Source organism: Salmo salar, unplaced genomic scaffold, assembly GCF_905237065.1.
Source record: "Salmo salar unplaced genomic scaffold, Ssal_v3.1, whole genome shotgun sequence".
Classification (NCBI taxonomy): Eukaryota; Metazoa; Chordata; class Actinopteri; order Salmoniformes; family Salmonidae; genus Salmo; species Salmo salar.
In genome coordinates, this window is record NW_025549937.1 from 137,503 (window position 1) to 209,591 (window position 72,089).

At 41.7% G+C, this 72,089-nt stretch overlaps 1 protein-coding gene and 1 long non-coding RNA gene across 6 annotated transcripts; both read right to left on the reverse strand.

Moving 5' to 3' along the window:
* Window positions 1–6,955: 6,955 nt before the first annotated feature.
* LOC123739010 (C-type lectin domain family 4 member M) lies at window positions 6,956–55,049 on the reverse strand. 5 transcript variants are annotated; one of them, XM_045713602.1, is made up of 6 exons: window positions 54,640–55,049; window positions 49,806–49,907; window positions 48,919–49,560; window positions 48,573–48,697; window positions 48,367–48,476; window positions 6,956–7,557 (listed from the first exon to the last, which is right to left on the reverse strand). In XM_045713602.1, the coding sequence occupies exons 1-6, from the start codon at window positions 54,785–54,787 to the stop codon at window positions 7,425–7,427; spliced, it is 1,260 nt and encodes a 419-aa protein (XP_045569558.1). In that variant the 5' UTR covers window positions 54,788–55,049; the 3' UTR covers window positions 6,956–7,424. The 5 variants fall into 5 exon arrangements, with proteins under 5 accessions (XP_045569558.1, XP_045569556.1, XP_045569555.1 ...); XM_045713600.1 differs by lacking the exon at window positions 48,367–48,476 and adding an exon at window positions 8,039–8,148 and having other exon boundaries at window positions 48,573–48,709; XM_045713599.1 differs by having other exon boundaries at window positions 48,573–48,709.
* LOC123739011 (uncharacterized) lies at window positions 9,206–33,401 on the reverse strand. Its single transcript, XR_006767591.1, has 3 exons — window positions 33,038–33,401; window positions 9,517–9,615; window positions 9,206–9,265 (listed from the first exon to the last, which is right to left on the reverse strand). It is a non-coding gene; the product is annotated as an uncharacterized lncRNA (long non-coding RNA).
* Window positions 55,050–72,089: the final 17,040 nt, after the last annotated feature.

Here is a 72,089-nt window from a genome sequence, read left to right on the forward strand (position 1 = left end):
TAAGGTATTGGTGCTCATCACCATTGGACATAAACATTACACAACAAGTCAGGAAAATCACAAATTCAACAATCAGGGGCTAACTGCAAGCGTTGCAAAACAATCAATATTTTGCTTCTCCTGCCTGCTATTCGGTGGAGAGAGTGTTTGGTCCAACTCTGGGTTTAAGGAATTAAAACATCTGTCTGAAATGATCTCTTTTCCAAGCTTTAAAAGATAAACATTCACTTGCGACAACACGGGCAAGAAAAGGTTGACTATTATTATTAATATGTTAATCCAGCATGACTTCTGCAGCATTCAAAATCAATCAATCAATCAAATGTATTTATAAAGCCCTTTTTACATCAGCCGATGTCACAAAGTGCTGTACAGAAACCCAGCCTAAAACCCCAAACAGCAAGCAATGCAGATGTAGAAGCACGGTGGCTAGGAAAAACTCCCTAGAAAGGCCAGATCCTAGGAAGAAACCTAGAAAGGAATCAGGCTCTGAGGGGTGGCCAGTCCTCTTCTGGCTGTGCCGGGTGGAGATTATAACAGTACATGGCCAAGATGTTCAAACATTCATAGATGACCAGCAGGGTCAAATCATAATAATCACAGTGGTTGTAGAACTGGAAACTCTGAATTGGGAAATCTTAGACTTCAGCTCAAGACAACTGGGAACTCTGAAAAAAAATTGCACTGACTGGGAAAAAAAGTTTTGAACAGTCATCCAACTAGGAATTCCAAACGGGGAACTCTTTCTTGAGCTCCGACCTGAAGATCACTGACGTCACGATTCAACTTCTTTTTTCAAGTTCCCAGTTGTCTTGAAAGCACATTTTATGACAGAATTTTGCACACAAGAAGGACTGCCATGCCACCTTCCTGTTCAAGTGAGCACAGCACAACATATAACCATGAAGAGGGGATACTATATAATGCTGTTGGGGCTGGAACCATGAAGAGGGGATACTATATAATGTTGTTGGGTCTGTAACCATGAAGAGGGGATACTATATAATGTTGTTGGGTCTAGAACCATGAAGAGGGGATACTATATAATGTTGTTGGGTCTGAACCATGAAGAGGGGATACTATATAATGTTGTTGGGTCTGTAACCATGAAGAGGGGATACTATATAATGTTGTTGGGTCTGTAACCATGAAGAGGGGATACTATATAGTGTCTGTTAGTTACAGACCCAACACCATTATATTATAGTATCCTCTCCTTGTAACCATGGTTGACAGGGACAGTCTCTTCCCTACATAAGGGACGCCGATGGCATTACCCGTATGGTTGATTAGTATGTCCTAATATTGCAAATGTTCGGTCCATTACTAGACGTCCGCGTGTGTTATTAAAATAGGCCGACGGCCTCAGGTCGTGCCCCAGGGCCGGATCTTCCAGGAAGTCATCAAATAAAATCTCTCTGACATTTGATTTCCGTTTTATAAAAGCTAAAAGTTTTGGTCATTATTCCGCTGTTCGGGAACATTCCACCAGATGGCGACTTATTGCAAATGGACAAAACAAATTCACATTTTTACATTTGCATTTCAGTCATTTAGCAGACGCTCTTATCCAGAGCGACTTACACTAGTGAATGCATACATTTCATTTCATGCATTTTTTTTTCATTTTTACTGGACATGGCCGTTTCTCCTAAATGGAAAAGACTTCGAAGACAAAACTTGGTGAGCACAGGTTTGGCCAAATGGGCATTTAGCCCAGAAACAAGATGGCGTCGAGGCCTCAATGCTTTTTTGAGTTAAGGCCCATTTTCTGGGATTAAAGGTCAAAAATGGCAATATAGCGCTAATGTGACCGCTTCACGTCAAAGTACATGAACCTACGGTGTAAGGAAAAAAAAGAACCAGCCATTTATCTATTGTAATTTACGAGAAATAATTCAATGTACATTCGGTGATCGATAAAGAAATGTGGGTTTTTTCAAAAAAGTTATAGATCCAGTTGCAGAGTGTTCAGAAGAATCCGTTAACCTCACTAGTGTACGCTAGCGTCCCACCTGGCCAACATCCAGTGAAATTGCAGAGCGCCAAATTCAAAAACAGAAATACTCATAATAAAAATTCTGAAAACATACAAGTGTTATACATAGGTTTAAAGATAAACTTCTTGTGAATCCATCCATCGTGTCAGATTTCAAAAAGGCTTTACGGCGAAAGCATACCATGCGATTATTTGAGAACATCGCCCAGCAACAAATCATTACAAACAGTAACCAACCAAGTAGAAGAGTTACACAAGTCAGAAATAGAGATAAAATTAATCACTTACCTTTGTAGATCTTCATATGGTTGCACTCAGTAGACATTCATTTACTCAATAAATGTTTGTTTTGTTCGATAAAGTCTCACTTTATATCCAAAAACCTCTGTTTTGTTTACGCCTTTTCTTCAGTAATCCACAGGCTCAAACGCAGTCACAACAGGCAGACAACAAAATCCAAATTGTATCCGTAAAGTTCATAGAAACATGTCAAACAATGTTTATATTCAATACTTTTAGCCTAAATAATCGATAATATTTAAATCGGACAATAACGTTGTCAATATAAAAGGTAAACAAGAATGGCGTGCTCTCGGGATTGCGCATGAAAAAGCTCTGTGACACTTTAGGGTCCAGTCATTCAGACTGGTCTTACTCCCTCATTTTTCAGAACACAAGCCTGAAACAATTTCTAAAGACGGTTGACATCTAGTGGGAGGCATAGGAACTGCAATTTGAGTCCTAAGTCAATGGATACTGTAATGGCATTGAATAGAAAACTACAAAAATAACAAAATCCTATTTCCTGGATGGATTTTTCTCAGGTTTTCACCTGCCAAATCATTTGTGTTATACTCACAAACATTGTTTTAACTGTTTTGGAAACTTTAGAATGGTTCCTATCCAAATCTACCATTTATATGCATATCCTAGCTTTTGGGCCTGAGTAGCAGGCAGTTTAATTTGGGCACGCTTTTCATCCAAAATTCCAAATGCTGCTGCTCCCCTACCATAGTGAAGTTAAGGCGGGTTTCGGAGCTCTACGTGATTTCTGTGATTTTCGGAACTCACACACCCACACAGTCAATGGGGAGTGACACAGTGTGAGGCTAACAGACACATAGAGACTGCAATAGTTACCTTCGTTCAAACTATCAAAGAACCGTCAGACCTAGAGCTCTGAAACTTTATATACATGTTTTGGAGCTTAACCTCTTACATCTAGACGTTCCGCTAGCGGAACACCTGCTCCAATATCCAATGATAGGCGTGGCGCGAATTACAAATTCCTCAAAAATCCCCAAACTTCAATTTTTCAAACATATGACTATTTTACACCATTTTAAGACAAGACTCTCCTTTATCTAACCACACTGTCCGATTTCAAAAAGGCTTTACAGCGAAAGCAAAACATTAGATTATGTCAGCAGATTACCCAGCCCAAAATAATCAGACACCCATTTTTCAAGCTAGCATATAATGTCACATAAACCCAAACCACAGCTAAATGTAGCACTAACCTTTGATGATCTTCATCAGATGACAACCCTAGGACATTATGTTATACAATACATGCATGTTTTGTTCAATCAAGTTCATATTTATATCAAAAACCAGCTTTTACATTAGCATGTGACTAGCATGTGACTAGCATTCCCACCGAACACTGCCGGTGAATTTACTAAATTACTCACGATAAACGTTCACAAAAAGCACAACAATTATTTTAAGAATTATAGATACAGAACTCCTCTATGCACTCGATATGTCCGATTTTAAAATAGCTTTTCGGTGAAAGCACATTTTGCAATATTCTCAGTAGATAGCCCGGCATCACAGGGCTAGCTATTTAGACACCCAGCAGGTTTAGCACTCATCAAAGTCAGATTTACTATAAGAAAAATGTTATTACCTTTGTTGTCTTCGTCAGAATGCACTCCCAGGACTTCTACTTCAATAACAAATGTTGGTTTGGTCCAAAATAATCCATCGTTATATCCAAACAGCGGCGTTTTGTTCGTGCATTCTAGACACTATCCTAAAGGCTAAATAAGGGTGATGAGCATGGCGCAATTCGTGACAAAAGAATTCTAAATATTCCATTACCGTACTTCGAAGCATGTCAACCGCTGTTTAAAATCAATTTTTATGCCATTTTTCTCATAAAAAAGCGATAATATTCCGACCGGGAATCTGCGTTTAGATAAACAGAGAAAGGAAAAGAAACCATTCGGTCGAAGCGGGCACGCGCCTAAGCCCATAGTACTCTGAGTGGCCACTTGCCAAAAGCGATAAAGTGTTTCAGCCAGAGCCTGCCTCGATATCGTTCAACTTTTTCCCGGGCTCTGAGACCCTATGGAAGACGTAGGAAGTGTCACGTTATTGCACAGATCCTGAGTCTTCAATAAAAAGAGCCAAGATGAAACACTACTTCTCAGACAGGCCACTTCCTGCTTGAAATCTTCTCAGGTTTTGGCCTGCCGTAGGAGTTCTGTTATACTCACAGACACCATTCAAACAGTTTTAGAAACTTTAGGGTGTTTTCTATCCAAAGCCAATAATTATATGCATATTCTAGTTACTGGGCAGGAGTAGTAACCAGATTAAATCGGGTACGTTTTTTATCCAGCCGTGTCAATACTGCCCCCTAGCCCTAACAGGTTAAATCGGGTACGTTTTTATCCAGCCATGTCAATACTGCCCCCTAGCCCTAACAGGTTAAAATGCTGTAAAATAGTCATATGTTTGAGAAATTGAAGTAATAGCATTTCTAAGGTATTTGAATAATGCGCCACGGGATTCAACTGACTGCGAGCGTCCCACCTAGCCCAGAGAGGTTAATGATGTGTTATTTACCTCGTCAGTCACATTCCAAACGTCGTAAATTGTTGGTTATCTGCACGAACCCAGTCTTCACTATGAGTCATCCATATATCAATTGTCTTAAAATCATTTATTTACTAATCTAAGTAATTCACAGAAATGCATAACAGTAGGTATCGTTACAAAGAAATGATAAAGGAAGGTGCTCTAGTGGGCTAAACCGGCATGGCGGCTTGTTAGACAAAAGGGGAGTGTGGGTCAGCTGAGAAGGCACTACAGAGTTGATAAATATTAACAATTGAAATGCTAATCGTTTGCACATGAACGCTCACTCATTCGGGAACAATTGCAATCAATATATATATTTATGCTCAGTGTGTCGTCGGGATCTTTGTTGGAGAGTTTGGTTCTGTTGGAGAATTTTGTCCTCGCGTTCTCTGTCTCTCTCATTTAGAATGGATATTTCAAAGTGACATTCATTAATGTCGTTATAGGATGGATGTTTCATCGGTCTTCACATTCAATGATACCAAATTCCTAGCTGCAGACTAGTAATTAATATCAAAGACTTGTTATTATTCTGTCGGTATCTATAGTCTAAGAGTTTAACCACGTGGTATGGTTAAAGTTCCGAACGAGGAATGCATGGTCAAACCTTGGCCCTCTCGTTCTCGATGTAAGCTGGTCTGGTGATAGAAACCCTGGGTGGGGGTTATATTCGGAATGACAGAAAAAGTCTGTCTCATGACGCCAGGTCCCGTCTGTTCATGGGGGCGTGCCGATGACTTGGTAAAACTCTAAACAGAAAATACAATTCTCTCACATTAACATCTTACAAGCATCCCAACATATTCCAAATAGCTTTATCCTTATTCATTAATTTTGTACATCCATTAGATGTAAATCTCACAACTGAGGCTATGATATAAACAGAGCCATGGTAATGTGGCCGTATTGTCTCTCATGAGTTTCACAAAAGTGTACCAAACGGACCAGTTCGTAGCTGGATTCTTCACCGATCTTTTATACCTTCTACAGAACATAAATGTCATTCGGTTCTCCAGTCCGGTGAGGTGGAAGAATTCCTAGGTTCTTTCTATGAAACCCACTCTCTCTGTATACTGTGGCCATGAGGCAGGACATTTTCTTAGGAATTTACGACCTCTCTCACAGGGCCGAGTAAGGGGGAGATAGGGGGATGGTGCATAGAAAACCCAAAGAGGGCAACGTCATGACACCGTGTTTTCTGTCTGTGCAAGTACATCTTGTTTGTTCAAGACTACCCGTGTTTAGTGTCTCAGCGCCTGCTTTTTCCAGTCTCTCTTTTCCGGCCCTCCTGGTTTTGACCCCTGCCTGTCCTGACTCCGAGCCCGCCTGCCTGACCACTCTGCCTGAGCCTGCCTGCCGTCCTGTACCTTTGCCCCATTCTGGATTACCGACCTCTGCCTGACCTGACCCTGGGCCTGCCTGCCGTCCTGTACCTTGGCCCCACTACTCTGGATTATCGACCCCTGCCTGCCTTGACCCGTCGTTTGCCTGCCCCTGTTGTTACAATAAACATTGTTACCTCTACACAGTCTGCACATGGGTCGTAACTGAAACCTCATATATAGTACATTCACATTTTCAGTCTTAAAAGTGTCAGAGATTATATGATACAGCAGAGAGAACAGTCCTTCTAGACTCCATGTTAGATCAACTATTATTCAGTAGAGAACAGTCCTTCTAGACTCCATGTTAAATCCACTATTATACAGTAGAGAACAGTTCTTCTAGACTCCGTGTTAGATCAACTATTATACAGTAGAGAACAGTCCTTCTAGGCTCCATGTTAGATCAACTATTATACAGTAGAGTCTGACATTCTCTGTGTTTATCCACTCGTATGTATAGAATAATGCTGCTTTTCTAATAACCATCTTGGTTGGATTCATGCGAGTGACTGATTGACTGTACATGGGAGGAATCCACACTACACTGTCCATGCAATTCCTTAGTGCGCCCAGAACATTGTTCTGGGAACCCAAAGGAGTATCTCAGTTTCAAGGTAAGACGCCTGGTGTGGTATCAGTCAGTCTCATGCAGGAACCAACCGTGCTTATAGGACTTGTTTGTGTCGCAGTATAAAGGGTCTCAAATCAAATCAAACTTTATTAGTCACATGCTCCGAATACAAGAAGTGTAGACTTTACCGTGAAATGCTTACTTACAAGCCCTCAACTAACAGTGCAGTTCAAGAAGAGTTCACAAAAACATTTAGCAAGTAGACTAAACTAAAAAGTAATACAAATAAAAATTAACATCAGCCTTGTATTGAGTCAGTGAACCTCGATGACTGAGATAATAAAGATTGATTCATTTCCTTTGAATTTGAGTCCTTAGTGGTGAATTTCCACAACAACAGACAGAAAAGGTATTCTGTTATCAGTTCATTGTATTGTTATTGTATATTTTTAGTTATTTTTATTATAATGTATTATACATTTGCATCGTAATATATTGTATGTACTTGACAAGGTAAATAGAATAAGCAGAAAATAGTTTACGATTGATAGTACTTATCATAATCCTATTTAGCAGTTGAGAGTACCGAGGATGAATCCTATTTCTCACAGATCCATCTGTATTGATGGGAACAGTCATAGTCCCACCATTCTCCTGTGTCTGATGACCAGGAGTAGAAATATACACAGTTCTCAGCTCTTCCACCATTAGGCTCTCCACTGTTCCAATACCTGTAGGAGAAACATTACATAGAATCAGACTGTCCACTGTTCCAATACCTGTAGGAGAAACAACACATAGAATCAGACTGTCCACAGTTCCAATACCTGTAGAAGAAACAACACATATAATCAGGCTGTCCACTGTTCCAATACCTGTAGGAGAAACAACACATAGAATCAGGCTGTCCACTGTTCCAACACCTGTAGTAGAAACAACACATAGAATCAGACTGTCCACTGTTCCAATACCTGTAGGAGAAACAACACATATAATCAGACTGTCCACTGTTCCAGTACCTGTATGAGAAACAACACATAGAATCAGGCTGTCCACTGTTCCAATACCTGTAGAAGAAACAACACATAGAATCAGGCTGTCCACTGTTCCAATACCTGTAGGAGAAACAACACATATAATCAGGCTGTCCACTCTGAACCTACTACTCCAGACAGTGATGTCATAGTGACACAGAATTCATGAATGTCTTACTTTGTGGTCAGTGGTGTGTCGTCCACCCATTTCCAGGTCCCCTCAGAAACAGAGTCAGTCAGACCAATCCAGACATAGTTCTTTACCCCGCATAACCAATTGACTAATGTCTGTAGTTGTAGGAGAGAGACAACATTGTTAAAACATACCCATTACTGCTCGCTATCTCTATCACTCTTTTTCTCTCTACCTCACACACACACACCTGTTTCTCTTGGCTGTTGATAACCACCAGGTGTGCTCCTCTATTTCTGCAGTCCTGTCTGCTCTCCTCCCAGGATTTGTACTCAGTAGAGACGTAGTAACAACTGCTACCAAGCTTTTTCCATCCTTGAGGACACACTGTAAGTTGAACATTTCTTGCTTTAGTCACTTTAATACAACATTGAATTAAGTATCAATCAGACACTCAAGGAAGACAGGGCACTATCTAATGGACGGTTTGGAAGCATCATTTGTCACGTCCTAACCAGTAAAGGGGTTATTTGTTATTATAGTTTTGTCAGGACGTGGCAGGGGGTATTTGTTTGATATGGTTCGGGGTGTGTGTGTTGGTAGAGGTGTGTTTGGTTTATGTATTCCGGGGTTTTTTGTCATTGTTCTATGTTGTGTTTTCTATGATCCATCTATGTTGTGTATTTCTTTGTAGGCCTGGTATGGCTCTCAATCAGGAACAGCTGTACATCGTTGTTGCTGATTGAGAGTCATACTTAGGTAGCCATGTTTTCACCTGTCCCTTTGTGGGAGGTTGTTCTTTGTACTGATGTGTCTACAAGACTGTTCAATCGTTTTTTTCTTGTTTTGTTTGTTACGTGTTCACACTAACAGTTAAGATGAGCACTCAACCCGCTGCACCTTGGTCCACTATATACACGACGAGCGTGACATCATTTTTCATTTAATATCAGTTAACTTCCTGTCTGTAAGTGACATGTGAACTGATACAGAGACTGTCAAACAGAACAGTCATGAGACAATTTGACTCACCTTTCTCAACTAAAGATTGTAGCTGGTCTCTCTCTCTGGTCAGGGAGTTGTATCTGGTCTGTAGCTGGTCCCTCTCTCTGGTCAGGGTGTTGTATCTGATCTGTAGCTGGTCTCTCTCTTTGGTCAGCGTGTTGTTGCTAGTCTGTAGCTGGTCTCTCTCTGCAGTCAGGTTGCTGTCGCTGGTCTGTAACTGGTCTCGCTCATTGGTCAGGCTGTTATAACTGGTCAGTTGGTTTCTCTCTGAAATAAGGAGATCATTGAACAAGGTAACAGTGGAAAAGTTAATCAGACATTACCAAGGTTGGGGTCAGTTGCATTCAATTCCAGTCAATTCAGGAAATACACTGGAATTCCAATTGATTTCCAATTTTTTGGAAATTAAATTTGGCTTACTTTCTGAATGGAATTGACTGGAATTGAAATGGAATTGAACCCTGGTTGTTACACAACTGATGATGAAGAATGTTTGAGTGAGAACATATCAAACTCACGGTAGAGTAACAGGCCTATGATCCCAGCCAGTATAACACACAGCAGCCCCAGACACACTGCAGCAGCTCCAGAGTATCTCTTCCACCACTGACAAAACCCTGAAGCACAAATGATTACCATAAGAACTTGCTATTTATCAGCGTTGTATTGGCGTCTGCTTTTGTGTCCTTTTGCTCTTTGAATCAGTGAGAGAAATACACACGGAACAGAACACCAGACCTGAGTTCCAAAACCTCACATTTTATACTGCTTGACTTCCAGAACCTCTTACAGAATATCGCTCGTAAACAACAGGTGTATGCTAATGCTGATTTACGGATCCTTTTCCAACAATGCAGAGTTAAAGATACAACATTTAAAAAAGTGTCACAATAAATAAGAACCCAGTGAATTAACAAAGAAGAATAACAAGTCAAAATAACATGGCTACAGTGCATTTGGAAAGTTTTCAGACCTCTTGACTTTTTCTACATTTTGTTACGTTACAGCCTTATTCTAAAATGGATTCAATTGATTTTTTTCCCTCATCCATGAAATTGTCTTCATCAATCTACACACAGAGCCTTTTTGGTACAATGTTCACTGGTATTCGACCAGCAGCCAAACTCTTATGCTAGCGAACATGTCAAGATTTCCTTCCTGACTGGCTGCCTCCGTGCAGCTCGGCCGGGCCCGTCTCTCTCAGAGGAGAGGCAGCGGCAAATCAGCACTAGAAGCTGCCTGTTCTGTGGCCAGGTTGGTCACTTTGTCTCCACTTGTTCCCTGCGTCCAGCAAAAGTGGTGCTCAGCAGTAGTGGGGGATATACTGTTGAGCCAAATCGCCGGCCCATCTCCCCCAGAACCCTGCTTGACGGCGCCCTCGCGTGGCAGAGCCAGGCTTTTCCTCTGCCTGCTCTCACTCAAATTGTCTACATTCTGCCCTTGCCCATGCCTTGTCTTTGCCCCAGTTCATTCCAGAACTTCCAGACCTGTCATCAGTTCCTCCAGTGTGTCACAATCTAGCTCCTGTGTTCAGCTAGCACCACGCCCTGTCTCTGCCGCCTCATCGGCCGTACGACTGCACCATTGACCTCCAGCCTGGAGCTCCTCTCCCCTGTAGCCGGTTATATAACCTCTCTCGCCCCAAGCAGGAGAGGTTATGGAGAAGAACATCTAGGATTCCCTGGTTGCAGGACATGTCAGGCCTTCTTCCCCTCACGTGGGTGCTGGTGTTTCTTTGTAAATAAGAATGATGGGTCACAGAGGCCGTGCATTGACTTCCGTGGGCTGAATAATATCACAGTGAAGAACAAGTATCCTTTGCCACTCATCAGTTCTGCTTTTGCCCCGCCCTCCATGGTGCCACTGTGTTCACCAAACTGGACCTCCGGAATGCCTACCACCTTGTCCGCTTCAGAGAGGGGAACGAGTGGAAAACTACGTTTAAAACACCACTTGGCCACTTTGAGTGTTTGATCATGCCTTTTGGTCTTACTAACGCCCCTGCTGGTTTCCAGAACCTAATACAATGACGTGTTGAGGGACGTGATTGGACGCTTCATTTTTGTCTATTTCGATGACATTTAGATTTTTTCTTAGGACCCTGAGGCTCACCAGCAACACTTTCACCAAGTTCTCCAACGGCTGTGGGAGAATAAGCTTGTTGTCAAAGCTGAGAAATGTGAGTTCCATGCTTCCTCTGTGTCTTTCCTGGGTTATATTATTGGACCCCGCCAAGACATGGCAGTCAGAGTTGCCTGCGCCCTCTAACCTGAAGGAGCTACAGTATTTCCTGGGGTTTGCCAATTTTTACAGACGTTTCATCCGCAACTAGATGAGACAGAGGCAGCGTTCCTTGAACTCAATCACCACTTCACCTCCACTCCGGTCCTCACTCAGCCAGACCCAGAACTATAGTTCATCATGGAGGAGGACGCCTCCGACACTGGGGTAGGTGCTCTGATCAGAAGCTCCAAAAATGTGCATTCATTTCCCGTAAGCTCTCACCTGCAGAGAAGAATTTTGACGTTGATAATCAGGAACTCCTGGCAGTTAAGCTAGCTCTTGAGGCTTGGCATCACTGGCTAGAGGGCTCTGAACTCCTCTTAATCATGTGGACAGACTACAAAAATCTGTCCTACATTCAGACAGCCAATTTTCTGAACTCCCGGCAAGCCAGATGGGCCTTGTTCTTTGGTAGATTCAATTTCACACTTAATTAGCGCCCGGTTCTAGGAATACCAAGCCTGATGCCCTGTCCTGCCAGTTCACCACCGACAACACTGGTTCCGAACAACATTCCATTGTGCATCGTTGCTGTCGTCCCCTGGAGATCGAGTCCCGTATCCGCCAGGCTCAGCAGAACCAGCTTGACCCGACTCTATTTGCTCCCGATTCTGTTCGCTCTGATGTTCTTCAGTGGGCCATTCTACCCACCTCACCTGTCACCCTGGTATGAACCGGACCCTCGCATCAGTGCTTTTAGTGGCCCACCATGGAGAGAGATGCCCGGGAGTTTGTCCCAGCCAGCTCGGTCTGTGACCGGAACACAACCTCCACTAAACCCATTTCCGGTCTGCTTCACCCTCTTCCCATACCCAGTCGCCCCTGGTCACACAAAGCTCCTGACTTTGTCACTAAGTTCAATCTTGGTTTCATCAGACCAGAGAATCTTGTTTCTCATGGTCTGAGAGTCTTTAGGTGCCTTTTGGCAAACTCCAAGTGGGCTGTCATGTGCCTTTTACTGAGGAGTGGCTTCCGTCTGGCCACTCTACCATAAAGGCCTGATTGGTGGAGTGCTGCAGAGATGGTTGTCCTTCTGGAAGGTTCTCCCATCTCCATGGAGGAACTCTAGAGCTCTATCAAAGTGACCATCGGTTTCTTGGTCACCTCCCTGACCAACGCCCTTCTTCCCCGATTGCTCAGTATAGGAGAGTCTTGTTGGTTTCAAACTTCTTCCATTTAAGAATGATGGAGGCCACTGTGTGATTCTGGATCTTCAGTGCTGCAGAAATGTTATGGTACCCTTCCCCAGATCTGTGCCTCAACACAGTCCTGTCTAGGACAACTACAGACAATTCCTTCGACCTAATGGTTTGGTTGTTGCTCTGATATGCTCTGTCAACTGTGGGACATTTTATAGACAGATGTGTGCCTTTCTAAATCATATTGAATCAATTGAATTTACCACAGGTGGTCTCCAATCAAGTTGTAGAAACATCTCAAGGAGGATCAATGGAAACAGGATGCACCTGAGCTCAATTTTGAGTCTCATAGTAAAGGGTCTGAATACTTATGGAAATAATGTATTTCTGTGTTTGTTTTGTAATAAATTTGCAAACATTTCTAAACCTGTTTTTGCTTTGTCATTAGGTGGGTTTGTGTGTGGATTGATGAGGAAAATGTGCATTTAATACATTTTAGAATAAGGCTGTAACGTAACAAAATGTGGAATGTCAAGGGGTCTGAATACTTTCTGAATGCACTGTATATACAGTGAGTACCAGTACCAAGCTGATGTGTAGGGGTACGAGGTAATAGAGGTAGCTATGTACAGGGAGTAACAGTACCAAGCTGATGTGAAGGGGTACGAGGTAATAGAGGTAGCTATGTACAGGGAGTACCAGTACCAAGCTGATGTGTAGGGGTAGGAGGTAATAGAGGTAGCTAGTGCCTTCAGAAAAGTGAATTTTTCCACATTTTGTTGTTGCTGAATTTTAAATGATGTTTTGTCACTGACCTGCACACAATACCCCATCATGTCAAAGAGGAATTATGTTTTTTTAATAAATATATATTTATATAAAATGAAAAACTGAAATGTCTTGATTCAATAAGTATTCAACCACTTCAACCTAAAAAATCTCAGGAATCATTTGTTTAACAAGTCACATAATAAGTTGCAATGAATCACTGTGTGTGCAATTATAGTGTTTAACCCTCTAGAGTCTGAGCCGGGGGGAGGGGGGGGAGGGTCTGAGCCGCGGGAGGGGGAGGGTCTGAGCCGAGGGAGGGGGGGAGGGTCTAAGCCGGGGGAGGGGGGGAGTCTCTGAGCCGGGGGATGGGGGAGGGTCTGAGCCGGGGGAGGGGGGGAGGGTCTGAGCCAACATGTGAAATTGTTTTAAGATACCAAGAATTATTTAGCTATTTCATTTACAACTTTAAGACCCGTTAATGTATAAAAAATATTGAAAAAAAATGATTGCATGAAGCATTGAATTTGGCATTTCTGCTATTAGCCAATAGAAACACATTGAATAACAGATTCACGACATGGAACAACAGATAGTCCCCAAAAATATCAAAAGGAAGTTTGTTCTGTGTGTGTGTGTGTGTGTGTGTGTGTGTGTGTGTGTGTGTGTGTGTGTGTGTGTGTGTGTGTGTGTGTGTGTGTGTGTGTGTGTGGGGTGACAGTGTCAAGCACTACACCAGGATAAACTGTTACCTGAATGTTGATCACCAACTCCATCCTTCTTGCAGGACATGATGGGTCTTTCGTTGTTGTATATTTGATCATTAAATCCATGGTCTCTATTTTATTTATTAAAAAAAAAATGTGCATCTAAATCCATCGCTGTTTTCATAGATTTCCTCTGACATCTTTACACACGTGTGTTAAAATGCAGTAACTTCTACTGTTGTAACTTCTACTGTTGTAACTTCTACTGCTGTAACTTCTACTGTTGTAACTTCTACTGCTGTAACTTCTACTGCTGTAACTTCTACTGCTGTAACTTCTTCTCTTGTAACTTCTACTGTTGTAACTTCTACTGCTGTAACTTCTACTGTTGTAACTTCTACTGTTGTAACTGCTTCTCTTGTAACTTCTACTACTGTAACTTCTACTGCTGTAACTTCTACTGTTGTAACTTCTACTGTTGTAACTTCTCCTGTTGTAACTTCTACTGTTGTAACTTCTACTGTTGTAACTTCTACTACTGTAACTTCTACTGTTGTAACTTCTACTGTTGTAACTTCTCCTGTTGTAACTTCTACTGTTGTAACTTCTACTACTGTAACTTCTACTGTTGTAACTTCTACTGTTGTAACTTCTTCTGCTGTAACTTCTACTGTTGTAACTTCTACTCTTGTAACTTCTACTGCTGTAAATTCTACTCTTGTAAATTCTCCTGTTGTAACTTCTACTGTTGTAACTTCTACTGTTGTAACTTCTACTCTTGAAACTTCTACTGCTGTAACTTCTACTCTTGTAACTTCTCCTGTTGTAACTTCTACTGTTGAAACTTCTCCTGTTGTTGCTTCTACTACTGTAACTTCTACTGTTGTAACTTCTACTGCTGTAACTTCTACTACTGTACCTTCTACTGTTGTAACTTCTACTCTTGTAACTTCTACTGCTGTAAATTCTACTCTTGTAAATTCTCCTGTTGTAACTTCTACTGTTGTAACTTCTACTGTTGTAACTTCTACTCTTGAAACTTCTACTGCTGTAACTTCTACTCTTGTAACTTCTCCTGTTGTAACTTCTACTGTTGAAACTTCTCCTGTTGTTGCTTCTACTACTGTAACTTCTACTGTTGTAACTTCTACTGTTGTAACTTCTACTGCTGTACCTCCTACTGTTGTAACTTCTACTGTTGTAACTTCTACTGCTGTAACTTCTACTGCTGTAAAGTCTGCTGTTAACCTGTTGAGGGTAGGGGGCAGTATTGACACGGCTGGATAAAAAACGTACCCGATTTAATCTGGTTACTACTCCTGCCCAGTAACTAGAATATGTATATGATTATTGGCTTTGGATAGAAAACACTCCAAAGTTTCTAAAACTGTTTGAATGGTGTCTGTGAGTATAACAGAACTCAAATGGCAGGTCAAAACCTGAGAGATTCCTTTACAGGAAGTGGCCTGTCTGACCATTTATTTTCTTTCTTTGACATCTCTTTCTAAAACTTAGGATCTCTGCGGTAACGTGACACTTCCCACGTCTCCAATAGGCTCTCAGAGCCCGGGAAAAACCTGAATGTCGTCATTCCAGCCCCAGGCTGAAACACATTATCGCCTTTCTCAAGTGGCCGATCAAGGGACAATGGGCATTAGGCGCGTGCACTGGCCGCCCCGTCTTTGTGAATTTTCCTCTGTTTACCGAAAAGGAGATTCCCGGTCGGAATATTATCGCTTTTTTATGAGATAAATTGCATAAAAATTGATTTTAAACAGCGGTTGACATGCTTCGAAGTACGGTAATGGAATATTTAGAATTTTTTTGTCACGAATTGCGCCATGCGCACGACCCTGATTTACCATTTCGGATAGTTTCTGGAACGCACAAACAAAACGCCGCTTATTCGGATATAACGATGGATTATTTGGGACCAAACCAACATTTGTTATTGAAGTAGAAGTCCTGGGAGTGCATTCTGACGAAGACAACAAAGGTATTAACATTTTTGTTATAGTAAATCTGATTTTGGTGAAGGCTAAACTTGCCGGGTGTCTAAATAGCTAGCCCGTGATGGCTGGGCTATGTACTTAGAATATTGCAAAATGTGCTTTCACCAAAAGCTATTTTAAAATCGGACATATCGAGTGCATAGAGGAGTTCTGTATCTATAATTCTTAAAATAATTGTTATGCTTTTTGTGAACGTTTATCGTGAGTAATTTAGTAAATTGATAGTAAATTCCCCGGAAGTTTGCGGGGGTATGCTAGTTCTGAACGTCACATGCTAATGTAAAAAGCTGTTTTTTGATATAAATATGAACTTGATTGAACAAAACATGCATGTATTGTATAACATAATGTCCTAGGATTGTCATCTGATGAAGATCATCAAAGGTTAGTGCTGCATTTAGCTGTCTTCTGGGTTTATGTGACATTATATGCTAGCTTGAAAAATGGGTGTCTGATTATTTCTGGCTGGGTACTCTGCTGACATAATCTAATGTTTTGCTTTCGTTGTAAAGCCTTTTTGAAATCGGACAGTGTGGTTAGATTAACGAGAGTCTTGTCTTTAAATAGCTGTAAAATAGTCATATGTTTGAGAAATTGAAGTAATAGGATTTTTAATTAAGGTATTTGAAAATCGCGCCACAGGATTCAACTGGCTGTTACGTAGGTGGGACGAATTCGTCCCGCCTGCCCTAGAGAGGTTAATGAAATGTTCTGGGTAACCTGTGATACAACGTGTAGAAAATGTTTGATGTTTGAATTTTTTTTGGTCTAAGATAGTAAGAAACATTTCTGTGAAGGGGTTTGACTTATGACCTTTGTCTGGGTTTTCCTGTGTGGTCTGATCAGCCTCATGGGAAAGCCATTTGGATAATACATTTTAGGTCATTTGTTATTCTGATTTCAAGGTAATTCGTGAAATGTATAATTATGATGGAATTTAAAGTTCTTAGACATATTTGTAATTTGGACCTATGTGATATAGGGCATTGCCTTTCACTAAGGGTAGGCTGCTTGAAGTCTGTTTTCCTATGACCATATGGGTAAATAATTTTTTCTTTGTGGAGGTTTTCAGAGTTGTGATTTTCATTTGGTTATGTTATTTGACATTTTGTTTTATCTTTTGATTTGTAGTAGTGTTTTTGAATACATTACTCTCATGGAGAGTTATGTGTTAAAAATGGGGGAGGATACAGTCCTTTGAGGGTTTGGATTCAGTTCTTTGAAATTTGGATTGAAGTTTACACACCTTGAGTGATATGTGAAGGAGTGTATTGTTGTGTTGTTTGTTCTGTTCTATTCCTGATGGGTTATAGGTCTAACTTCCTGATTCTGTGGCTCTGCGATGAAGTTGAAATTGTGATGGGAAGTATTAAACAATTTGAAAGAATAGTTTCAATAGAATGTGTTGTTATTCTCTTTGAATAATGTTTAGACATTTGTATTAAGAATAATTGGTAAAAGTAATAATTTATCATGTAGTTAATGAACTGAACTAAACTGTTGTTCTGATTTGTTCTTTCGAGGTTATCATGAAAAGTGACATCAGATGGTATCTTAATGCATGGAAGAGATAATTGGACCGAAAAGTGTGTGTACCTCAAACCCCTCTAATTGGCTGAAGAAGGAGTGACGAAGGCGTTGAATATGGCCCTGTCCGAACCATTTCTACTGAGAGGAATGGCCAAGCCAGCAACCGGTGTACAGTATCCGATCTAAGCTATCAACTGCTTTTCTCTCATGTTTCTCTCAGGAGTGTGAGAGGAGTCCACGTGGAGTGAGCATGGGGAAAGGTGCTGTTCTAAACTTTTCTTATGTTGCTGGTATATTGGTTGACGAATGGACAAGACATAATGGGCATCTAAGGTGAAACATTGACATTGGGACATTATAATGGGTCATTCACTTTGAACTTTAAAGTTATCTGAAGAAGAAACGAAGAGGACGCCAGAAGAATCAGTGCCTGGAGAGAGGGGTTTGGTCAACTGTGCCCAAAACTGTTTAGACTTTTGGGGTATCAGGTTGATTGTAGAGGTCTACACCACGTAAAATTATAGTCATTTAGATTAAGAATGCATTGAGATACTGATCTGTAGAATAATCGTGATAAAATTGTTAATAGTAGAAATTATGGGATAATTATACTGGATGTTAAAATGAATGGACATTCTGCTAATGTTGATGTTTGTTTAAATTTAGTTTTTACTTTGAGTGATAAGACAAATTTGAATCACTGAGCAATGTCATTTTGGTTGGATAATTAACTGAGTTCTCATTATGATTTTATTTGGAAATTGAATGAATTTTAAAACTGAAGGATTGATTTGAGTTGAGTATGTTAATATCTAAATGAGTGAAGGAATTAATGTGTTAGGGATTGATTGTTTTGATTGTTGTTATGAACTAAAGATGTTGAGGTTATTATAAGCATGCCATGGGTGAATGCCATGAGTGAATGACATGGGTGAACTCTGATCTGGAGAGTGTAAATGATCCTAATCTATTTGCTCTATAGGCATTGCCTTATAAATAGCGGAATCATGATGTTTGTCTTGGGTGATGTTCATTAGGCACCAAGGGAATACATTTTATTTTAACTAGGAGTCACTACCTGGATTTGTACAACAAGATATGCTAATTGTAGTTTCTGGGATGGAAATAGTCATTTCCAACATACTATGCTGATCCATTGGAGTGTGATAGATAACTAAAGATTATTTTATTAAACTCCATTGTTGCATGCACTGCATTATGCATTCATTATGTGATTTTTACTGTCTATGGAAAATATAGCTTTGAATCTCATAAACTGTATGCATTTTTTGTTTATCTTCATGGGTTCGTGCAGGTGACTGTGTATCATAACCTTCCCAGACAAATTGCAAGAGTGTTTAGTAAATGTTGGGGGATGGTAATAAGAGACAGTGCTGAGTTTCTTGGGATGTTATGTGCAGGAACCCCATGCAATTAGTTATTGTTTTGTGATTTTTGGTTTATGTAGAATATATGTATGTTCTATGTGAATGAATGTTCTTAAATCTGGTGATTTTCTTTTAAGTTGAGAGGGGACACAGAGGGATGACTGTCTTTTCTGTTGTGATGTAGTCTGTGTTTAGACACTGGTTCCGCTGTAACGTTACTGTTCTGATTCTCTAGAAGGGACGGAGTCCCTTGAGAGGGGAAATGTCGTGGACGAATCAGAATTAGTTGGGTAACATAGATAATTAAGATGTTTTATTAGTATAATATGGTTATGTGAGATACTTGTCATTAGAAAGTGTCCATTGGACTCTGGTGTCTTTTCAGTTGCACGTCTACCTTAGCTGGGGCTCAGACACTTGGGGCCCAGAGAGGGGAGAGGTCAGACTTGTCGTCATGGGAATGTGTCTTTACCTATTTCTTAAACCATGTGAAGGGATGGCGTGATTAATGGGGAACCAATGACTTGTCTCCACAATGTCTGAGAAAGTCACTCCCTCCTTTTCTTTATTGTGGGGAGGATTATGGCAGTAAATGGACCCTTGTATGTCCTCTCTTAGATCTCACACTTATCCTGTGATAATATATGGCCTAGAGGCTCACTCCCCCAGTGAGCCTGTCCAGGAGTGGGGTCAAGAGGGGGTTTGCTTGAGATGGGAGTATCTAGAGTTGACAATTGATATATGCCATTGGATGAAATAGTTCTGTTCAATACCGTACCAGGGAGGGACGGTTCTAAGGAGACCAGATACTGGTCTGTATAATGAACCCTGTTGACATAGCAGTTACTGTCTGATGTGTTTTATTGATATCTGTCATACAAAACGTAACCTTTGTGAACTGTTACTAAGTATCTGTGGTTTGTCAATATACGTTGAAGGGGCTGTATCGTTGCTATAAAAGATCCCTGTAGCCATTCTGTAATCACCTCATTAAATGATTCATTCGAGAGAATGCATTATTGGGGGGTCAAGAACTTTTGCAAAAGTATCTTAAGTATTAAAGATGTAGTTTTAACTCGGACTGGTGTGTTTGTAAATCCTAATTTGGTAATGCGGAAATTAGCCACCACAGAGCTCAGCACAGAACTCTACTGTCCTCTTTCTAATTCCACTTGTAGAGCTCAGCATAGAACTCTACTGTCCTCTTTCTAATTCCACTTGTAGAGCTCAGCATAGAACTCTACTGTCCTCTTTCTAATTCCACTTGTAGAGCTCAGCACAGAACTCTACTGTCCTCTTTCTAATTCCACTTGTAGAGCTCAGCATAGAACTCTACTGTCCTCTTTCTAATTCCACTTGTAGAGCTCAGCATAGAACTCTACTGTCCTCTTTCTAATTCCACTTGTAGAGCTCAGCATAGAACTCTACTGTCCTCTTTCTAATTCAACTTGTAGAGCTCAGCATAGAACTCTACTGTCCTCTTTCTAATTCCACTTGTAGAGCTCAGCATAGAACTATACTGTCCTCTTTCTAATTCCACTTGTAGAGCTCAGCATAGAACTCTACTGTCCTCTTTCTAATTCCACTTGTAGAGCTCAGCATAGAACTCTACTGTCCTCTTTCTAATTCCACTTGTAGAGCTCAGCATAGAACTCTACTGTCCTCTTTCTAATTCCACTTGTAGAGCTCAGCATAGAACTCTACTGTCCTCTCTCTAATTTTACTAGGGCACTTCACCACCCCTTAAATTCTTCCTCTTGGAATTAGAACCTTCACCACCCCTTAAATTCTTCCTCTTGGAATTAGAACCTTCACCACCCCTTAAATTCTTCCTCTTGGAATTAGAACCTTCACCACCCCTTAAATTCTTCCTCTGGGAATTAGAACCTTCACCATCCCTTAAATTCTTCCTCTGGGAATTAGAACCTTCACCACCCCTTAAATTCTTCCTCTGGGAATAAGAACCTTCACCACCCCTTAAATTCTTCCTCTGGGAATTAGAACCTTCACCACCCCTTAAATTCTTCCTCTGGGAATTAGAACCTTCACCATCCCTTAAATTCTTCCTCTTGGAATTAGAACCTTCACCACCCCTTAAATTCTTCCTCTGGGAATTAGAACCTTCACCACCCCTTAAATTCTTCCTCTGGGAATTAGAACCTTCACCACCCCTTAAATTCTTCCTCTGGGAATTAGAACCTTCACCACCCCTTAAATTCTTCCTCTGGGAATTAGAACCTTCACCACCCCTTAAATTCTTCCTCTGGGAATTAGAACCTTCACCATCCCTTAAATTCTTCCTCTGGGAATTAGAACCTTCACCATCCCTTAAATTCTTCCTCTTGGAATTAGAACCTTCACCACCCCTTAAATTCTTCCTCTGGGAATAAGAACCTTCACCACCCCTTAAATTCTTCCTCTGGGAATTAGAACCTTCACCACCCCTTAAATTCTTCCTCTGGGAATTAGAACCTTCACCACCCCTTAAATTCTTCCTCTGGGAATTAGAACCTTCACCACCCCTTAAATTCTTCCTCTGGGAATTAGAACCTTCACAACCCCTTAAATTCTTCCTCTGGGAATTAGAACCTTCACCACCCCTTAAATTCTTCCTCTGGGAATTAGAACCTTCACTACCCCTTAAATTCTTCCTCGGTACTTTGAAAACAGCTGCTTCATTTTCCATTGTTTAACTCTCCTCTTGCCCATTTCATTCTCCAGCACCCCCTCAATGACCTCAATCGCAGTCTCACCTACTGTTCCACCCCCCCCCTTTTCCCTGCTCTACCACAACTGTCCCCATAACCACATTGCTCTCCTTTCCTATTTATCCCATCACATCTGCCCACCTTCTCCCTTCTAATGAACCCTTAGCCTGTTCATCCCTTCTCAGTGGTGCTTCAGCACCACCAACGCTATAGCTGCTACCCAGCTCTGTGTGCTCGTTCTCTGGACAATTACTCAACCAAATGCCCCTCTCTTCCACACCCAAAGCATTTCATTGATTCAGTAGAAGAGTAGAACTCATAATCAAACCCGTCAATCTTGAAACTGAACGCTAAATTCAGTTGGGTCAGTATCCTTCTTTAAGATCACGTGTACTTACCTCCTATGAGAATGAGGAGATTTACATCCAAAAAGAACCTTTTTACTGTAGAAACAAGTTGTCCATGATGAGATAACTCTCTCTCCAACACTTCATCTCTAACAAAAAGGGGCACGTTTGAAAGCATAACTTTCTTCGACGGATTCACAAGAGGGAATACCGACGTCTGGGTCTCCCGGCAACACAACACCACTCTCAACTATCGTATTCACATTTTCAAAGGAATCTAAGAAAATTACGACAGAACTATTCATCCTTGAGGCTGATGTTATGCTATCATACCCAATGATAGCGCCCACTGCTAAACTACATTCTTCCACCGAACAACCTGTCTCAGTGGGAATGTTCACCCCATGCCTCCGACTAACATTTTCAAGCTCTACACCTCCACGAGGGGCCTCTACACCTCCACGAGGGGGCCTCTACACCTCCTCTATACGTACTTAGTATTAGTGAGACAATACAACCTTAAAACAACTCAACTAATCAATATATATAAATATTTATACACCGAAACCCTATAGAGTCAACTTGCTTCCAGCATGCACTCTGACGAGAGAGAGAGAGAGAGACAGAGAGAGAGAGAGAGAGGGGAGGGAGAGGGGGGAGATGGAGAGAGAGAGAGAGGGAAAGAGGGAGGGAAAGGGAGGGAGATGGAGAGACGGAGAGAGATCTTTGAGAGAGAGGGAGGGAGAGAGAGTTAGAGATCTTTGATGACAATAGACAGAAAGGGAGCGAGAGAGACAGAGAAAGAGAGAGAGAGACAGAGAGAGAGAAGAGAGAGGGAGAGAAAGAGAGGAGAAAGAGAGAGGTCGGTTACAGTTCACACATGCGAGAGAGAGAGAGAGAGGGAGATGGATAGAGAGAGAGGGAGATGGATAGAGAGAGAGAGAGAGAGAGAGAGAGAGAGAGAGAGAGAGAGAGAGAGAGAGTTATTCAGGAAAAGAGAAGAGGCTTATAGTAGACACACACAAATTCCAGTTCACATACGGTCGGTTACAGTTCACACATGTCAACATTAAAATGACATCAATTAGCCTCTTGATTAAAACAGACCATTTATCTTTTCAGTATGTTCCAACAAGGCCAAAATGGCACCCTATTCCCTATGGTCCCCTGTGAGACCCTTTGGGCCCCTGTTAGCTCTATTTTATATATATTTTTAAATAATCTCACCTTTATTTAACCTCTATGGGCTAGGCGGGACGAATTCGTCCCACCTACGTAACAGCCAGTTGAAGCCTGTGGCGCGATTTTCAAATACCTTAAAAATCCTATTGCTTCAATTTCTCAAACATATGACTATTTTACAGCTATTTAAAGACAAGACTCTCGTTAATCTAACCACACTGTCCGATTTCAAAAAGGCTTTACAACGAAAGCAAAACATTAGATTATGTCAGCAGAGTACCAAGCCAGAAATAATCAGACACCCATTTTTCAAGCTAGCATATAATGTCACAAAAACCCAGAAGACAGCTAAATGCAGCACTAACCTTTGATGATCTTCATCAGATGACACACCTAGGACATTATGTTATACAATACATGCATGTTTTGTTCAATCAAGTTCATATTTATATCAAAAAACAGCTTTTTACATTAGCATGTGACGTTCAGAACTAGCATACCCCCCGCAAACTTCCGGTGAATTTACTAACAATTTACTAAATTACTCACGATAAACGTTCACAAAAAGCATAACATTTATTTTAAGAATTATAGGTACATTACTCCTCTATGCACTCGATATGTCCGATTTTAAAATAGCTTTTCGGTGAAAGCACATTTTGCAATATTCTAAGTACATAGCCCGGCATCACAGGGCTAGCTATTTAGACACCCAGCACGTTTAGCACTCACCAATATCAGATTTACTATAAGAAAAATGGTCTTACCTTTCCTGTTCTTCATCAGAATGCACTCCCAGGACTTCTACTTCAATAACAAATGTAGGTTTGGTCCAAAATAATCCATAGTTATGTTCCAACAGCGACGTTTTGTTCGTGCGTCCCAGACACTATCCCAAACGTAAATAACGGTCGCGCGCACGGCGCATTTCGTGACAAAAGATTTCTAAATATTTCATTACCGTACTTCGAAGCATGTCAACCGCTGTTTAAAATCAATTTTTATGCAATTTTTCTCGTAAAAAACGATAATATTCCGACCGGGAATCTGCAATTAGATAAACAGCCGAAGGAAAATATATCACTGGGTCGAATCGGGCACGCGCCTAATTCCATAGTACTCTGATGGGCCACTTGCCAAACGCGATAATGTGTTTCAGCCAGAGGCTGCCTCGTCATCGTTCAGGTTTTTCCCGGGCTCTGAGAGCCTATTGGAGCCGTGGGAAATGTCACAGTACAGCTAAGATCCTGACTCTTCAATAAACAGAAGCAAGAACAACAACACCTTGTCAGACAGGCCACTTCCTGCATGAAACCTTCTCAGATTTTTGCCTGCCAAATGAGTTCTGTTATACTCACAGACACCATTCAAACAGTTTTAGAAACTTTAGGGTGTTTTCTATCCATATGTAATAAGTATATGCATATTCTAGTTACTGGGTAGGAGTGGTAACCAGATTAAATCGGGTACGTTTTTTATCCGGACGTGAAAATACTGCCCCCTATCCCAAACAGGTTAAGCATCAGCTGTCAGAGCAGCTCACATATCACTGTACCTGTACACAGCCAATCTGTAAATAGCCCACCCAACTACCTCATCCCCATATTATTATTTATTTTCTTTCTCTTTTGCACCCCAGTATCTCTACTTGCACATCATCATCTGCAAATCTATCACTTCAGTGTTAATGCTAAATTGTAATTATTTCGCCTCTATGGTCTATTTATTGCCTTAAAGTTAGCGAGGGAGATATAAGACTCCAGCTCAGTGATTTTTGCAATTCATTCCAGTCATTGGCAGACGAGAACTGGAAGGAAAGTCGGCCAAAGGAGGTGTTGGCTTTGGGGATGACCAGTGATATATACCTGCTGGAGCGCGTGCTATGGGTGGGTGTTGCTATGGTGACCAGTGAGCTGAGATAAGGCAGGGCTTTACCTAGGACATACTTATAGATGACCTGGAGCCAGTGGGTTTGGCAACGAATTTGTAGCGAGGGCCAACCAACGAGAGCATACAGGTCCCAGTGATGGTGTCACGTCCTGACCAGTAGAGGGTGTAGTTGGGTCAGGACGTGGCAGAAGGGAGTGAGTGTTTTATTGTTTCGTTAATTTTGGCCGTGTGACTTCCAATCAGGCACAGCTGTAGAGGGTTGCGGTTGATTGGGAGTCACACATAAGTTGCCTACGTTTCCTTTGTGTTTCGTGGGTAATTGTGCTTGTCATTGTGGTTGCACCTGACAGGACTGTGTTGGCTGTCAGTTTTTGTTGTTTTTGTAAATGCATAGTGTTCGTGTATTAAATATGACGAACCCTAACTCCGCCGCATTTTGGTCCACTTCTTCCATAGACAGCCGTTACAGAATTACCTACCAAACCAGGACCAAGCGGCGGAAGAGGAAGGAGCAGCAGGAGTACAGTGTTATGGACGAATGGACTTGGGAACAAATCCTGGACAGAGAGGGACCATGGACTCAGGCTGGGGAATATCGCCTCCCGCAGTGGGAGATTGAAGCGGCGAGAGCGGAGAGGCGCTATTACGAGGAGAGAGAGCGCGAGAGGCAGCCCCAATAAAAAAAATTGGGGGGGCACACGGGACAGTCGGTGGAGCTGAGGTCGGAACCAGAGCCAGTCGGGATGACATTGGAGGTGAGCGAGGGATATGAGACAGAGACTGTGACGGGGTTAATGGGGAAATTAGGAGAGAGAGAGATGAGAGAGCTGCTAGTATGGTGCATAAAATACGGCATTCGCCCTAATGAGCGTGTCGTGGGAATGATGTCACCTGAGGCAGCTCTCCATCCTCGTCCTGAGGTGCGTGCTGATTGTCTGGTAAAGACTGTGCCTGCGCCCAGAAACAGGCCTCCTGCATGTCTTCCCAGCCCTGCACGTCCTGTGCATACGCCCAGAACCAAGCCTCCTGCATGTCTTCCCATCCTGGTCAAGCCCGTGCCTCCTCCACGGACCAGTACTCCAGTGGGTCTCCCTATCCTGGTCAAGCCCGTGTCTCCTCCACGGACCAGTCCTCCAGTGGGTCTCTCCACCCTGGTCTCTCCTGTGCCACCTCCTCCAGGCATCCAGTGGGTCTTCCCAAACTGGTGAGTCCAGGGCCTGCGCCCAGAGCCAGGTCTCCGTTATGTCTCCCCAGCCTGGTGAATCCTGAGCCTGTGTCTGTTCTCTGCACAGCTGGAGCCTCTGTGTGACTCAGTCTAATGTAAGAGACAGTTTTAACTGTCAACCTCATTAAAGGGGAAACTGTCTAACCAATAGTATGACACTAACCACCACCATGTGACTCCAGACTTGTTTTCTGAAAACCATTTTTTGTTTGTTTCTTACAGTGAAGATTAGTTTGTATATTTAGTTTATATTAGTTTACCACAGTGTAGATTAGTTTATATATTTAGTTTATATTAGTTTAGTTTACCACAGTGTAGATTAGTTTATATATTTAGTTTATATTAGTTTAGTTTACCACAGTGTAGATTAGTTTATATATTGAGTTTATATTAGTTTAGTTTACCACAGTGTAGATTAGTTTGTATATTTAGTTTATGTTAGTTTAGTTCACCACAGTGTAGATTAGTTTATATATTTAGTTTATATTAGTTTAGTTTACCACAGTGTAGATTAGTTTGTATATTTAGTTTATATTAGTTTAGTTAACCACTGTGTAGATTAGTTTATATATTTAGTTTATATTAGTTTAGTTTACCACAGTGTAGATTAGTTTGTATATTTAGTTTATATTAGTTTAGTTAACCACTGTGTAGATTAGTTTATATATTTAGTTTATATTATTTTAGTTTACCACAGTGTAGATAAGTTTGTATATTTAGTTTATATTAGTTTAGTTTACCACAGTGTAGATACATTTTACCATGTGATTAAAGCATTGAAGTGACAATATATTTACATGGAGTAAAATGGGACCCTGTGAATTCACACACACATCACAGAGCATGACTGCAGTTCTGAGAGGTTACGTATCACTACACAGTGGATTCTACTAATCACAGCTTGATGATGAAGAGTTAATTATTATCTTTGTAGTGTTGTGGCAAGAACTAAAACGAGCACCTCTTGGGGTTCCCAGGACTGAGTTTGGGAAATGCTGCATTAAGTCTTGTGGTCGGCCATCAATGACCATGTAGAGTTTTATACACTATGCTGTGTCCTGTGTGACATTGACCCCAGAGAGAATAGTTATTCAGTGATGTCTCTATCTTTCTCAGAGAGGGCCTGAGGTCTTCATTTACTGTATCCTGTGTGACATGGACACTAGAGATAATAGTTATTCAGAGATGTTTATTCACACTTCTCCTTTCTTCTGTGGATGGGAGGAGGGGGGAGGCCTAAATGTGTAAGGTTCTCACAAATATTATCTCTCCATCTCTCTCCTTCTGTACCTCCCTGTCTGTCTGTCTGTCTGTCTGTCTGTCTGTCTGTCTGTCTGTCTGTCTGTCTGTCTGTCTGTCTGTCTGTCTGTCTGTCTGTCTGTCTGTCTGTCTGTCTGTCTGTCTGTCTGTCTGTCTGTCTGTCTGTCTGTCTGTCTGTCTGTCTGTGATGAACTGCAGATAGCTATATGCAAGACGGTGCACTCACAAAGAATAACTGCTGTCTCTTGTTAAACATTGACACCAGAGAGAATAGATATTAAGAGATGTCTCTATCTTTCTCAGCGAGGGCCTAAGGTCTATATTTACTGTATCCTGTGTGACATGGACACCAGAGATAATAATTATTCAGAGACGGTCATTCACACTTCTCCTTTCTTCTGTGGATGGGAGGAGGGGGGAGGCCTAAATATGTAAGGTTCTCAGAAATATTTTCTCTCCCTCTCCATATCTGTCTCACTGTGTATCTCCCTCTCTCTCCCCCACTCTGTCTATCTGTCCTGGGAAACATTGAGACCAGAGATATTAGTTATTCAGAGATGTCTCTATCTTTCTCAGAGAGGGCCTAAGGACCACATGTACTGTCTCCTACATTCTCTATCTACATCAAAAGAAGTTGGAGGACAATAACTGCACTGCACACTAACATCTCCCTGTTTATCAAAGACTGTATGGTGTCACAAAGTACAGAAGTGATAATGGGTATAAGAACAGCTATCTGTCACATGTTTCTTACTGGAAAAAAGGCAAACCACTTACTGTAAATTGCATGTTGATCAATTGCATAAGACCTGGCTCGGATTAGAGCACTACACTTCTCAAGGGCTGTGTCTGGGGAGTCCTGTGTGTAATTCCTACCTTCCTTCACAGTAATAAGGGGTGTGTCTGGGGAGTCCTGTGTGTAATTCCTCCCTTCCTTCACCAGTAATAAGGGGCGTGTCTGAGGAGTCCTGTGTGTAATTCCTCCATTCCTTCACCAGTAATAAGGGGTGTGTCTGGGGAGTCCTGTGTGTAATTCCTCCCTTCCTTCACCAGTAATAAGGGGTGTGTCTGAGGAGTCCTGTGTGTAATTCCTCCCTTCCTTCACCAGTAATAAGTGGTGTGTCTGGGGAGTCCTGTGTGTAATTCCTACCTTCCTTCACCAGTAATAAGGGGTGTGTCTGAGGAGTCCTGTATGTAATTCCTCCCTTCCTTCAAAAGTAATGAGGGGTGTGTCTGAGGAGTCCTGTGTGTAAATCCCTTGTTCCTTTTCCAGTAATAAGGGGTGTGTCTGAGGAGTCCTGTGTGTAATTCCTCCCTTACTTCACCAGTAATAAGGGGTGTGTCTGAGGAGTCCTGTGTGTAATTCCTCCCTTCCTTCACCAGTAATAAGGGGAGTGTCTGGGGAGTCCTGTGTGTAATTCCTCCCTTCCTTCACCAGTAATAAGGGGTGTGTCTGAGGAGTCCTGTGTGTAATTCCTCCCTTCCTTCACCAGTAATGAGGGGTGTGTCTGAGGAGTCCTGTGTGTAATTCCTCCCTTCCTTCACCAGTAATAAGGGGTGTGTCTGGGGAGTCCTGTGTGTAATTCCTCCCTTCCTTCACCAGTAATAAGGGGTGTGTCTGGGGAGTCCTGTGTGTAATTCCTCCCTTCCTTCACCAGTAATAAGGGGAGTGTCTGGGGAGTCCTGTGTGTAATTCCCCTGTTCCTTTTCCAGGTTTAAGGGGTGTGTCTCTATTTGCTCCTGATTCTGTTCGCTCTGATGTTCTTCAGTGGGCCCATTCTACCCACCTCACCTGTCACCCTGGTATGAACCGGACCCTCGCCTTTCTGCGTCAGTGCTTTTGGTGGCCCACCATGGAGAGAGATACCCTGGAGTTTGTCTCAGCCTGCTCGGTCTGTGTCCGGAACACAACCTCCACTAAACCCACTTCCGGTCTGCTTCACTCTCTTCCCATACCCAGTCGCCCCTGGTCAAACATAGTTCGGGACTTTGTCACTGAGTTCAATCTTGGTTTCATCAGACCAGAGAATCTTGTTTCTCATGGTCTGAGAGTCTTTAGGTGCCTTTTGGCAAACTCCAAGCGGGCTGGCATGTGCCTTTTACTGAGGAGTGGCTTCCGTCTGGCCACTCTACCATAAAGGCCTGATTGGTGGAGTGCTGCAGAGATGGTTGTCCTTCTGGAAGGTTCTCCCATCTCCATGGAGGAACTCTAGAGCTCTATCAGAGTGACCATCGGGTTCTTGGTCACCTCCCAGACCAAGGCCCTTCTCCCCCGATTTCTCAGTTTGGCCAGGCGTCCAGCTCTAGGAAGAGTCTTGGTGGTTCCAAACTTCTTCCATTTAAGAATAATGGAGACATTTGTATTCTTGGGGATCTTCAATGCTGAATTTTTTTATGGTACCCTTCCCCAGATCTGTGCCTCAACACAGTCATGTCTCGGACAACTACGGACAATTCCTTCGACCGCATGGTTTGGTTGTTGCTCTGATATGCTCTGTCAACTGTGGGACCTTTTATAGACAGATGTGTGCCTTTCTAAATCATGTTGAATCAATTGAATTTACCACAGGTGGACTCCAATCAAGTTGTAGAAACATTTCAAAGGATGATCAATGGAAACAGGATGCACCTGAGCTCAATTTTGAGTCTCATAGTAAAGGGTCTGAATACTTACGTATTTCTGTGTTTGTTTTTGTAATAACTTTGCAAAAACGTCTAAAAACCTGTTTTTGCTTTGTCATTATGTGTCACGCTCATCGTTAGAAATGGCGGACCAAAACGCAGCAGGTATGTGTATACTCATCCTACTCAAAAGAAGGAAAAACCAAACAAACACGTATACAAAAAATAAACAAAACGATGAACGACAAAATGACAGCCTTGAAGGCAACACAGCAATCCAAAGACAATCTCCCACAATTAGACAAACAACACACCCAACTAATATAGGACTTCCAATCAAAGGCAACACCACACAGCTGCCTTCAATTGGAAGTCCACCCCAATTAACCAAACATAGACATACAACTAACTAGATAACACATAGAAATACATAAACACAGACCATAAACCAAAAACCCGGAAATACTAAATCAAACACCCTATTTTCCAAAACACCACCCCGAACCACATAAAACAAATACCCTCTGCCACGTCCTGACCAAACTACAATACCAATTAACCCTATACTGGCCAGGATGTGACATTATGGGGTTTTGAGTGTGGATTGATAAGAAAAAATGTGTGTTTAATACATTTTAGAATAAGGCTGTAACGTAACAAAATGTGGAATGTCAAGGGGTCTGAATACTTTCTGAATGCACTGTATGTACAGGGAGTACCAGGACCAAGCTGATGTGTAGGGGTACGAGGTAATAGAGGTAGCTATGTACAGGGAGTACCAGTACCAAGCCGATGTGTAGGAGTACGAGGTAATAGAGGTAGCTATGTACAGGGAGTAACAGTACCAAGCTGATGTGTAGGGGTAGGAGGTAATAGAGGTAGCTATGTACAGGGAGTACCAGTACCAAGACGATGTGAAGGGGTACGAGGTAATAGAGGTAGCTATGTACAGGGAGTACCAGGACCAAGCTGATGTGTAGGGGTACGAGGTAATAGAGGTAGCTATGTACAGGGAGTACCAGTACCAAGCTGATGTGTAGGAGTACGAGGTAATAGAGGTAGCTATGTACAGGGAGTACCAGTACCAAGCTGATGTGTAGGGGTACGAGGTAATAGAGGTAGCTATGTACAGGGAGTACCAGGACCAAGCTGATGTGTAGGGGTACGAGGTAATAGAGGTAGCTAGTGCCTTCAGAAAAGTGAATTTTTCCACATTTTGTTGTTACTGACTGAATTTTAAATTATGTTTTGTCACTGACCTGAACACAATACCCCATAATGTCAAAGAGGAATTATGTTTTTTATATATATGTATTATATGAAATGAAAAACTGAAATGTTTTGATTCAATAAGTATTCAACCACTTCAACCTAAATAAGCTCAGGAATCATTTGCTAAACAAGTCACATAGTAAGTTGCAATGAATCACTGTGTGTGCAATTATAGTGTTTAACCCTCTAGAGTCTAAACTGGGAGAGGGTCTGAGCCGGGGGAGGGTCTGAGCTGGGGGAGGGTCTGAGCTGGGGGAGGGGGGAGGGTCTGAGCCAACATATGCAATTGTTTTAAGATGGTCATACCAAGAATTATTTAGCTATTTGATTTAGAATTTTAAGACACATTAAAGTATTAAAAAAAAATGTGAAAAAAAATTATTGCATGAAGCATTGTATTTGGCATTTCTAGTATTAGCCAATAGAAACACACTGAATAACAGATTCACTACATGGAACAACAGATAGTCCCCAAAAATATCAAAAGGAAGTTTGTTCTGAAGTGTCTGTCCTATATCTGAGAGATATTAGAAAGATCAGGAAACATTTTATTAATATTTTTTACATGTATTTATCCCCTTATTTTAGGCACTAAACTATCTCCATATATACGTCCATAAATGTTTTAAACTGGTACTGGGGACCTTCAGAGTCTTGTGAGGCTTGTAGACGTCCTAAATGGAGAACCCCATCACGTTTGTGAGAGTCTCATCTTTCAATAGAGGGGTTATAATAGTTTGTAGGCCAAACCGTTCGGACGCTACGTAAGATTTTGAGAGAAGACCGATTTTCAGGATGTCTCATGGTCTGACAAACATCGCTCCTTCTCTGCCACATTTCACCACATATACGGAAGGGTGATATCTGAGGATGGATCAACATTGTAGTTACTCTGCAATACTAACCTACTTGACAGAGTGAAAAGGAGGAAGCTTGTACAGAATAAAAAATATTCCAAATCATGCATCTTGTTTGCAACAAGGCACTTAAGTAATACTGCAAAGAAATGTGGCTAAGCAATTCACTTTTTGTACTGAATACAGGGGGGGCAATCCAACACAACACATTACTGAGTACCTCTCAATATTTTCAATCATAGTGGTGGCTGCATCATGTTATCGGTATGCTTGTAATTGTTAAGGAATGGGGAGTTTTTCAGGATAAAAAATTCTAGAACGGAGCTAAGCACAGGAAAAATCCTAGAAGAAAACCTGGTTCAGTCTGCTTTCCACCAGACAACCTACAACACAAGGCCAAATCTACACTGGAGTTTGCAGAGTTACAGTTGTGATCTAAATATGCTTGCAAATCTATGGTAAGACTTCAAAATGGTTGCCAAGCAATGATCAACAACCAATTTGACAGAGCATGAAGAATTTTGAAAAGAATAACTGGCAAATATTGTCCAGGTCTACAAAGCTCTTAGAGACTCACCCAGAGACTCACAGCTGTAATCGCTGCCAAAAGGGATTCTAACATGTATTGACTCAGGGGTGTGAATATTAATTTAAATGAGAAATGTCTGTATTTATATTTATGTGTGTGTGTGTGTGTGTGTGTGTGTGTGTGTGTGTGTGTGTGTGTGTGTGTGTGTGTGTGTGTGTGTGTGTGTGTGTGTGTGTGTGTGTGTGTGTGTGTGTGTGTGTGTGTGTGTTGGGTGTAAGTGTGTGTGTGTATGTCTAGCATTATAACAGGATAAACTGTACCTGAATGTTGATCACCCACTCCATCCTTCTTGCGGGGCTTTATGGGTCTTTGATTGGCATATATACAATCATCAATATCCATGGTATTTATTTAATTAGGTTATTTGTCTTCAACTCGTAACTGCTAGTCTTGTAACTTCTGTTGTAACTTCTCCTGCTGTAACTTCTACTGTTGTAACTTCTACTGTTGTAACTTCTACTGTTGTAACTTCTACTGTTGTAACTTCTACTGCTGTAACTTCTACTGTTGTAACTTCTACTGTTGTAACTTCTACTGCTGTAACTTCTACTGTTGTAACTTCTACTGCTGTAACTTCTACTGCTGTAAAGTCTGCTGTTATCTCAGTTGTTGGTTTGTGTCTGTTCTCTGCACAGCTGGAGCCTCTGTGTGACTCAGTCTAATGTAAGAGACAGTTTTAACTGTCAACCTCATTAAAGGGGAAACTGTCTAACCAATAGTATGACACTAACCACCACCATGTGACGACAGACTTATTTTCAGAAAACCACTTTTGTTTCTCACAGTGAAGATTAGTTTGTATATTTAGTTTATATTAGTTTAGTTTACCACAGTGTAGATTAGTTTGTATATTTAGTTTATATTAGTTTAGTTCACCACAGTGTAGATTAGTTTGTATATTTAGTTTATATTAGTTTACTTTACCACAGTGTAGATTAGTGTGTATATTTAGTTTATATTAGTTTAGTTTACCAGTGTAGATTAGTTTGTATATTTAGTGTATATTAGTTTAGTTTACCACAGTGTAGATACCTTTTACCATGTGATTAAAGAATTGAAGTGACAATATATTTACATGGAGTAAAATGGGACCCTGTGAATTCACACACACATCACAGAGCATGACTGTAGTTCTGTGAGGTTATGTATCACTACACAGTGGATTCTACTAATCACAGCTTGATGATGAAGAGTTAATTATTATCTTTGTATTGTTGTGGCAAAAACTAAAACATGCAGACCTTGGGGTTCCCAGGACTGAGTCTGGCCCTCTGTGGTCGACCATCAATGACCATGTAGAGTTGTATCATTCTATACTGTCTCCTGTGTGACATGGACACTAGAGAGAATAGTTATTCAGGGACATTTATACACACTTCTTCTTTCTTCTTCTGTGGATGGGAGGAGGGGGAGGCCTAAATATGTAAGGTTCTCAGAAATATTTTCTCTCCCTCTCCATATCTGTCTCACTCTGTATCTCCCTCTCTCTCCCCCACTCTGTCTATCTGTCCTGTGAAACATTGAGACCAGAGATATTAGTTATTCAGAGATGTCTCTATCTTTCTCAGAGAGGGCCTAAGGACCACATGTACTGTCTCCTACATTCTCTATCTACATCAAAAGAAGTTGGAGAACAATAACTGCACTGCACACTAACATATCCCTGTTTATCAAAGACTGTATGGTGTCACAAAGTACAGAAGTGATAATGGGTATAAGAACAGCTATCTGTCACATGTTTCTTACTGGAAAAAAGGCAAACCACTTACTGTAAATTGCATGTTGATCATTTGCATAAGACCTGGCTCAGAATAGAGCACTACATTTCTCAAGGGCTGTGTCTGAGGAGTCCTGTGTGTAATTCCTCCCTTCCTTCACCAGTAATAAGGGGTGTGTCTGAGGAGTCCTGTGTGTAATTCCTCCCTTCCTTCACCAGTAATGAGGGGTGTGTCTGGGGAGTCCTGTGTGTAATTCCTCCCTTCCTTCACCAGTAATAAGGGGTGTGTCTGGGGAGTCCTGTGTGTAATTCCTCCCTTCCTTCACCAGTAATAAGGGGTGTGTCTGAGGAGTCCTGTGTGTAATTCCTCCCTTCCTTCACCAGTAATAAGGGGTGTGTCTGAGGAGTCCTGTGGGTAATTCCTCCCTTCCTTCACCAGTAATGAGGGGTGTGTCTGGGGAGTCCTGTGTGTAATTCCTCCCTTCCTTCACCAGTAATAAGGGGTGTGTCTGAGGAGTCCTGTGGGTAATTCCTCCCTTCCTTCACCAGTAATAAGGGGTGTGTCTGAGGAGTCCTGTGTGTAATTCCTCCCTTCCTTCACCAGAAATAAGGGGTGTGTCTGAGGAGTCCTGTGGGTAATTCCTCCCTTCCTTCACCAGTAATAAGGGGTGTGTCTGAGGAGTCCTGTGTGTAATTCCTCCCTTCCTTCACCAGTAATGAGGGGTGTGTCTGGGGAGTCCTGTGTGTAATTCCTCCCTTCCTTCACCAGTAATAAGGGGTGTGTCTGAGGAGTCCTGTGTGTAATTCCTCCCTTCATTCACCAGTAATAAGGGGTGTGTCTGGGGAGTCCTGTGTTTGCATTGACCTCAAGACACCGATTCACCACCTGTTATGATAGTGGACAGTTAGTTATTGATCCTGTCATCAGATACAGGACAGTTAGTTATTGATCCTGTCATCAGATAGTGGACAGTTAGTTATTGATCCTGTCATCAGATACAGGACAGTTAGTTATTGATCCTGTCATCAGATAGAGGACAGTTAGTTATTGATCCTGTCATCAGATAGTGGACAGTTAGTTATTGATCCTGTCATCAGATAGTGGACAGTTAGTTATTGATCCTGTCATCAGATACAGGACAGTTAGTTATTGATCCTGTCATCAGATACAGGACAGTTAGTTATTGATCCTGTCATCAGATACAGGACAGTTAGTTATTGATCCTGTCATCAGATAGTGGACAGTTAGTTATTGATCCTGTCATCAGATACAGGACAGTTAGTTATTGATCCTGTCATCAGATAGTGGACAGTTAGTTATTGATCCTGTCATCAGATACAGGACAGTTAGTTATTGATCCTGTCATCAGATACAGGACAGTTAGTTATTGATCCTGTCATCAGATAGAGGACAGTTAGTTATTGATCCTGTCATCAGATACAGGACAGTTAGTTATTGATCCTGTCATCAGATACAGGACAGTTAGTTATTGATCCTGTCATCAGATAGAGGACAGTTAGTTTTTTATCCTGTCATCAGATAGAGGACAGTTAGTTATTGATCCTGTCATCAGATAGAGGACAGTTAGTTATTGAGCCTGTCATCAGATAGAGGACAGTTAGTTATTGATCCTGTCATCAGATAGAGGACAGTTAGTTATTGATCCTGTCATCAGATAGTGGACAGTTAGTTATTGATCCTGTCATCAGATACAGGACAGTTAGTTATTGATCCTGTCATCAGATAGTGGACAGTTAGTTATTGATCCTGTCATCAGATAGAGGACAGTTAGTTATTGATCCTGTCATCAGATAGAGGACAGTTAGTTATTGATCCTGTCATCAGATAGTGGACAGTTAGTTATTCATCCTGCCATCAGATAGTGGACAGTTAGTTATTGATCCTGTCATCAGATAGAGGACAGTTAGTTATTGATCCTGTCATCAGATAGAGGACAGTTAGTTATTTATCCTGTCATCAGATAGTGGACAGTTAGTTATTGATCCTGTCACCAGATAGAGGACAGTTAGTTATTGATCCTGTCATCAGATACAGGACAGTTAGTTATTGATCCTGTCATCAGATACAGGACAGTTAGTTATTTATCCTGTCATCAGATACAGGACAGTTAGTTATTGATCCTGTCATCAGATAGAGGACAGTTAGTTATTGATCCTGTCATCAGATAGTGGACAGTTAGTTATTGATCCTGTCATCAGATAGTGGACAGTTAGTTATTGATCCTGTCATCAGATACAGGACAGTTAGTTATTGATCCTGTCATCAGATAGTGGACAGTTAGTTATTGATCCTGTCATCAGATACAGGACAGTTAGTTATTGATCCTGTCATCAGATAGAGGACAGTTAGTTTTTGATCCTGTCATCAGATAGTGGACAGTTAGTTATTGATCCTGTCATCAGATAGAGGACAGTTAGTTATTGATCCTGTCATCAGATAGAGGACAGTTAGTTATTGATCCTGTCATCAGATAGTGGACAGTTAGTTATTGATCCTGTCATCAGATAGAGGACAGTTAGTTATTGATCCTGTCATCAGATACAGGACAGTTAGTTATTGATCCTGTCATCAGATACAGGACAGTTAGTTATTGATCCTGTCATCAGATAGTGGACAGTTAGTTATTGATCCTGTCATCAGATAGAGGACAGTTAGTTATTGATCCTGTCATCAGATAGTGGACAGTTAGTTATTTATCCTGTCATCAGATAGTGGACAGTTAGTTATTGATCCTATTATCAGATAGAGGACAGTTAGTTATTGATCCTGTCATCAGATACAGGACAGTTAGTTATTGATCCTGTCATCAGATAGTGGACAGTTAGTTATTTATCCTGTCATCAGATAGTGGACAGTTAGTTATTTATCCTGTCATCAGATAGTGGACAGTTAGTTATTGATCCTGTCATCAGATACAGGACAGTTAGTTATTGATCCTGTCATCAGATAGAGGACAGTTAGTTATTGGGCCTGTCATCAGATAGAGGACAGTTAGTTTTTGATCCTGTCATCAGATAGTGGACAGTTAGTTATTGATCCTGTCATCAGATACAGGACAGTTAGTTATTGATCCTGTCATCAGATACAGGACAGTTAGTTATTGATCCTGTCATCAGATACAGGACAGTTAGTTATTGATCCTGTCATCAGATAGTGGACAGTTAGTTATTGATCCTGTCATCAGATACAGGACAGTTAGTTATTGATCCTGTCATCAGATAGTGGACAGTTAGTTATTGATCCTGTCATCAAATAGTGGACAGTTAGTTATTGATCCTGTCATCAGATAGAGGACAGTTAGTTATTGATCCTGTCATCAGATAGTGGACAGTTAGTTATTGATCCTGTCATCAGATAGTGGACAGTTAGTTATTTATCCAACCTTGATGGCCTCTCAACGTGTGTGTGTGTGTGTGTGTGTGTGTGTGTGTGTGTGTGTGAGAGAGAGAGAGAGAATAGGAGTGAGAGAAAGAGGAAGTGAGGTTGAAAATGTGTGTGTGTGTGTTCTTAGTTACCATCCATGTCTCAGTCATATCCCTTTAACTAGCTGTTATCAGGGAAGCCTCTAGTGGGGGGTAAAGGTATACATTACAGTCCACAAACCTCACACACTCACATACACACACACAGATATGAGCCTCCTGTAACGGTTGTCGTCGGGAATGGAGGACCAAAACGCAGCAGGAATGTGGATGCTCATCTTGTATTTTATTTTAAATAAAGAGAACACCAAAATAACAAACGAAGAACGCACGAACAACAAAACAGTCTTGTCAGGCACACTCAGCAAAACAAGAAACAATCTCCCACAACACTACACCAAACAATTACCCATATATAGGACTCTCAATCAGAGGCAACAAGAAAACACCTGCCTCCAATTGAGAGTCCAACCCCAATAAACTAGACAAAGAAATACAAAAGACTAGAGACCACAGAAATACAAACCTAAAACATAACCCCAAAAACCCGGAAATAATAAATCAAACACCCTACTACATAAAACACCACCCCGAACCACATAAACAAAATACCCTATGCCACGTCCTGACCAAACTACAATAACAAATAACCCTTATACTGGTCAGGACGTGACAGTACCCCCCCTAAAGGTGCTAACCCCGGATGCACCTCATAAAATAAAAAAACAAAACAACAACAACAATAACAATAATCCCCCCTAAACTAAAGGGAGGGAAGGGAGGGTGGCTGCCGTCACCGACGGCACTTGTGCTACACCCCCTCCCCAACCCACCTATACAGGAGGTGGTTCTGGCTCCGGCCTACTGTCCTCCAGAATGCAGACAGACTTGATCAGTTTCGGGCCGTAGGCAGACTCCCATCGTTCCAGATCGTAGGCAGACCTCTTCCGTTCCACACTGTAGGAAGACTCATTTGATACATAGTTAATCCTATTTAGTTCTGGATCGTCAACAGACTTACTTAGTTCCGGGTTGCTGATAGACTCCCTTGGTTCCGGGTCACAGGCAGACTCCCTCGGTTCCGGGTCGCAGGCAGACTCCCTCGGTTCTGGGTCGCAGGCAGACTCCCTCGGTTCCGGACTAGACACTGTTGCCGGATACTCTGGACTGCACATTGGTGCCGGATACTCTGGACCGCACACTGTTGCCGGATACTCTGGACTGCACACTGTTGCCGGATACTCTGGACTGCACACTGTTGCCGGATACTCTGGACTGCATACTGATGCCGGATACTCTGGACTGCACACTGCTGCCGGATACTCTGGACTGCATACTGATGCCGGATACTCTGGACTGCACACTGTTGCCGGACACTCTGGACTGCACACTATTGCCGAACTCTCGAGGCTGGGCTGACGCACTGCAAGCCTTATGCATGGTACTGGTACTGGATGTGCCAGTCTGTGGACACGCACCTCAGGGCTAGTGTGGGGAGCGGGAACAGGCAGAGTCGGACTGGGTTGACGCACTGGAAGCCTGATGCGTGGTGCTGGTACTGGAGGTATCAGCCTGGGAACACGCACCTCAGGGCTAGTGCGGGGAGCGGGAACAGGACGAGTCGGACTGGGCTGACGCACTGGAAGCCTGATGCGTGGTGCTGGTACTGGAGGTATCAGCCTGGGAACACGCACCTCAGGGATAGTGCGGGGAGCGGGAACAGGACGAGTCGGACAGGGCTGACGCACTGGACCGTAGAGGCGTACTGGCGGTCTCGAGCGCAGAACTGGCATCACTCTTACTGGCTGGATGCCCACTTCCCCCTGGCAAATGCGGGGCGCTGGTATTGCGCGTACCGGCCTAAAAATACTTGGCCTCGCCACAGTACCCATTACCCCGAAGCACGGGACCTGTCCAGTCACTGGTTGCCCAGAAAAGGTATGGGGATTTGGCCTGGGGCTCAATCCTTGCCCAGCCAAACTACCCATGTGCCCCCCCCAAAACATTCTTGGGGCAGCCTCTCGGGCTTAAAAGCCAGTCGTGTTCCCCTGTAGCGTTCCCTGTCATCGCTCCACTTCCTCCATGGACCTTCTCCTGCCATAATCTCCTCCCACGTCCACTTCTCACAATCGTCCATATAACCCCAAAAACCGGAAATAATAAATCAAACACCCTACTACATAAAACACCACCCCGAACCACATAAACAAAATACCCTCTGCCACGTCCTGACCAAACTACAATAACAAATAACCCTTATACTGGTCAGGACGTGACACCTCCAAAGCCTGGCTCAGGGGAAAATTAATGTATAATGGGGGGGGGGGGGTCTACTTGCGTGTGTGTGTCTTATCCAACCGAAGACCTCCACTCACTCAACGGGAGAAATTCTGGTCACATCCCGCCCCACCCACCAACCCTTTGAATCAATCAAACCCTCTCTGTCTTCGCCCCCTCTTCCCCCTGGAAAACCCAGCGTTTAATTATTTTACAGTGAATGAGAACGTGAAAGCAGAGGATGTTTCCTTTCTTTCTCTTTCTATAGCAACGGTCATCTAAATTACTTTAAGGTGTTAAAACAATTCTAATAAATTAAGTAATTGTTTTATTTTTAGAATACATCAGTTATTTACTGAGTTATAGAACATGGCAATGACAAAGTTCAGAGATTGAGGTAGGATTTACATGTATTGTGAAATGTCACAACAAATGTTATGTATTCATATATAAATGTTATGTATTCATATATAAATGTTATGTATTCATATATAAATGTTATTATTCTATCAGGTATTTTTTTTAAATTTGTATTAAAAGAAAGAAAATTATATGTGCCTAATTTATATAAATATACTTGGCGGAGTTGCATATATGAATAAATTAACATAAAGGGGAGGGGTATGACTGCAACCTCCAAACACTTGCTCTATCTACCCTAACTGCACTCGCCTGCGCCGTCTAGACTGTCTCAGTCATTAAAGTGTTGTCACGCTCTCTTGCATAATTCAACAAGTGTGTCAGTGAGGAGATTTGTTTATCTGGCCCGGGTTACCCCGGTGGGAAGAATTTGAACTGGGGGAAAAGTGACTGCATTCGTTCTGGAGCAGGGCTGCCTCCTGGGCGTGAGCCAGGTGCTCCGCTTTGGAAGACGGTGAAATTGGCTCAAAACAAAAAGTTAGGTAATTAAGCTCGAGGAGTAATGAGTAGCATTCTGTGTTTTCACATGCAAAGGTTATTGATTTTGATAAGAACGATTTATCTGCCTTCCCAATGAATTAAAACATTTATTTCATGGAAAAGAGATGTTTCTGGATGATGCACCTAGCTGCCTTGATGACAACATGACCGATTACAGTTTGAGTTGAGTAAAGCGTTCCTCCCTCCCCCGTCGTCGCTCGATTCAACCCGGGCCAGCGTAATATAACTTTTCAGAAGTTGCTTTCATTTCAGAGCATCTAGTTTGTAAACATTTAAACCGTATTAAAATCCCCCCAAAAATGAACACCGATCAAAAAATAAAGTTATCTTTCTTCTCTTTCTCGTGATGCACGTGTCGAGACGGTGGGTTAAATTCCAGACTAAGATTTAGCCTTTGACAGGTAATTACAAACCTTTTTACGGTCGTAATGTTGCCGGGGGAAAACTATAGGCACAAGCAAGAATATGGAAGAGTCACAGGAGTACAATGAAAGCAATCAAACCAGAGAGATTTAAGTGACAAGTGGAAGTCCCACCCCTCAAATACAGGAAATAGATGGTTGAAAAAGACAGATCCTCAGGTGGATGGGGCATGCACATTGCTACTTTCTATTTTTGTATACGCATGTCATAACATAGTTAACAGGGTCTCAGTCCATCATAACATAGTTAACAGGGTCTCAGTCCATCATAACATAGTTAACAGGGTCTCAGTCCATCATAACATAGTTAACAGGGTCTTCAGTCCATCATAACATTAGAGAGCCAGAGCACCAATCACGAATCCTGTCTCCCAGACACATCTTTGTCTAGTCTGTCCATCCTCCTGTTATGGTGGAGCAGAACAACATACTGTTCTGTAATGTAACATGTCTAGTCTGTCCATCCTGTTATGGTGGAGCAGAACAACATACTGTTCTGTAATGGAACATGTCTAGTCTGTCCATCCTCCTGTTATGGTGGAGCAGAACAACATACTGTTCTGTAATGTAACATGTCTAGTCTGTCCATCATGTTAAGGTGGAGCAGAACAACATACTGTTCTGTAATGGAACATGTCTAGTCTGTCCATCCTCCTGTTATGGTGGAGCAGAACAACATACTGTTCTGTAATGGAACATGTCTAGTCATGTGTATTACTTTCACTCCCTGATCTGTTTCAACTGTCTTTGTGCTTGCCTCCACCCACGTCCAGGTGTCGCCCAGCTTCCTCATTATCCCCAGTGTATTGATACCTGTGTTCTCTGTTTGTGTGTTGCCTGTTCGTCTTGTCTTGTCAAGCTTACCAGCGTGTTTTTCCATGCTCCTGCTTTCCTAGTCTCTGTTTTTCTAGCCCTCCCGGTTCTGACCCGTTCTGCATGCCCTGACACTGAGCCCGAATGCCTGACCATTCAGCCTGCCTTGACCTCAAGCCTGTCTGCCCTGACACTGAGCCCACCTGCCTGACCATTCAGCCTGCCTTGACCTCGAACCTGCCTGCAGGGAGTCACCATTGAAAAACATGAGGAGCTATTTCAGAACCTTACGGAAGGTCTCCAGGGGCTGAACTACAACAGTTGCCTGTATTGTGATGCTACAGGGCATTACATATCCACCTGTCCAGTAAAAGAGCAGACTCATCAGCTAGGTAAGAGTACCATGGTGGGTCATACTGGGAGTTTTCTAACTCACGTTACTCATACTCTCTTCCGTGTTATCCTGCTGTTGGGTGACTGGTCTAAATCTCTCCTGTTGCTTATTGACTCTTGTCATCATGTGCCTTTGGGTGGGTGGGTGGGGGGAGTCATAGGCTGCCAACCCCCCTTTTCTCTCTCTCTTCTCTCTCCACAGTTTTATGGCGTAAACACCAGGTAGGAACTTTGGGTTTGGCAGGTTTGAGGGGAAAGAAACCTCTTTGAGACAAAGGATCTTCTCCTGCCAAAACTCCTACGTCCCCAAATGTGGAGAATTAAACAATATTTCTATTTTTGAGAATGTGGAACCGGTCGGTGGGAAATTAAAGAACGATCCTGTTGAAGTTGTTTTATTTTGTGACATCATGAAAGACAGTAGACCAATATAACTGTAAGTTTGGAAGTGTACATTCGTCACGTCCTGACCAGTAAAGGGGTTATTTGTTATTGTAGTTTGGTCAGGACGTGGCAGGGGGTGTTTGTTTTATGTGGTTCGGGGTTTGTTAGGATGTGTGTTTATGTAGAGGGGTGTTTGTTTAGAGTATTCCGGGTTTTTGGTTATGTTCTATGTTTTGTATTTCTATGCTCTGTCTATGTTGTGTATTTCTTTGTGTTGGCCTGGTATGGCTCTCAATCAGCATCGTTGTTGCTGATTGAGAGTCATACTTAGGTAGCCCTGTTTTCACATGTCCCTTGTGGGAAGTTGTTGTTGCACTGCTGTGTTAGCTTGCAATATTGTTTGTTCGTACGTTTTCTTGTTTTGTTTATTAAGTGTTCTAATAAAAGATAAAATGAGCACTCAACCCGCTGCGCCTTGGTCCAGTATATACGACGACCGTTACAGAACTTCCCACCACCAATGGACCAAGCAGCGGGCCCAGGAGGAGCAAGGATCCTGGGCCAGGGAGAGAAGGGAGTGGAGGACATCTTGGGCATGGGAAGAGGTAATGGCAGGGGACAAGACCCTGCCATGGAAACAGGTGGAGACAGCGAGGGAGGAATGGCGAAAATGGAGCGAAGAGGACTGGGACTGTTAAATTGGTACACGGTTGGCATTTAAGCCTGAGAGGCAGCCCCAATGAATGTTTTGGGGGGGGCACACGGGTAGTTTGGCTGGGGCAGGGTTAAGTCCCAAGCTAACTCCCCATGCTTACCGGAGGCAGCATGTTACTGGTCAGGCCCCATGCTATGGGGAGATGCGCACGGCGTCGAGGCCGAGCATTCATAGGCCGGTGTGTGTGGTGCCAGCGTCCCGCATTTGCCAGGGGGAAGTGGGCATCCAGCTAGTAAGGGTGGTGCCAGTACTGTGCTCGAGACCGCCAGTGCGCCTTCACGGCCCAGTGTATCCTGTTCCCGCTCCTCCCACCAGTCCTGAGGTGCGTGTATCCAGTCTGGCGTATCCAAAGCCAGCACCACGCATTAGGATTCCAGTGTTTCAGCCCAGTCCAACTCGTCCTGTTCCTGCTCCTCACACTAGCCTTGGGGTGCGTGTCTCCAGTCTGGTACCTCCACTACCAGCCCCACGCATCAGGCTTTAAGTGCACAGTCCTCGTCCAGAGCTTCTGATGACAGTACCCCGTCCAGCGCTTCCGGCAATAGTGCCCCGTCCAGAGTGTCCGGCAACAGTGCCCCGTCCAGAGTGTCCGGCAATAGTGCCCCGTCCAGAGTGTCCGGCAACAGTGCCCCGTCCAGAGTGTCCGGCAACAGTACCCCGTCTAGAGAAGGCCCACAATCCAGAACTGAGAGAGAGACGACCTACAGTCCGGAACCGAGTGAGACGGCCTACAGTCCGGAACCGAGAGAGTCGGCCTACAGTCCGGGACCGAGTGAGACGGCCTACAGTCCGGGACCGAGTGAGACGGCCTACAGTCCGGAACCGAAAGAGACGGCCTACAGTCCGGAACCGAAAGAGACGGCCTACAGTCCGGAACCGAGTGAGACGGCCTACAGTCCGGAACCGAGAGAGACGGCCTACAGTCCGGAACCGAGAGAGACGGCCTACAGTCCGAACCGAGTGAGACGGCCTACAGTCCGGAACCGAGTGAGACGGCCTACAGTCCGGAACCGAGTGAGACGGCCTACAGTCCGGAACCGAGAGAGATGGCCTACAGTCCGAACGGGCGCAGCCAGAGTCGCCCTATGGTCCGGAGCTCCCAGAGTCGCACTACGGTCCGGAGCTCCCAGAGTCGCCCTTCTGCCCGAGGTCTACAGCGGCGCTTCAGCCCGAGGTCTACAGCGACGCGCTTCAGCCCGAGGTATTCAGCGGGGGTGGACAGGTTAGGTGGGGAACTAAGGCCAGAGCCTGAGCAACCTCCACAGTAGGAGTATTGGGGAGGGGGGGTGTAGCACGGGAACCGTCGGGGGCTTTATTTTGGGGTTTATTTTTGTGTGAGGTGCATCCGGGGTCTGCACCTTTGGGAGTACTGTCACGTCCTGACCAGTAAAGGGGTTATTTGTTATTGTAGTTTGGTCAGGACGTGGCAGGGGGGTGTTTGTTTTATGTGGTTCGGGGTTTGTTAGGGTGTGTGTTTATGTAGAGGGGTGTTTGTTTAGAGTATTCCGGGGGTTTTGGTTATGTTCTATGTTTTGTATTTCTATGCTCTGTCTATGTTGTGTATTTCTTTGTGTTAGCCTGGTATGGCTGTCAATCAGGAACAGCTGTACATCGTTGTTGCTGATTGAGAGTCATACTTAGGTAGCCCTGTTTTCACATGTCCCTTGTGGGAAGTTGTTGTTGCACTGCTGTGTTAGCTTGCAATACTGTTCGTTCGTACGTTTTCTTGTTTTGTTTATTAAGTGTTCTAATAAAAGATAAAATGAGCACTCAACCCGCTGCGCCTTGGTCCAGTATATACGACGACTGTTACAACATTCCTCAGTTATTAGATTTCTACCTGAATGTTGCATAAAATGAATAAGTATGACTACTTTTGAAAAGATAGAAATGTGACTTGAGTCTTCTAAATGAGATAATGTTTTTTCATGTTAAGTTTATCCAGTCAGGAACCACACCCACGTGAGCACAGACATTACGACAAAACGTCATGGAACACCCCTTTTCACAGAGTTAATAAAAGGACTTGGGACAAAATTAACATTAGATCGGAGAACGTGAGGATCATCCGCACGTTGAAATGGCTACCACTCCAGAGACCAGAGAGCATGGAGCAGTAGCTACATGTTGAAATGGTTGGCAATTTAAATACAGACCAGTTACGTGCAGCGCCAGCTGAATACGAAACAAATGGTTAAGAAGAAAATCTCGACAAGACTACACATTTAGTCGCCAGCTGTATATGTACAATAGTCTAGGAAACTCGACCGAAGACGAGAGGAGAACATTTCCCTATTGAACGACCATTGGTACGCCTGACAAATCCATTATAACAAACTACAACTACAAAAGACTTTGATCTCTGGTGGACAAACCAGAGACTTTCTGTCGACTGACTCTCCAGCAGACGGACAGGCCACAAAGGTCTACACTCGTAAATATGTAACTTGCAATTTATTTTCGAATGAGCGGCCGTTTATGTGCAAAGGGTTAGCATTTCCATGAGCCTAGATAACAGATGTGTGTACGATAGTGGAGTCCTTCGTCTGTTCTCCTGCTCTTTCTTACCTGCCCCTCCCATTCTATTGTCTACCAAGCCGTCATATCGATTTAGTCCACTAGGGACATTTCATGGCTTTGTGTTAGTAACCAATGAATAATCTATCCTGTGTGTTTTTATGTAATTCTGTGTGATTATTTAGTTAGTTAGTAAATAAATAATGAAGACAATTTGTAAATCCCTGATTCATCATTTATGCTAGGCTTCGTACACATATCCAAGGGTTTGCGACATTCAGAATATGACTGATGAGGTAATAATACATTAAGTTGTGAAGGTAATCGATAAGATATGAAAATATCTGAAGAGAGTTAAAATTTTCAAAAATGTAACTCTTTAAATAACATTTTCACCTGGTTCCCCGACTTCCTAGTTAATTACTGTTTACATGATTAGTTTAATTGTGCAGTAATTACACAGAGAATTGATTTGATAACATAAGTGTTCCCATTAATGATTGTCCACAGACACGAACGATAGAGAGTCAGCCAACGTTATGACATCTCCATGTTAGATCAACTATTATACAGTAGAGAACAGTCCTTCTAGACTCCATGTTTGATCAACTATTATATAATACAGTGTGACATTTTCTCTGTGTTTATCCACTCATATGTTTAGAATAATGCTGCTTCTCTAATAACCAACTTTGTTGGGTTCATGTGTGTAACTGATTGACTGTACATGGGAGGAATCCACACTATCACTGAATAAGCAATTTCCCAGTACAGCCAGAACATTGCTCTGGGAACCAAAAGGAGTATCTCAGTTTCAAGGTAAGAAGCCTGGTGTGGTATCAGTCAGTCTCATGCAGGAACCAACCGTGCTTATATGACTTGTTTGTGTCGCAGTTTAAAGGGTCTCAAATCAAATCAAACTTTATTAGTCACATGCTCCGAATACAAGAAGTGTAGACTTTACCGTGAAATGCTTACTTACAAGCCCTTAACCAACAGTGCAGTTCAAGAAGAGTTAAGAAAAATATTTAGCAAGTAGACTAAACTAAAAAGTAATAATAATAAAAATGAACATCAGGCTTGTGTTGAGTCAGTGAACCTCGATGACTGAGATAATAAAGATTGATTCATTTCCTTTGAATTTGAGTCCTTAGTGGTGAATTTCCACAACAACAGAGAGAACAGTTATTCTGTTATCAATTCATTGTATTGTTATTGCATATGTTTTGTTGGTTTGATTATAATGTATTATTCATTTGCATTGTTATATATTGTATGTACTTGACAAGGTAAATAGAATGAGCAGAAAATAGTTTACGATTGATAGTACTTATCATAATCCTATTTAGCAGTTCAAAGTACCGAGGATGAATCCTATTTCTCACAGATCCATCTGTATTTATAGGAACAGTCATAGTCCCACCATTCTCCTGTGTCTGATGACCTGGAGTAGAAATACACACAGTTCTCAGCTCTTCCACCATTAGTCTCTCCACTGTTCCAATACCTGTAGAAGAAACAACACACAGAATCAGGCTGTCCACTATTCCAATACCTGTAGGAGCAACAACACATAGGATCAGACTGTCCACTGTTCCAATACCTGTAGGAGAAACAGCACATAGCATCAGGCTGTCCACTTTTCCGTTACCTGTAGAGGAAACAACACATAGAATCAGACTGTCCACTGTTCCAATACCTGTAGGAGAAACAACACAGAATCAGGCTGTCCACTGTTCCAATACCTGTAGAATAAACCACACATAGGATCAGACTGTCCACTCTTCCATTACCTGTAGGAGAAACAACACATAGAATCAGACTGTCCACTGTTCCAATACCTGTAGGAGAAACAACACATAGAATCAGACTGTCCACTGTTCCAATACCTGTAGAAGAAACAACACATAGAATCAGACTGTCCACTCTGAACCTACTTCTCCAGACAGTGATGTCATGGTGACACAGAATTCATGAATGTCTTACTTTGTGGTAAGTGGTGTGTTGTCCACCCATTTCCAGGTCCCCTCAGTAACAGAGTCAGTCAGACCAATCCAGACATAGTTCTTCCGTCCACATAACCAATTGACCAATGTCTGTAGTAGTGGGAGAGAGACAACATTGTTAAAACATACCCATTACTGCTCGCTATCTCTCTCTCTCTTTTTTCTCTATACCTCACACACACACACCTGTTGTTCTTGGCTGTTGATGACCACCAGGTCTGCTCCTCTATTTCTGCAGTCCTGTCTGCTCTCCTCCCAGGATTTGGACTCAGTAGAGACGTAGTAACAACTGCTACCAAGCTTCTTCCATCCTTGAGGACACACTAGAAGTTGAACATTTCTTGCTTTAGTCACTTTAATACAACATTGAATTAAGTATCAATCAAACACTCAAGTAAGACATGGCACTAACTAATGGATGGTTTGGAAGCATCATTTTTCATTTAATATAAGTTAAATTCCTGTCTGTAAGTGACATGTGAACTGATACAGAGACTGTCAAACAGAACAATCATGAGACAATTTGACTCACCTTTCTCAACTGAAGATTGTTTCAGACGTTCTATCTCTTTCTGTAGCTGGTCTCTCTCTTTGGTCAGGGTGTTGCAACTAGTCTGTAGCTGGTCTCTCTCTTTGGTCAGGGTGTTGTAGCTGGTCTGTAGCTGGTCTTTCTCTTTGGTCAAGGTGTTGTAATTGGTCTGAAGCTGGTCTCTCTCTTTGGTCAGGGTGTTGTAACTGGTCTGTAGCTGGTCTTTCTCTTTGGTCAAGGTGTTGTAACTGGTCTGTAGCTGGTCTCTCTCTTTGGTCAGGGTGTTGTGACTGGTCTGTAGCTGGTCTCTCTCTTTGGTCAGGGTGTTGTAACTGGTCTGAAGCTGGTCTCTCTCTTTGATCAGAGTGTTGTTGCTAGTCTGTAGCAGGCCTCTCTCTTCAGTCAGATTGTTGCTGCTGGTCTGTAGCTGATCTCTCTCTTTGGTCAGGGTGTTGTTGCTAGTCTGTAGCAGGTCTCTCTCTTCAGTCAGGATGTTGCTGCTGGTCTGTAGCTGGTCTCTCTCTTTAATCAGGGTGTTGTTGCCAGTCTGTAGCTGGTCTCTCTCTACAGTCAGGTTGTTGCCGCTAATCTGTAGCTGTTCCCACTCTTTAGTCAGGGTGTTGGAGCTGGTCAATTGGTTTCTCTCTGTGAAATAATACGATCAACGACAAAGGTAACAGTGGAAATGTTAATCAGATATTACCAGGGTTGGGGTCAATCGCATTTCAATTCCAGTCAATTCAGGAAATACACTGGAATTCCAATTGATTTCCAATTCTTGGAATTGGAATTTGGTTTACTTTCTGATTTGACTGGAATGTAAATGTAATTGAACCCTGGTCATTACACCACTGATGATGAAGAATGTTTGAGTGAGAACATAAACTCACGGTAGAGTAACAGGCCTATGATCCCAGCCAGTAGGAGAACACACAGCAGCCCAAGACACACTGCAGCAGCTCCAGAGTATTTCTTCCACCACTGACAAAACACTGAAACAAATTATTACCACAAGAGCTTGCTATTTTTCAGCTTTTTATTTGTGTCTACATTTGTTTTCAGTTGCTCTTTGAATCAGTGAGGGAAGTACACAAGCTTGTCATGTGACAGAACACCAGAACTAAGTTCCAGTACCTCACATTTTATACTGCTTGACTTCCAGAACCTCTTACAGAATATTGGCTTAAACATATTGGATAGTTCAGGCACCCAAAATGACTGCCGGCACCTATTTCAATCCAAATTAAATTTCATTTGTCATTTGCTTCGTAAACAACAGGTGTATGCTAATAGTAAAATTCTGACTTACGGGTCCTTTTCCAACAATGCCGAGTTGATGATACAACATTTAACCTCTATGGGACCGGCGGGACGAATTCGTCCCACCTACGTAACAGCCAGTTGAATCCTGTGGCACGATTTTCAAAACCTTTGAAATGCTATTACTTCAATTTCTCAAACATATGACTATTTTACAGCTATTTAAAGACAAGACTCTCGTTAATCTAACCACACTGTCCGATTTCAAAAAGGCTTTACAACGAAAGCAAAACATTAGATTATGTCAGCAGAGTACACAGCCAGAAATAATCAGACACCCATTTTTCAAGCTAGCATATAATGTCACAAAAACCCAGAAGACAGCTAAATGCAGCACTAACCTTTGATGATCTTCATCAGATGACACACTTAGGACATTATGTTATACAGAACATGCATTTTTTGTTCAATCAAGTTCATATTTATATCAAAAACCAGCTTTTTACATTAGCATGTTACGTTCAGAAAAAGCAAACTTCCAGGGAATTTACTAACAATTTACTAAATTACTCACGATAAACGTTCACAAAAAGCATAACAATTATTTTAAGAATTATAGATACATTACTCCTCTATACACTCGATATGTCCGATTTTAAAATAGCTTTTCGGATGAAGCACATTTTGCAATATTCTGAGTAGATAGCCCGGCATCACAGGGCTAGCTATTTAGACACCCGGCAAGTTTAGCCTTCACCAAAATCCCATTTACTATAACAAAAATGGTCTTACCTTTCCTGTTCTTCGTCAGAATGCACTTCCAGGACTGCTACTTCAATAACAAATGTTGGTTTGGTCCAAAATAATCCATCGTTATATCCGAATAGCGGCGTTTTGTTCGTGCGTCCCAGACACTATCCGAAATGGTAAATAATGGTCGTGCGCATGGCGCATTTCGTGACAAAAAAATTCTAAATATTCCATTACCGTACTTCGAAGCATGTCAACCACTGTTTAAAATCAATTTTTATGCCATTATTCTCGTAAAAAAGCGATAATATTCTGACCGGGAATCTGCAATTAGCTAAACAGCCGAAGGAAAATACTGCACGGGGTCGAATCGGGCACGCGCCTAATTCCATTGTCCTCTGATGGGCCACTTTGAATAGGCGATAATGTGTTTCAGCCTGAGGCTGCCTCGTCATCGTTCAGGTTTTCCCCGGGCTCTGAGAGCATATTGGAGCCCTAGGAAATGTCACGTTACAGCTAAGATCCTGACTCTTCAATGCACAGAAGCAAGAACAACAACACCTTGTCAGACAGGCCACTTCCTGCATGAAACCTTCTCAGGTTTTTGCCTGCCATAGGAGTTCTGTTATACTCACAGACACCATTCAAACAGTTTTAGAAACTTTAGGGTGTTTTCTATCCAAAGTCAATAATTATATGCATATTCGAGTTACTGGGCAGGAGTCGTAACCAGATTAAATCGGGTACGTTTTTTATCCGGATGTGAAAATACTGCCCCCTAGCCCAAAGAAGTTAAAATAGTGACACAAGGAATAAATACACAGTGAATAATGATGAAGAATAACAAGTCTAAATAACATGGCTACAGTGCATTTGGAAAGTATTTCGACCCTTGACTTTTTCCACATTTTGTTACGTTACAGCCTTATTCTAAAACGGATGAAATTGTTTTTTTCCCTCATCCCAAAAAAAATCTAACTTAGTTGCCAGAAAGGAAGGACATTTCTCAAGGATTTCACTTTGAGGCAAATGGTGACTTTAAACAGTTACAGAGTTAAATGGCTGTGATAGGAGAAAACTGAGGATTGATCCACATTGTAGGTACTTCACATTGCTAACCTAATTGACAGAGTGAAAAGGAAGCTTGTACAGAATATAAATATTACATAACATGCACCCTGTTTGCAACAAGGCACTAAAGTAATACTGCAAAAGCATGTGGCAAAGCAGTTCACTTTTTGTATTGAATACAAAGTGTTATACTTGGGGCAAATCCAATACAACACATTACCGAGTACCACTCTCCATACTGTCAATCAGAGTGGTGGCTGCATCATGTTATGGGTATGCTTGTAATCGTTAAGGACTGGGGAGTTTTCAGGATAAAAAATTAAACAGAATGGAGCAAAGCAAAGCAAAGGCAAAATCCTAGAGGAAAACCTGGTTCAGTCTGCTTTACACCAGACACTTGGAGAAAAATTCAACTTTCAACAGGACAATAACTTAAAACACAAGGCCAAATCTATACTGGAGTTTGCAGAGTTACAGTTTTGACTTAAATCTGCATGAAAATCTATGGTAAGACTTGAAAATTGTTGTCTAGCAATGATCAACAACCAATTTGACCAAGCTAGAAGAATATTTTTTAAGAATAATGGGCAAATATTATACAATCCAGGTCTACAAAGCTCTTAGAAACTTACCCAGAGACTCACAGCTGTAATCGCTGCCAAAGGTGATTCTAACATGTACTGTCTTGGGTGTGTGAATATTTATGTAAATGAGAAATGTCAGTATTTATTTGTGTGTGTGTGGGCATATCAAATCAAATTTTATTAGTCACATGCGCCCAATACAACAGGTGTAGACTTTACAGTGAAATGCTTACTTACGAGCCCCTAACTAACAATGCAGTTAAAACATTTCAACAATAAAAATACGGATAAGAATAAGAAATAAAAGGAACAAGTAATTAAAGAGCAGCAGTAAAATAACAATAGTGAGACTATATACAGGGGGGGTGCCAGTACAGAGTCAATGTGTGGGGGCACCGGTTAGTTGAGGTAATATGTACATGTAGGTAGAGTTATTAAATTGACTATGCATAGATGATGACAACAGAGAGTAGCAGCGGTATAAAAGAGGGGGAGCGAGGTGGGGGGCAATGCAAATAGTCTGGGTAGCCATTTGAGGTGTTCAGGAGTCTTATGGTTTGGGGGTAGAAGCTGTTTAGAAGCCTCTTGGACCTAGACTTGGCACTCCGGTACCCTTTGCCGTGCGTAAGCAGAGAGAACAGTCTATGACTGGGGTGGCTGGAGTCTTTGACAATTTTTAGGGCCTTCCTCTGACACCGCCTGGTTTAGAGGTCCAGGCAGTGATGCAATCAGTCAGGATGATATTGATGGTGCAGCTGTGGACTCTTTTGAGGATCTGAGGACCCATGCCAAATCTTTTCAGTCTCCTGAGGAGGAATAGATTTTGTCGTGCCCTCTTCAAGACTGTCTTGTTGTGCTTGGACCATGTTAGTTTGTTGGTGATGTGGACACAAAGGAACTTGAAGCTCTCAACCTGCTCCACTGCAGCCCTGTCAATGAGAATGGAGGCGTGCTCGGTCCTCTTTTTCCTGTAGTCCAAAATCATATGTGTGTGTGTGTGTGTGTGTGTGTGTGTGTGTGTGTGTGTGTGTGTGTGTGTGTGTGTGTGTGTGTGTGTGTGTGTGTGTGTGTGTGTGTGTGTGTGTGTGTGTGTGTGTGTGTGTGTTTGTAGAGTCCAGTGTGTGTGTGTGTTTGTAGAGTCCAGTGTGTGTGTGTTTGTAGAGTCCAGTGTGTGTGCATAGAGTCAGTGTAGAAAAGGTGCAAAAAGGTTTGTGCTTGTTGGTGTGTGTGTTGTCATGGAAATTCCAACCAATCAAGGAGAGACTTTGTTATTTCTTCAAACAATCAATCTTTATTGATAATAATTGCAATAATGGAGCTGGTCGACTGTGAGGTGGAAGGTCAAATGACGCAAGAAGTTCAGGAACCTCATATAGTCAGGCTGTCTCATACAGAAAACAGGTGATCTTGGCATGTGTACGTGTTGGGAGAAACAGGACTAAACTGTTGTAAATGGTATACAATTGGGTCGTCTCGTCTCCTGTAGCAACTGCCGGTTCTTCTAATCCTATAGTGACAACTAAAACAATCAGAGCAACAGGAAACAGGAAATCACTCTAGACATAGTTAGCCAGCAAGACGGTTTCACACCCATTAACCTAAACAAACCACAAGCATTAATTTTTCTCCCAGCAACAGGCTTAAACCAGGACAACAGCTTTATCAGACTGGTGTGGGGGAAACAACACTTTGATCTGCTTTTGTTTGATTAAAGTTAATTCTCTTCTGACTAACAGGAAACCATAGGTCGCGCCATTCAGCTCTTGGTTGTGCGCCCAGAACGAACAATGGAGGGTGGGGTCTAATTCCCTAGTTAGGTTCCTACACTGCACACACATTTCTATCTTACATGATCTAGTTTCTCTAATAATAATAACTAAGCAACTCAGCTTAAGGAAAGATTTTTGAGCATACAAGAATCAGTAAGGTTTACCAGAAAATTGCCCTTACTGTGTGTGTGTGTGTGTGTGTGTGTGTGTGTGTGTGTGTGTGTGTGTGTGTGTGTGTGTGTGTGTGTGTGTGTGTGTGTGTCTAGCACTATAACAGCATAAAATGTTACCTGAATGTTGATCACCAACTCCATCCTTCTTGCAGGGCATGATGGGTCTTTTGTTGTTGTAAATATGATCATCAATATCAATGGTCTTTATTTCATTGGGTTCTTCGTCTTCAAATCCATTTGTGTATTCATAGATTCCCTTTGACATCTTTATACGCTTGTGCTCAAATGCAGTAACAGTAGACTGTTGTAACTTCTGTTCATCTAACTTCTACTGCTGTAACTTCTACTGCTGTAACTTCTACTGCTGTAACTTCTACTGCTGTAACTTCTACTGTTGTAACTTCTACTGCTGTAACTTCTACTGCTGTATCTTCTACTGTTGTAACTTCTACTGCTGTAACTTCTACTGTTGTAAGGTCTGCTGTTATCTCAGTTGTAGGTTTGTGTCTGTTTTCTGCACAGCTGGAGCCTCTGTGTGACTCAGTCTAATGTAAGAGACAGTTTTAACTGTCAACCTCATTAAAGGGGAAACTGTCTAACCAATAGTATGACACTAACCACCACCATGTGACTCCAGACTTATTTTCTGAAAACCACGTTTTGTTTGTTTCTTACAGTGTAGATTCGTTTGTATATTTAGTTTATATTAGTTTACCACAGTGTAGATTAGTTTGTATATTTAGTTTACATTAGTTTAGTTCACCACAGTGTAGATTAGTTTGTATATTTAGTTTATATTAGTTTAGTTTACCACAGTGTAGATTAGTTTGTATATTTAGTTTATATTAGTTTAGTTCACCACAGTGTAGATTAGTTTGTATATTTAGTTTATATTAGTTTAGTTCACCACAGTGTAGATTAGTTTGTATATTTAGTTTATATTAGTTTAGTTTACCACAGTGTATATAAATTTTGATGTATATACATGTGATTAAAGCATTGAATATTTTACATGGAGTAAAATGGGACCCTGTGAATTCACACACACATCACAGAGCATGACTGTAGTTCTGAGAGGTTACGTATCACTACACAGTGGATTCTACTAATCACAGCTTGATGATGAAGAGTTAATTATTATCTTTGTAGTGTTGTGGCAAGAACTAAAACATGCACCTCTTGGGGTTCCCAGGACTGAGTCTTGCCCTCTGTGGTCGTCCATCAATGGCCAGTTTAATACACTATGCTGTGTCCTGTGTGACATGGACACCAGAGAGAATAGTTATTCAAAGATGTCTCTGTCTTTCTCAGAGAGGGCGTGAGGTCTACATTTACTGTATCCTGTGTGACATTGACACCAGAGTCAAGAGTTATTCAGAGACATTTATACACACTTCTTCTTTCTTCTTCTTCTGATCAATTGCATAAGACCTGGCTCAGATTAGAGTACTACACTTCTCAAGGGGTGTGTCTGAGGAGTCCTGTGGGTAATTCCTCCCTTCCTTCACCAGTAATAAGGGGTGTGTCTGAGGAGTCCTGTGTGTAATTCCTACCTTCCTTCACCAGTAATAAGGGGCGTGTCTGAGGAGTCCTGTGTGTAATTCCTCCCTTCCTTCACCAGTAATAAGGGGTGTGTCTGAGGAGTCCTGTGTGTAATTCCTACCTTCCTTCACCAGTAATAAGGGGTGTGTCTGAGGAGTCCTGTGTGTAATTCCTCCCTTCATTCACCAGTAATAAGGGGTGTGTCTGAGGAGTCCTGTGTGTAATTCCTCCCTTCCTTCACATACATGAAGTGAACATTTCAGCATTTGCCGTATGGTTAGTGAGGAAGTCTATATTGCAAATGTACGGTCCCTTACTAGATGTCCGCGAACGTTTGTCTTCATCATAAGGGAGGTTTCTGAGTCAAAGGTGAACAAGGTGATTAGCTCACTAAAGAACTCTAAATCCAAAGATGTGTTTGGGCTGGACTCTACCTTTCTTAAAAACTACAAAGAGTCACTCATTGGCCCCATTACTAAGGTCACCAACACATCTATTGGTCTGGGGGTGTTTCCAAGGGTATGGAAGTCAGCCATAATAACGGCCATCTTTAAATCGGGCGACCCTGCTGACGTGAGTAACTACAGGCCCATTAGTATACTACCTGTGGTGTCGAAGGTTGTTGAAAAGTGTGTAGCAGAAAAACTGATTTCCCACCTCAACAACAGCCCCTTCACATTACACTCCATGCAGTTTGGCTTCAGAGCGAAACACTCCACAGAAACGGCCAACTGCTTTCTTCTGGAAAATGTGAAGTCCAAGATGGACAAAGGGGGCGTTGTTGGGGCTGTGTTTCTGGACCTAAGGAAGGCTTTCGATACTGTTAACCATGAGATTCTCATCACAAAATTGTCCAAGTTCAACTTTTCCCCCGATGCCTTGAGATGGATGAAATTATACCTTGAAGGCAGAACTCAGTGTGTCAGAGTGAGCAATGAGCTGTCACCCACTCTTAGCTATGATGTGGGTGTGCACCAAGGGTCAATACTGGGGCCCCTCCTGTTCAGCCTGTACATTAATGATCTGCCTTCCGTCTGCACTGGGTCTGAAGTTCAAATGTATGCAGATGATACAGTGATATATGTGCATGCAAAGAGCAAACAACAAGCTGCACAAGAACTCACTACTGTAATGGTCCAGGTTACAAAGTGGCTCAGTGACTCGTGTTTGCATCTCAATGTGAAAAAAACAGTTTGCATGTTCTTCACAAAGAGGGCAACAGATGCTACTGAGCCAGATGTCTATGTGTCAGGGGAGAAGCTCCAGGTGGTATCTGATTTTAAGTACCTTGGAATCATACTTGATTCCAACCTCTCTTTAAAAAGCATGTGAAAAAGGTAATTCAAATAATTAAATTCAACCTAGCTAATTTCCGATTTATACGAAATTGTTTGACCACAGAGGTAGCAAAACTGTATTTCAAATCGATGATACTCCCCACTTAACCTGTTAGGGCTAGGGGGCAGCATTTGCACGTCTGGATAAAAAAATGTACCCGATTTAATCTGGTTACTAATCCTACCCAGTAACTAGAATATGCATATACTTATTATATATGGATAGAAAACACTCTAAAGTTTCTAAAACTGTTTGAATGGTGTCTGTGAGTATAACAGAACTCATTTGGCAGGCAAAACCCTGAGACATTTTCTGACAGGAAGTGGATACCTGATGTGTTGTATTACCTTTAAACCTATCCCATTGAAAAACACAGGGGCTGAGGAATATTTTGGCACTTCCTATTGCTTCCACTAGATGTCACCAGCCTTTACAAAGTGTTTTGAGTCTTCTGGAGGGAGATCTGACCGAACAAGAGCCATGGAACGATGATGTCCCATTAGACACCTGGCGCGCAAGTTCATGTTGGGTACCCTCGTTCCAATACGTTATAAAAGAGTATGCATTCGTCCACCTTGAATATTATTCATGTTCTGGTTAAAAAAGGCCCTAATGATTTATGCTATACAACGTTTGACATGTTTGAACGAACGTAAATATATTTTTTCCCCTCGTTCATGACGAGAAGTCCGGCTGGCTTCTTACCAAAACCATAAAACCAGCTAAAATGATGCACTAACCTTTTACAATCTCCATCAGATGACACTCCTAGGACATTATGTTAGACAATGCATGCATTTTTAGTTCTATCAAGTTCATATTTATATCCAAAAACAGCGTTTTACTATGGCATTGATGTTGAGGAAATCGTTTCCCTCCAATAACCGGCAGTCAAGTCAGCGTCACAAATTAAATAATTAAAATTAGAAAACATTGGTAAAATATTATATTGTCATTTAAAGAATTATAGATTTACATCTCTTGAACGCAATCAACTTGCCAGATTTAAAAATAACCTTACTGGGAAATCACACTTTGCAATAATCTGAGCACTGCGCCCAGAAAAATACGGCGTTGCGATACAGACTAGACGTCATGTTGGGGAGATCTAAAATCGAAAATACTATGTAAATAATCCATTACCTTTGATTCTCTTCATCAGATGTCACTTCCAGGTATCACAGGTCCATAACGAATGTAGTTTTGTTCAAAAAAGCTCATCATTTATGTCCAAAAATCTCCGTCTTGTTAGCACATGATCTAAGCCAGCCGGACTTCTCGTCATGAACGAGGGGAAAAATATATTTACGTTCGTTCAAACATGTCAAACGTTGTATAGCATAAATCATTAGGGCCTTTTTTAACCAGAACATGAATAATATTCAAGGTGGACGAATGCATACTCTTTTATAACGTATTGGAACGAGGGTACCCAACATGAACTCGCGCGCCAGGTGTCTAATGGGACATCATCGTTCGATGGCTCTTGTTCGGTCAGATCTCCCTCCAGAAGACTCAAAACACTTTGTAAAGGCTGGTGACATCTAGTGGAAGCAATAGGAAGTGCCAAAATATTCCTCAGCCCCTGTGTTTTTCAATGGGATAGGTTTAAAGTCAATACAACACATCAGGTATCCACTTCCTGTCAGAAAATGTCTCAGGGTTTTGCCTGCCAAATGAGTTCTGTTATACTCACAGACACCATTCAAACAGTTTTAGAAACTTTAGAGTGTTTTCTATCCATATATAATAAGTATATGCATATTCTAGTTACTGGGTAGGATTAGTAACCAGATTAAATCGGGTACATTTTTTTTATCCAGACGTGCAAATGCTGCCCCCTAGCCCTAACAGGTTAACTTGGTCAAGATAAATAATATTCATATTTTGGCCTTGACCGAAACGCATTTAGCTGCATCTGTAAATGATGGGCAAATTAACATTCATGGATATAGTCTACTTAGAAGGGACAGGAATAAGAATGGTGGGGGTGTAGCACTGTATATTCAGAATCAGATACCTTTTAAGAGAAGGGATGACCTTAATGTATGTCAAGTAGAGGCACTATGGGCTCAAGTACATCTGCCTCACCAGGCAGCCATATTGGTAGGATGTGTGTATAGACCTCCTAGCTCTAAGGTGTCCTATTTGGATGACTTATGTACTGGCTTTGACCAGGCCACAGATAGCAACAGAGATGTATTTATCTTGGGTGATTTTAATATAAATTGGAAGGATCACAATAATTTGAATAGAACAAAATTGATGAGATATGCGGAGAACTGTGGTTTGAAACAAATGGTTAATGATACTACTAGATCATCAATTAAGTTGGGTCATCGTTCAGACACATGCATTAATCTGATTTTCTGTAATATACCATCGCAATGCTTAAAAGCCAGATCAATGCCAGTGGGCTGGACAGACCATAATATTGTGACCATAACCATGAACACCAAGGTTCCAAAGAAACCCCCTAGGATTGTGGTCAAGAGAAATGTTAAAACATTTAATTATGAGCTATTTCTAAATGATTTGGCTGCTGTACCCTGGGAGCTGATTTATCTAGAGGATGATTTAAATCACGCTACAGAATGTTTTATTGATTTGCTCACTGAGGTTATGGACCATCATGCCCCTATAAGAAAGAGTACAGTTGGTGCTCGTCCATCTCCATGGATTGATGATGAACTGGGTGAGGCTTTTTCTCAAAGAAATATGTTAAAAGTCTTAGCAGCCAAATCAAAATCAGAAATTGATGAACAGATTTATAGAACATTGCGTAATTATGCAGTTAAATTGAATCGAACGAAAAAAAAGTTATTTTTCAACAATGCTTTTATTGATTGTAAAAATGATTCTAAAAAGGTATGGAATACAGTTAAGGGTTTACTTGGTACATCTATCTCATCATGCCCATCTAGTGTGGAGGTTGATGGGAGAATAATAACAAAACCAGTTGATATTGCCAATCATTTTGCAGATTTTTTCACAAAGAAAACTAATTTACTGAGCAACAATGTAAACATACATTCTTCCAAACAAGCTATTGTCCAATGGATTGATGATCATATTATGAGCAACAAGATCTGCTCTTTTAGTCTGCAAACGGTGTCAGTGGAGGAGGTGTTAAACCTTTTGAAGTCATTACCTGATGGGAAATCTACAGGTTATGATCTTATGGACAATTTTTGCTTCGCTGTGCTGCTCCCCAGATTGCAGTTCCACTGAGATGCATATTTAATTTGTTACTGGAAAAGGGGATGTTTGCAAATGTATGGAAGCATGCTAAACTTTGTCCTATTCCAAAAGACTGCAAAGAACCCGCTACTCCTGCCAATAGTCGACCAATTATTCTACTCCCTACACTCAGTAAGATATTGGAGGGTATTGTGAGTAGACAAATATGGGAGTACATGGAAAATAATGATTTTATTACAGCCAATCAGCATGCTTATCGCAAAAATCATTCCACTACCACTGCATTGGTTGACATGACTGACCAGAGGCTCAATGCTATGGATAATGGCAAGTTTGTGGGGGTACTATTTTTAGATTTCAGTGCAGCATTTGATTTAGTGGATCATGAGATAATTTTGACAAAATTAATGCATTATGGTTTTAAGGAGGTAGCATTGAATTGGGTACAGTCATATCTAACTGACAGGAAACAGTTCACCTATATCAATGGTTCATTTTCTTCCCCTCATGCTTTAAACTGTGGAATACCGCAGGGCAGCTGCCTTGGGCCACTTCTTTATTTAATATATACCAACGACCTTTCCTATGCCCTAGCTGAAACTCAAGCTACTATATTTGCAGATGATACTACAATTTATGCAGCAGGACAATCGGTTCAACAGGTACAGCAAGCTTTACAAGGAGATTTGGAGAATATTAGGGAGTGGGTTTGCCAGAATAAACTTGTTTTAAACACCAAGAAAACCAAAGTTATGTTGGTCTGTTCCACTAGGAAAAGGCCAAAACAGCATGGGATACAATTAAGTATGGGAGGAGTAAAAATTGAAGAAGTGGCAGAAACCAAACTATTAGGAGTGCAGCTAGACAACTGCTTATCATGGTCATCTCAAATAACTAATCTATGTAAAAAAATATTAAAACAGCATGCATAATCAGAAGGATAGCTAAATATTTACCAGTAAAAATTCTTAAGCAAATAACACAAGCTTTAATTGAGAGTCAAGTGAACTACTGTTCTGTGGTCTGGGGAAATGCATCATCAAGTGAAGTTAGGAGGCTGCAGATTGCCCAGAACAAAGCAGCAAGGATTGTTTTACGGTGGAGATATGGTTTTTCTGTTGCAGTCATACGCAATGTTCTTGGTTGGTCATCAATCGACAAGATAATTGAAAAAACATGCTTATTTTATTTCATAATATACATCATTTAAAACGGCCAAGTTCTATTCACAACGGTAATCAGTTGGTAAGAGACAGACATTCCGTAAATACTAGGAATAGATTGTCCACCATCTATGCGTTACCCAGACAGAAAAGAGAAATAGGCAAAAGAACATTTCGATTTAGAGCAATAAAGAAATGGAATAAATTAACTGAGCAAATCAGAAACCTTTCAATATATAAATTTAAACATTATTTTAAAACAATTTAAATATAATACACAGAAATGTTGTGGGATTACAGTAGATGGAGAATTCATATTTTTTAGATTGATTACTTATTGGTTTATTACGTTAGTATATTATGTATGTTTGTAATAGTGTGTTATATGTGAAATTGTGTTCGTATATAAATTGTATTTCAATATTTAAGGACTCTTGGAAGATTAGTCCAAATGGGGACTAAAAGAGATCCAAATCAAATCAAATCAAATAAAAAATCCCAAGTTCATCGGGCCAGTCAATTATGCATTTCTGCAGTATTTTTGAGCATGTCAAACTCGTGATGGTAAATGCCTTATGAACCTGTCTTCGATGACAATCCATCAAGCTACTGTGAGGTCTACCTGTGTCGATTCTAAGCTTCCTGGAGCAACCGGAAGTTGTTAAAAACACCCTAAAGGTGTTTTGATATAACCAACCTACTGATTGTGAAAATCACTGAATTCAACCCTGTGTAGATCAGTCAATTCTTGACATAAAGACTTACAACTCAGGATTCTGTGAAAGCCTACTCCAACGACAACGTGTGTCGATTCTAAGCTTCCTGTGCCAACCGGAATTGCCTTAACCTCTCTAGGCTAGGCGGGACGAATTCGTCCCACCTACGTAACAGCCACGGCTATCCTGTGGCGCGATTTTCAAAACCTTAAAAATCCTATTACTTCAATTTCTCAAACATATGACTATTTTACAGCCATTTAAAGATAAGACTCTCGTTAATCTAACCACACTGTCCGATTTCAAAAAGGCTTTACAACGAAAGCAAAACATTAGATTATGTCAGCAGAGTACCAAGCCAGAAATAATCAGACACCCATTTTTCAAGCCAGCATATAATGTCACCAAAACCCAGAAGACAGCTAAATGCAGCACTCACCTTTGATGATCTTCATCAGATGACAACCCTAGGACATTATGTTATACAATACATGCATGTTTTGTTCAATCAAGTTCATATTTATATAAAAAAACAGCTTTTTACATTAGCATGTGACGTTCAGAACTAGCATACCCCCCGCAAACTTCCCGGGAATTCGCTAACATTTTACTAAATTACTCACGATAAACGTTCACAAAAAGCATAACAATTATTTTAAGAATTATAGATACAGACCTCCTCTATGCACTCGATATGTCCGATTTTAAAATAGCTTTTTGGTGAAAGCACATTTTGCAATATACTAAGTACATAGCCCAGGCATCACGGGCTCGCTATTTAGACACCCGGCAAGTTTAGCACTCACCATAATCATATTTACTATTATAAAAATGTCATTACCTTTTGTTGTCTTCGTCAGAATACACACCCAGGACAGCTACTTCAATAACAAATGTTGGTTTGGTCCAAAATAATCCATCGTTATATCCGAATAGCGGCGTTTTGTTCGTGCGTTCCAGACACTATCCGAAATAGTAAAGAAGTGTCACGCGCTTGGCGCAATTCCTGACAATAAAATTCAAAGTATTCCATTACCGTACGTCGAAGCATGTCAACCGCTGTTTAAAATCAATTTTTACGTCATTTTTCTCGTAGAAAAGCGATAATATTCCGACAGGGAATCTCCTTTTCGGCAAACAGAGGAAAAAAATCCCAAAGGCGGGGGCGGTCGGGGTCACGCGCATAAGCTAGTGTCTCTTGATGGGCCACTTGAGAAAGGCGATAATGTGTTTCAGCCTGGGGCTGGAATGACGACATTCTGTTTTTCCCGGGCTCTGAGAGCCTATGGAAGACGTGGGAAGTGTCACGTTAGAGCAGAGATCCTTAGTAAATGATAGAGATGGAAAAGAAGTTCAACAAATGGTCAGACAGGCCACTTCCTGTAAAGGAATCTCTCAGGTTTTGACCTGCCATTTGAGTTCTGTTATACTTACAGACACCATTCAAACAGTTTTAGAAAATGTAGGGTGTTTTCTATCCATATGTAATAAGTATATGCATATTCTAGTTACTGAGTAGGAGTGGTAACCAGATTAAATCGGGTATGTTTTTTATCCAGCCGTGTCAATGCTGCCCCTTAGCCCTAACAGGTTAAAGTGGGGTCACAGTAGCTGTTTTGAAGGGTTAAAAAAGTCACATCTTTCCAAAATGTCGCATGTGTGACTAGGTAACCCTCATGAACTGTAAATCAGTCAGTTATCCCATCAGATTTGCAAAAAAACAAACACACACACACACACACACACACACACACACAGCTAGGACATAGTGACACAGTGTGGGGCTTAGAGACATACAGTGCCTGCAATAGTTACCTTCGTTCGAACGATCAAAGAACCGTCAGACCTAGAGCTCTGAAACTTTAGAAACCTGTTCTAGAGCTCAAGTCGATAGTGCACGGTGATTTATGTGGCTCTAGACGGTTCTCAGACCGAGCAACAGCCTCGTACATTTGCAATATGTTCAATTCATTTTGACCATCACGAAAATGGCGACATTTAGAAATGTCACAGAGTCGCAAGACTAGGTGCATTGAAACCGCCTTGGCCCATAGAGACAGACCCCAACGTTTCCGTCCGATAGCTCATTCAAGGACCCCGTAGCAATGCCCTGAAAAAGTGGATTTTCAGAACCAATTAAGGTCGTTGCTCGGGCACCAAATGACCTATTGAGCCGAAACTTGGGATTCGGGATCGCCTCACATAGGCCTACACATAATGTCAGAGCTGGATCCACAGCTAGAACGTAACTATGTGTTTTGTGGTTTTTTATAGTTTAAACTGAAGGCGCTGTGAATTATGGGCCTGCTCTGATATATGTGATAGTTGGCTTTTAAACGAGTTGGAAAAAGTGGATTTGGTGTCAAATGGTATCAGTTTGGTGTCAGAATGACATCTAATTGACTGATGGATGCTGACTTGCTGGGTGACGAGCGATGGAGAGGAACCACAGCCACTACCTGGCCATCCCGAGTTCATCGGGCCAGTCAATTATGCATTTCTGCAGTATTTTTGAGCATGTGAAATTCGTGATGTAATGGTCATTTTGGACGTTTTTCAAAATATCATTAAAAAACAGAGTCCCACTTCTCCCCTCATCATACATGACAAATAGACCATCTAGGTTGATTCATGGCTTAACATAGGGCTATATATCATTTGGGCAGTATAAATGCCATTTGGACATGGTTCACTGACTTTTGGGTTTGGAAACCGACTTCCTATGATCGTACATGGCAAATGGACAAACATCCTGATTTGGCACATTCATTACTTTCATACATGTATAATTGACAAAAAAGAATTGGACATTTCATTTGGACATTTCTAATGGCATTTGGCAAAAAAAGGGGAAAAAGTCACTTTTGACTTCCTATGAAATCATATTGCAAATGGACAAAACATATGCCTTAGGTACAAGCAAAAACAACCAAAGAAATTATGGGTGATAAGTTTTCAATTATTTTTCTTTTTTTCCAAATGTTCCTGTTGGGTGTTGACTTTGTTACATTTGCAACATGAAAATCCACGGTGGAGCGTGCTCGCCATCTATAGGATTTTGGGGAGTGACACTTGGCATTTGCCATATGAAATTTGCAATATGATTTGGATGAATGTGGACCAAATTGGGTGGTATTGGCATTAGGGTGTATGATTCGTGCGGTGCCAATATGTTCCCATTCATTTTTGTTCCCATTCATTACCAGTAATAAGGGGTGTGTCTGAGGAGTCCTGTATGTAATTCCTACCTTCCTTCATGAGTAATGAGGGGTGTGTCTGAGGAGTCCTGTGTGTAATTCCCCTGTTTCTTCACCAGTAATAAGGGGTGTGTCTGAGGAGTCCTGTGTGTAATTCCTCCCTTCCTTCACCAGTAATGAGGGGTGTGTCTGAGGAGTCCTGTGTGTAATTCATCCCTTCCTTCACCAGTAATGAGGGGTGTGTCTGAAAAGTCCTGTATGTAATTCCCCTGTTCCTTCACGAGTAATAAGGGGTGTGTCTGAGGGGGGGGATAAAGGTGTCACACATGAGGACTTTTTTCTCTGTTGAGATCATTTCCTTTTGAATTTATAGCCAGATGTAAAATGTTCCTGTTTTGACTAATAATAGATTGGGTTAGGTCTAATCTATACCAAATTAGCATACCCCCTGAGTCTCTTCCTTGTTTCACACCTGGTAGTTTGGTGGATGGGACTACCAGCTCTCTGTAACCTAGAGGGCAACCAGTGGGTTTGTCTCCTTTATACCATGTTTCTTGTGGGATGACAATGTCCTTATTTCCAATTAATTTAATGAAGTCTGGGTTCCTGCTCTTTAGGCCAAAGGCCTGTTGAGGTCCTTGCCGCAGAGGCAGGGGGCATGGGGTGGACAGGAAGGGCACAGGTCTAATATGGGGGGGGCTATATAGAGTGTGGCCGGGGTTTGCTTGGGGTGGTCTTAGCTTGTTGGGGTGTGGCTGGTGATGCTCTGGTCTGGGTGTAGGTCCTCTTGGAGTGGGTTCTATCGGTGCAGGTCCTTCAGGAGGGAGTTTTGCATGTCTGGGAGGGTGTCACGCTGCTGCCAACATACTGCCAACATACTGACTATACTCCACCCACTTTAATAATGGTAAAATTGATGTAATTAAATGTATCACTAGCCACTTTAACCTCTATGGGCTAGGCGGGACGTAATCGTCCCACCTACGTAACAGCCAGTGTAATCCAGTGGCGCGATTTTCAAATACGTTCCGCTAGCGGAACACCTGCTCCAATATCGAATGATGGGCGTGGCGCGAATTACAAATTCCTCTAAAATCCCAAAACTTCCATTTTTCAAACATATGACTATTTTACAGCATTTTAAAGACAAGACTCTCGTTAATCTAACCACACTGTCCGATTTCAAAAAGGCTTTACAACGAAAGCAAAACATTAGATTATGTCAGCAGAGTTCCCAGCCAGAAATAATCAGACACCCATTTTTCAAGCTAGCATATAATGTCACAAAAAACAAAACCACAGCTAAATGCATCACTAACCTTTGATGATCTTCATCAGATGACAACCCTAGGACATTATGTTATACAATGCATGCATGTTTTGTTCAATCAAGTTCATATTTATATCAAAAAACAGCTTTTTTACATTAGCATGTGACGTTCAGAACTAGCATACCCCCCGCAAACATCCGGTGAATTTACTAAATTACTCACGATAAACGTTCACAAAAAACATAACAATTATTTTAAGAATTATAGATACAGAACTCCTCTATGCACTCGATATGTCCGATTTTAAAATAGCTTTTCGGTGAAAGCACATTTTGCAATATTCTCAGTAGATAGCCCGGCATCACAGGGCTAGCTATTTAGACACCCAGCAGGTTTAGCACTCATCAAAGTCAGATTTACTATAAGAAAAATGTTCTTACCTTTGTTGTCTTCGTCAGAATGCACTCCCAGGGCTTCTACTTCAATAACAAATGTTGGTTTGGTCCAAAATAATCCATCGTTATATCCAAACAGCGGCGTTTTGTTCGTGCGTTCTAGACACTATCCTAAAGGCTAAATAAGGGTGACGAGCATGGAGCAATTCGTGACAAAAGAATTCTAAATATTCCATTACCGTACTTCGAAGCATGTCAACCGCTGTTTAAAATCAATTTTTATGCCATTTTTCTCACAAAAATGCGATAATATTCCGACCGGGAATCTGCGTTTAGATAAACAGACAAAGGAAAAGAAACCATTCGGTCAAAGCGGGCACGCGCCTAAGCCCATAGTACTCTGAGTGGCCACTTGCCAAAAGCGATAAAGTGTTTCAGCCAGAGCCTGCCTCGATATCGTTCAACGTTTTCCCGAGCTCTGAGACCCTATGGAAGACGTAGGAAGTGTCACGTTATTGCACAGATCCTGAGTCTTCAATAAAAAGAGCCAAGATGAAACACTACTTCTCAGACAGGCCACTTCCTGCTTGAAATCTTCTCAGGTTTTGGCCTGCCATAGGAGTTCTTTTATACTCACAGACACCATTCAAACAGTTTTAGAAACTTTAGGGTGTTTTCTATCCAAAGCCAATAATTATATGCATATTCTAGTTACTGGGCAGGTGTAGTAACCAGATTAAATCGGGTACGTTTTTTATCCAGCCGTGTCAATACTGCCCCCTAGCCCTAACAGTCTAAAGTGGCTAGTGATGCATTACATCAAGATGGCAAGATGCAGTAGATGGTATAGCGTACAGTATATACATATGAGATGAGCAATGTAGTGTATGAGAACATTATATCAAGTGGAATTGTTTGAAGTGGCTAGTGATACATTTAATTACATCAATTTTACCATTATTAAAGTGGGTGGAGTATAGTCAGTATGTTGGCAGTATGTTGGCAGCAGCGTGACACCCTCCCAGACATGCAAAACTCCCTCCTGAAGGACCTGCACCGATAGAACCCACTCCAAGAGGACCTACACCCAGACCAGAGCATCACCAGCCACACCCCAACAAGCTAAGACCACCCCAAGCAAACCCTGGCCACACTCTATATAGCCCCCCATATTAGACCTGTGCCCTTCCTGTCCACCCCATGCCCCCCGCCTCTGCGGCAAGGACCTCAACAGGCCTTTGGCCTAAAGAGCAGGAACCCAGACTTCATTAAATTAATTGGAAATAAGGACATTGTCATCCCACAAGAAACATGGTATAAAGGAGACAAACCCACTGGTTGCCCTCTAGGTTACAGAGAGCTGGTAGTCCCATCCACCAAACTACCAGGTGTGAAACAAGGAAGAGACTCAGGGGGTATGCTAATTTGGTATAGATTAGACCTAACCCAATCTATTATTAGTCAAAACAGGAACATTTTACATCTGGCTATAAATTCAAAAGGAAATGATCTCAACAGAGAAAAAAGTCCTCATGTGTGACACCTTTATCCCCCACTCAGATACACCCCTTATTACTCGTGAAGGAACAGGGGAATTACATACAGGACTCCTCAGACACGCCCCTCATTACTGGTGAAGGAAGGGATGAATTACACACAGGACTCCTCAGACACACCCCTCATTACTGGTGAAGGAAGGGATGAATTACACACAGGACTCCTCAGACACACCCCTCATTACTGGTGAAGGAAGGTAGGAATTACATACAGGACTCCTCAGACACACCCCTTATTACTGGTAAGGATGGGAACATGAATGGGAACATATTGGCACCGCACGAATCATACATCCTAATGCCAATACCACCCAATTTGGTCCACATTCATCCAAATCATATTGCAAATTTCATATGGCAAATGCCAAGTGTCACTCCCCCAAAATCCTATAGATGGCGAGCGCGCTCCACCGTGGATTTTCATATTGCAAATGTAACACAAGTCAACACCCAACAGGAACATTTAAAAAAAAAATGTTTTGAAAACTTATCACCCATCATTTCTTTGGTTGTTTTTGCTTGTACCTAAGGCATATGTTTTGTCCATTTGCAATATGATTTCATAGGAAGTCAAAAGTGACTTTTTTCCCCTTTTTTTTGCCAAATGCCATTAGAAATGTCCAAATGAAATGTCCAATTCTTCTTTTGTCAATTATACATGTATGAAAGTAATGAATGTGCCAAATCAGGATGTTTGTCCATTTGCCATGTACGATCATAGGAAGTCGGTTTCCAAACCCAAAAGTCAGTGAACCATGTCCAAATGGCATTCATACTGCCCAAATGATATATAGCCCTATGTTAAGCCATGAATCAACCTAGATGGTCTATTTGTCATGTATGATGAGGGAGAAGTGGGACTCTGTTGTTTTTTAACGATATTTTGAAAAAAGTCCAAAATGACCATTACATCACGAATTTCACATGCTCAAAAATACTGCAGAAATGCTTAATTGACTGGCCCGATGAACTCGGGATGGCCGGGCAGTAACTGTGGTTCCTCTCCATCGCTCGTTGTGTTGATTTCATCATGTCCATTTGGTGATGTTTTTTCACTGTTGAATCATATTGCAAATGCACGTCACATTTGCAATATGTTTCAATGGGCATTTAGCATCACAAATTTGACATGCTCAAAAATACTGCAGAAATGCATAATTGGCTGGCCCAATATGTCTCTAAGTCCCACACTGTGTCACCATGTCCTAGCTGTGTGTGTGTGTGTTAGTTATTTTGCAAATCTGATGGGATAAATGACTGAATTACAGTTCATGAGGGTTACCTAGTCACACATATGAAGTTTTGAAATTATCTGACTTTTTTAACCCTTCGAAACAGCTACTGTTACCCATATTTAACCTGTTGGGTCTAGGGGGCAGCATTTGCACGTCTGGATAAAAAAAATGTACCCGATTTAATCTGGTTACTAATCCTACCCAGTAACTAGAATATGCATATACTTATTATATATGGATAGAAAACACTCTAAAGTTTCCAAAACTGTTTGAATGGTGTCTGTGAGTATAACAGAACTCATTTGGCAGGCAAAACCCTGAGACATTTTCTGACAGGAAGTGGATACCTGATGTGTTGTATTGACTTTAAACCTCTCCCATTGAAAAACACAGGGGTTTAGGAATATTTTGGCACTTCCTATTGCTTCCACTAGATGTCACCAGCCTTTACAAAGTGTTTTGAGTCTTCTGGAGGGAGATCTGACCGAACAAGAGCCATGGAACGGTGATGTCCCATTAGACACCTGGCGCTACTTCATGTTGGGTACCCTCGTTCCAATACGTTATAAAAGGCTATGCATTCGTCCACCTTGAATATTATTCATGTTCTGGTTAAAAAAGGCCCTAATGATTTATGCTATACAAGGTTTGACATGTTTGAACGAACGGAAATATATTTTTTCCCCTCGTTCATGACGAGAAGTCCGGCTGGCTTACATCATGTGCTAACGAGACGGAGATTTTTGGACATAAATGATGAGCTTTTTTGAACAAAACTACATTCGTTATGGACCTGTGATACCTGGAAGTGACATCTGATGAAGAGAATCAAAGGTAATGGATTATTTACATAGTATTTTCGATTTTAGATCTCCCCAACATGACGTCTAGTCTGTATCGCAACGCGTATTTTTCTGGGCACAGTGCTCAGATTATTGCAAAGTGTGATTTCCCAGTAAGGTTATTTTTAAATCTGGCAAGTTGATTGCGTTCAAAAGATGTAAATCTATAATTCTTTAAATGACAATATAATATTTTACCAATGTTTTCTAATTTTAATTATTTAATTTGTGACGCTGACTTGACTGCCGGTTATTGGAGGGAAACGATTTCCTCAACATCAATGCCATAGTAAAACGCTGTTTTTGTATATAAATATGAACTTGATAGAACTAAAAATGCATGCATTGTCTAACATAATGTCCTAGGAGTGTCATCTGATGGAGATTGTAAAAGGTTAGTGTATCATTTTAGCTGGTTTTATGGTTTTGGTGACCCTGTCTTTGACTTGACAAAACATTACACACAACTCTTGTAAATGTACTGTCCTAACATACTCTAAATTTATGCTTTCGCCGTAAAACCTTTTTGAAATCGTAAAACGTTGTTAGATTAAGGAGATGTTTATCTTTCAAATGGTGTAACATAGTTGTATTTTTGAAAAATTTGAATTTTGACATTTATTTGGATTCAAATTTGCCGCTCTTGAAATGCACCTGCTGTTGATGGAGTGCACCACAGGTGGCACGCTAGCGTCCCACCTAGCCCCAAGAGGTTAAGACACTTCCGGTTGGCACGGGAAGCTATAAGTAAACACATATCCTGATTGGGGTATGCTATTACAGAATCCTGAGTTTTAAGTCTTTACGTTAACCTCTATGGGCTAGGCGGGACGTAATCGTCCCACCTACGTAACAGCCAGCGTAATCCAGTGGCGCGATTTTCAAATACCTTAAAATAAAGTTATCTTTCTTCTCTTTCTTATGATGAAAGTGTCGAGACAGTGCGTTAAATCCCAGACTAAAATGTAGCCTTTGACAGGTCATTACAAGCATTTTCATGGTCGTAACGTTAACGTGAAAAAACGACAGGCACAAGCAAGAAAGAGTCTCGGTACTAAAATGAAATCGATCAATCCAGAGTAGTGGCGACCAGTCATTCAGGGCCTCACCT

Bases quoted from the DNA above. Each gene is read 5' to 3' on its own strand.
- LOC123739010 (XM_045713600.1), bottom strand. From the start codon at position 54,787: ATGTCAAAGGGAATCTATGAATACACAAATGGATTTGAAGACGAAGAA. The intron at 49,908-54,639 runs GTAACATTTTAT...AATTTGTTTCAG, and splicing joins AGTTGGTGATCAACATTCAG to TGTTTTGTCAGTGGTGGAAG. The intron at 49,561-49,805 runs GTGAGTTTATGT...ATTATTTCACAG, and splicing joins CATAGGCCTGTTACTCTACC to AGAGAAACCAATTGACCAGC.